Source organism: Cryptomeria japonica, chromosome 4 (assembly GCF_030272615.1).
Source record: "Cryptomeria japonica chromosome 4, Sugi_1.0, whole genome shotgun sequence".
Classification (NCBI taxonomy): domain Eukaryota; kingdom Viridiplantae; phylum Streptophyta; class Pinopsida; order Cupressales; family Cupressaceae; genus Cryptomeria; species Cryptomeria japonica.
Genome location: NC_081408.1, coordinates 84,737,597 through 84,809,685, shown reverse-complemented (window position 1 = coordinate 84,809,685; position 72,089 = coordinate 84,737,597). Strand labels below are relative to the sequence as shown.

The window sequence follows — 72,089 nt, the reverse complement described above, 5'->3', positions numbered from 1 at the left end:
ATTTACACATTACATCCCTTGACCATTACCATGATGATCTACAATAAGATCTTACATCTATATATACAAACCCTCGACCACAAACAATCAGGTCGGCCACCAAACAATAAACCAATTACATAATTACAAAACATGTTGGCCTTAGACCAAACAAATAATATCCAACACATAAGACATCCCAGAAACCCATCGAGAGGTCCAATCCACATGTTTCATTAAGTCAGTCCATAACCTAGATCAATCAGGACCCACTATAGGTCCATACGCTAAAGAAATGATCTCCATCCGCCAATTCTTGAACATGATCACCAATAGCATGCTGAAACTCCACCAAAAGCTGCACCAACACCACTTATGAATATCATCAAATATTTTCAACAAAAGCTCTGTCGGTGAAACCCTCGCCAAAACCGCAAGCCAAGCTTCCTAAGAAAACAAGGTCGCATCCGATCACCAGACCAAAACCAACTTACTGAATATGAGCATGAGTATCATGAATAAGCCAATTCCATAACCAAATCATACCGAAGCCTACGGGATCATGTCGGATCCAAACCAACCAAAAACTACTCAACCTATCGGGACCAGAAGGGTGTCGATAAAGCATCCAAATAGCCAGTGTTGACATCAATGACAAAACATCAATGCAACACATAATCAATTCCTTCAAATGGCCAACAATATCCCCCTTTGGCATTGATGGCAACACTAGATGTGAAAAACATCTAAGTACCAAGAAATGTCAAACAAGTCTCCCCTAATGGAAGACAACAAACAATCTCCCACATACAGATGTTGTAATGAAGTTATGAAACAAAGACCAAACTCCCCTTGTGAATGATGTCTCTGTAAAGCTTTGAATTACACATATATCTCTCCCCCTAATGTATACAACTCCTTAAGTTTTTCTTTTTCACATCAATATCTCTCACCCTTTGACATCAATGCTAGAAATATGACAAAAATATCAAAGCAAAAACATAAACCACTGAAACTCAAAGCTAACTACTCCCCCAGAGCACTAACATCCCCACATTAGTGTCGGAATGAAAATATCTCTAATAATGCATACCGGATTGATGCCAAACCACATCAATCAAGTCTCTACCAGAGGGGAAGAAACTCCCAATCTGTCTCTCAGGTACTCAAATGATTCCTTAGGTAAAGGTCTAGTGAAAATATCTGCAATCTTCTCTTTAGTGTTCACATAAACTAGTCTAACTTCATTTGCTTCCGCCTTTTCCTTCAAAAAGTTGTACTTGATAGATATGTGTTTTTTTTTAGAATGAAATACCAAATTCTTTGATATATCAATAGCAATAGAGTGATCATAGTGAATAACTACTAGTCCAGTGCAATGCACTTTGATATCCTTCAACATTTTCTTCATCCATAGAACTTGTGCACAGTTAGTAGCAGCAGCAACATACTCAGCTTTAGCAGTAGAGAAGTACATAATTGTTTCTTGATGATCCATGAAACAATTTTCTTTCCAAGAAAGAAAGTTCCACCGGAAGTACTTTTCTGGTCATCAACATCTCCAACAGAATCAGTATCTATATATGCACATAAAGTAAAGTTATCATCCTTAGGGTACCATAAACTATATTCTGATGTACCTTGCAAGTATCTAAAAATCCTTTTCACTGCACTCTCAGGATTTTCTCTAGGATCACTCTAAAATCTTGATACAATATAAAAAACATTCATTATGTCAGGCCTAGTCTGAGTCAAATAAAGCAGACCTCCAATCATAGATTTGTATCTTGTAAGATTTACCGGTGCAAAAACATCTTTCCTTGTCAATTTATCACTTTTAACCATAGGAGTACTTACCAGTTTAGAATCTCCCATACCAAATTTCTTCAACAATTCCTTAGCATACTTAGTTTGATAGATGAAAATACCTTTGTCAATCTAAGTAATCTGCAAACCTAAGAAAAATTTCATCTCTCCAATCATAGACATCTCAAACTCATTCTTCATATTATTAGCAAATTCCTTAACAACTTATCTTCACCTCCAAAACTATGTCATCAACAAATAATTTAATAATCAGTATATCATCATCAATGATCTTATAATATAAATTACTATCACCATTACCCTTAGTAAAACCAAGCTTCAAAAGATATTTATCCAACCATGCATACCAAGCTATAGGTGCTTGTTTCAATCCATATAAAGCTTTCCTTAACCTGCAAACCATGTTTGTATCATCTGATTGTGAAAAACCATCAGGTTGCTCAATATAAACTTCCTCATCAAGATCCCAATTCAAATATGCACACTTAACATCCATCTGATAAACCTTGTAGTTTTTGTGGGCAGCATAGGAAAGAAATAATCTTACAACTTCAATCCTAGCTATAGGTGCAAAAGTTTCTCCATAATCAATTTCTTCCTTTTGAGAATATTCTTTACAAACCAATCTATCCTTATTCCTTACAACTTGACCATCCTCATTTAATTTATTCCTAAAAAGCCATTTATTTCCAATAACATTCTTATTTTTAGGTCAGGGAACCAGATTTCACGTGTTATTCTTTTATATCTGATCTAATTCTTCTTCCATAGCTTTCAACCAATATTCATCTTTACATGCCTCAATTACTGATACCATTTCAACTTGTGAAATTAAACATACCTCATTAATTTTCCGTCTTCTTCTTGTCATCACTCTATTGTTCTTATCCCCAATGATTTGATCTTCTAAATGATTCAATCTCACATACCTAGGACTCCTCTGACTCTCTGTTCCTCTTCTCGGTTCTTCAGTTATTGTAGAATTTTATGATACTGTCGGAGTAACTGGTTCAACACTCTGTTTCGGTAAAGTTGTTGTAGACACCTAAAATTAATATTTAATTAATTTAAGCTTGTCAACATAATTAATTGACTTAATTGTGTTATCCTTATTCTTCTCAGTGTTAATTAAATCTAATTTAATTAATTGTATCACTATTGTCCAATAGTTAATTTATCAAATAAATTAATTTTTCCCCTAATCTTCTAAAGTCCCCTCCAATAATTATTTCCTCTAAACCCACTTAGTTAATTAATTCTAATTAATTAACCTAGCTAAAGTGATTCCTACAAATGACTTTTTCCTAATCTCACTCAACATAATTAATCCTTCTAGAATCTCGCATAATCATGTTTATAATTATCCCTCAATTTTTTATTCCCACTCATGTCACATCAACATTGAGTCTCTCAAAGAAATTCAAATTTCTTTGAATCCCTCAATGCATCCTTTTTGGGGAATTTTTAATTCCTCATATTTGAAATTCAAATTTCTCCCCCCTTTTCCCAAAGAATTTTATATTCTTGTTTATTTTCCCAAGGCACCCTTGATCCATGCCTTCTATCTCAAATCAATCTCAACTCTTCATGATGAAATCAATCTTGGCCCTCCATTGACCTCCTCCAATCTATAAATTGGAGCCTCTTCTCCTCACAAATCATCCACTTCTTCTCATAGCATCCTCATGCTGCTCTTTTCTCCTCTCTCTTCTTCCTTCAATCTTTCAATTCAAATACATCCAATAATCCTATCAAATCCTCTCAAATCCAATTTATATTGTTGAGCACTTGGAAATCATTTCACAACACAATTAAGGAGCAAATCTAAACAAGCTAAATAGGGGTGCATCTTTGGCTTCATCAAAGGCTCAATCTGAAGGAGAAGGTATAAGCTTGCAAGGTATAAATAGTTTGTTTATGTTTTCATATGGTTTGTTGATGTTTCATGTTTTTAATGTGTTTGAATGCTTTGTTTACATACTAACCACCTAAATCCACCTTGCTATTTTTTTCTCCTATTCATTCTAGCACGTCCGGTGGGACCCACGTCCTGTTTTCTAACATTTATATGAGTTTGAAGTGTTTTTAGCTCACAAATTATCATTTCGGTGCGTCCGTCTACAAGTCAAACAGTGCGGGCGATTCAAAATTTGAATTTTTTGGCCGTCTTTTCTACATTTTAGGTCAATCAGTGCATCCGACTGCGAAACGACACATGCACTCAGTAAAAAAATCATTTTTTTAATTAAAATGGTCAATTAGCGTGTGCACAGGCAAAATAGCATCTGCGCTCGTGCCAAAGCATGTGCGACCTGCAAAAAAATCATAACAACTGTAAAACAGCGCCTGCGCACGCGCTTCAGCATGAGCGCCTATGCACTGAATCAGAGTGTGCGTCTGCACATCAGTGCATGCGCATAGGATAAAAATAGTGTTTAGTAAAATGGCCATAACTTTTCACTCGGGTGTCAAATTTTGAAAATTCAAAATGCATTGGAAAGGGGATTTAGAGATCTAAAATGGGTTGTCTTTATATTTATTATATATTGGTTGAAAAATTAATTTGACGTGTTCAAATTAATTTTTAGCATATAAAATTAGTTTTTATCAAAAAAAAATTGAAATTACTTAGAAAATCATAAGAAAACTGATTTTGCAATATTTTTTGGGCTAAGCATCTTGTGTTTGTAGCTTCTTTTCTTTCGAATGCCCAAGATCGATTATCACAAAAACTACTAATCCATCATTCTTGCAGGTTGCTTAAGGAGATACAAGAAAACATTGTGTCATTTTAATCATTTTCTTAAGCACCTAGATTTAATTAGGGGTAAAAGAACTCTTTTTTGTGTTTGAGGAAAGTGTAGAGGTAGGAGAGTATTCTCTTGTCTACATAGACAATAAGAAATCTCGACCCTCAAACTTTTTCTTGTTTGCTTGCACGTTTTTATCCTTAACGAGCCTACCCTCCCAATTTGCTTAGGCATTAGTGAGAGGGGAATGACCCAAGTGAGTACAGTCAGACCTAGGCATTCCAAATCACTATAATAAATAGGCCTCTTGAGATGAAAGTTTTGAAGGACGGAGCTATTTGATAGTTCACTCTCATATTGAGCACTTTGTAGGGCCTCTTGAGGTCTTAATTACGCTTGCATGACTACATCTTGCTTAGTACTTTGTAGGGCTATAGGCCTCAATTGCGCTTGTGTGACTACAAGAAGTAGTCTTCGAACGGAAATCCATACTAAAAACCCTAGTAATAGAAGCCACCTGGTTCACCTCCGAAAGGTGGATAATGTTTGTGCAAGGGAGATAGTAACTCCCCTAAGAGACTTGCCATAACATGCCCCCATTAGCATTTGGAATTGGCTAATACAGCGTTGGGAATCCATTGTGTGAGACCCATTGGGCATATTTTTATTAGCTATTGGGTGTGTACCTGAGTCAGCAAGCAAAGGTTTTCCTCCTCATCTAGCTTCCTAGGGTAGCACGTTGTGTTTGGATTATCTATGTGCATTAGTGTCCAATGTGTATTCATTGCTTGATATCTCTTGCCAAGTCAATCATTCCTCCAACCAATCAATCCTTCTTCTTTCCAAAACTCTATTTTGTCATCATCAAATCTTTAATCTATTTCTATATATCCAAATAATTCTCAAATCCCCAATCCACTTTCATCAATTCAAACAATCATCCTTCCTCAACTAATATTTATTCTTCCTCTAATCCAATCAAATTTCCAAAATTCCAATCAATCAAATCCATCTATCTTTCTAATTTGGTTATCAAATCCCTCATCAATCAATCATCCAATTCAATCCAATCCAATCCAATCCAATCCAATCAAGTCCTAATCCAAGGACCATTCCAATCCAATCTAGGTCCTAATCCAAGGACTAATTCAATCCAATCAATTCCTAATAAAAGGACCAATCCAATCCAATCAAGTCCTAATCAAAGGACTCATCCAATAAAATCAAGTCCAATCCAAATCTAATCAAATCTAATCCATCATCATTCCAAGCCGTCTTAATCCTCATCTTCATTTAACATCATCTTCATAATCTTTCTCCTCCAAAACATATTCATCCAATTCCAATCTAATCCTTCACTCTCAACATGACTACCCAGAATTTCAAATCTTGGTATGAGAAGATGCTCATGGAAGTTCACGAACCTGCCTACCAAGGCAATCCCATAATCTCCCACCCACCTATCATACCTTCATCCCATCTCAACACATTACACCTAATCTCAATCTATATCATATCTCTTATCCTTCCTCTACCTTCGACAAGGGAAATCCGTCTTATTCCCCATCCATATCTCCATATTATCCCACCCACATACTCCTCTAATCCAATATGTATACCTTCATCTCCCCTCCCATCTACATCCCAATCCCCATCCTTCTACAATGCATTCATTATTTCTTCTCCCTATCCAAATTCTTTACTCCATAGTCCTCCAATCATTAATCCTAATTCCCCAATCCATTATCCTAATCCTCCATCCAATCCCAACCATCATCCCCCATGTAATCCCAATTCTTCATCTAATCCTAATCCTCCAAAATCTATATTATCCATGTCCTCCAAATCCATCATCCATAATCTTATCCAAGACATGCTAGAAAAGGAGACAAAATCCCCACCTCGAAGAAAAGTGGCCAAGTCTCATCAAGTCCTCCATCCACCCCAATCACCTCCACCTTAAAACAAATCCCAATTCTCTGCACTTCATGATACCCCCATTTCCCCATCTACTCACATCCAAGCTTCCATATCTTCCTCCATCACACAATCCCCACAACTCCAAAGCATGCTACCATAGAATCCTCTCCATCTCATGATGTATCTCCCTCCACTCCATCTAATGATCCCATCCCCTCCACTTCATCTCATGATCATATGATTCCCCTATCCAACCCTCTCCCTCCATCGTGTGATCCTCTTCCATCTCATGATCCAATCACCCCTCCCACTCAATCTCATGATACCCTCCCTAATCAAGATCAAAGTATCCCTTCATCTCCATGTCATGATCCCAATCCATCTAAAGATCCTAATCTTCCTTCCACATCTCATCCCCCTCAAAATGGACTTGCATCTTGTCTCTAAAATAATAAGAGTCCTCAAGCTAATGCGCAAGATGTTGGTACATCCTCTATTCCTCCTAAATCCAAACGTCCTTCATGAAAATCAAAATACCATCATCCCCCATCATCCACATCCATTTTGGGACCTTATATTCGAAAACTAAATCCTCCATTCCTTCCATCCATTTTGGGTCCTTACATCCCTCCATCCACTATCCCTAAACAAGATCAACAAATGCACACATCATTGAATGCCTCCCAACACTCTTCTTTCATCATCCCACCATCCATAAAATCCATCAACCCTTTATTCTTATACACCCATCCTATTGCTATTGGAAGTAATTGGATGCCCAATCTAAAAAGCATAAAGCTCAAAATCCACAAAAATCAAAGGATCAACATGTCGCCTCAAAACGACATGCTCAAAAGAAAAATATGATCCAAAAGAAAGAAAAATCAAAAAGGCCACAAAGTCCCCAATAGAAAAAATCAAAAACTATGTGGATCCCAAACTACTCAAAGAAGCAATGCATCCCAAAGTAAAATCAAAATCGGCATCCAAACTTGCTAATCCAAAAGCTCTATCCATTCATAAGTCCTTCAATCCTCTATCTAACACTCCTCCATCTTCAAACTCCATTTTAGGTCCTTATGTCCCAAAATCCACCATCCCAACTCCATCATCTCCTTCTATTTTAGGTCCTCATTTCCTAAAATCCACACTTTATCCTCTATCTAATTCAAAAGACTCTCCCCCACTACTCCACCACCCTTCAAGGTGTGTGACAATGTTGATCTTCCACAAATTCTTCAAAACACCATCCATTATCCACCATCCACTTTTTCCAAACCCTTTCCATTAGTCCAATCCTTTCCAAATCCTTATCTTTCATCCCCTATCCATTTCATCTCCCCAATTATTGTTACCAACATCTATGAGCATACCTCCAGTTCAAAGAAATACTAAGGGATGCCATCTATGGAACTATATGCTTGAGTCCTCCATCCCTCCTTCACGCATCCACTATCTTCCATATCCACTCATCCTTATCCTTATCCATCCAAACTATTCTAAGAATTCAAAATCAAAAAAAAAAATTAAAAAATCAAGAAAAATAAAAAAAAAGTAAAGAAAAATCATTTCATCCAATGGTGAAAACCACTCCTTGTGGCACCTTGGGTAAGTACCATGATGAAAACTTGGCAAACAAGAGTCGTGTAATCCCCTCATCCTCTTGCACTCTACACTTGGGGGCAAGCTTCATCCATACAATCCTCCCATCCGTTTGCACCCTATCTAGGTCCATTCTCCTTTCCTATCTTTGATCTTGACTATCATATCCATATCCTCCATCTCATATCCCTCATCCTATCAAAATGAATTCTCCATTGTTATCTTTGGTCTGGATCATATAGAGGAAAAATAAGGTATATGCATGCATGCTTTGAAAACCACAAGCCTTAATCCTCTACCATCCATATTCATTACACATTATCCTTCCACCTCATACATCTTTATCCACCATCCTTGCATCCTTAATTCCACTACCTCTAGTGTGGATCATTGCACTCCTTTGCAGCATAGTCCTTGGGTCTCTATCATCTTACCCTCCATCCTTTATTCCTCCATTTCCTATCCATATCCATCCACTTGATCCATCTATCCAAACAATAACTCCCTCCTTCCATTCATCCATTCTCTTACCAATCCTTGGTTCTCCCTTGTCATTGGTTCCAGTCAATCAAATCCTATCCACCAATCCACCCCATCCTATCCAATTTCTAATCCAATCCTATCTCGTCCAATCACATTCTCCATCTCTTCCAATTTAATCAATAATCCCATCCTCAATCCAATCCTACTCAATCATCCATCCCCTTTTTTTCATCCTATCTAATCATTTATCCTTCTTCCAATCCTATCCAATCCATTAAACTTAGCTTTCCCCATCTACCTGAGCTTGCACTGACTAGTGCCTAATCCAAGCACACATCCATACTTTGATAATCAAATCTAAGCACCAATCCTCTCATTTGCAAACCTCGCACATCTAACTTGTCTTTTGTCATCCATCACTCTACCCATAGGGATGAATCTTTCCCATGTCTGGCAGTTCATCAATCTATCCATCACCTGCCCATTGGGATGTCTCCTTCCCTAGTCTAGCAGTATATCCAAGTCCATGTCCTACTCTCAGAAAGAGATCTCAGTTGGTCATGTGCATGTTGTTTGCATGCTTGAGCTTTTCTCTTTGTTTTCATCTTGTGTCTCAGGACTATACTTGTTTAGGACTGCCTTGATCATCCTATATCTTGGTATGTCTTAGCTGGTGTATAATGGGGCATAGTTTTGATGGCATGGTGTGTTTGAAGATCTTCCTTGTTCAAACTGGAAACCCTACATTAGTGTTTATGAATACTTGCATGATTGTGTACAAGGCATTCTTGTTTGACTGAGCATCAGTCCACGCCTCGGATTTTCATATCATCCTGGTTCTTATAATCAGTGGTGTAGACTATCCATGGCAATATCAAATCTAGGTTCTCTCTATACTTTCTCAATAAGAAATCCAATCCATTTATCATTTCTTTGTCTCATTTCATTGACAACACTCTAACCCATCCTAGTTCCCTCTTTCATTATTTTAATCCTTCCATCACTTATTCTTATAATTCCATTCGAGAGCACACACGTGGCCTTCGAACCCGCACGTCCTCTCGAGGGGGCATACAACTACTTCCTCGTCATCCTTCCTCCTCATCATTCTTCCTCATCTCATGACTGGGGCATCATGCTACTAGTCCTTATCCTTTTCTTACACTATGTTTTATTCTTCTTTGATATAACATCATTTCACGATGTTATATCAAAGAGGGGCAAAATGTAGACACCTAAAATTAATATTTAATTAATTTAAGCTTGTCAACATAATTAATTGACTTAATTGTGTTATCCTTATTCTTCTCAGTGTTAATTAAATCTAATTTAATTAATTGTATCACTATTGTCCAATAATTAATTTATCAAAAAAATTAATTTTTCCCATGTTCTTCTAAAGTCTCCTCCAATAATCATTTCCTCTAAACCCACTTAATTAATTCTAATTAATTAACCTAACTAAAGTGATTCCTACAAATCACTTTTTCCTAATCTCACTCAACCTAATTAATCCTTCTAGAATCTCGCATAATCATGCTTATCATTATCCCTCAATTTTTAATTCCCACTCATGTCACATCAACATTGAGTCTCTCAAAGAAGTTCAAATTTCTTTGAATGCCTCAATGCATCCTTTTTTTGGAATTTTTAATTCCTCATATTTGAAATTAAAATTTCTCCCCCCTTTTCCCAAAGAATTTTATATTCTTGTTTATTTTCCCAAGTCGCCCTTGATCCATGTCTTCTATCTCAAATAAATCTCAACCCTTCATGATCAACTCAATCTTGGCCCTCCATTGGCCTCCTCCAATCTATAAATTGGAGCCTCTTCTCCTCACAAATAATCCACTTCTTCTCATAGCATCCTCATGCTGCTCTTTTCTCCTCTCTCTTCTTCCTTCAATCTTTCAATTAAAATCCATCCAATAATCCTATCAAATCCAATTTATCTTGTTGAGCACTTGGAGAGCATTTCACATCACAATCAAGGAGTTGATCTAAACAAGCTAAATAGAGGCGCATGATTGGCTCCATCAAAGGCTCAATCCGAAGGAGAAGGTATAAGCTTGCAAGGTATAAATGTTTTTAATGTGCTTGAATGCTTTGTTTGCATACTAACCACCTAAATCCACCTTGCTGGTTTTTTCCCCTCTTCATTATGGCACGCCCGGTTTTCTCTTTGTACTTGCTCAACAAGAAATCCAATCCATTTATCATTTATTTGTCTCATTGCATTCACAACACTCCAACCCATCCTAGTTCCCTCTTTCATTATCCTCATCCTTTCATCTCTTATTCTTCTAATTCCTTTCGAGAGCACACACGTGGTCTTCGAACCCGCATGTCCTCTCGAGGGGGCATACAGCTACTTCCTCATCATCCTTCCTCCTCATCATTCTTCCTCATCTCATGACTAGGGTATCATGCTACTAGTCCTTATCCTTTTCTTCCACTATGTTTTATTCTTCTTTGATATAACATCATGTCACGACACTATATCAAAGAGGGGCAAAATGTAGACACCTAAAATTAATATTTAATTAATTTAAGCCTATCAACATAATTAATTGACTTGATTGTGTTATCTTTATTCTTCTTAGTGTTAATTAAATCTAATTTAATTAATTGTATCACTATTGTCCAATAATTAATTTTCAAATAAAGTAATTATTTCCCTGTTCTTCTAAAGTCCCCTCCAATAATTATTTCCTCTAAACCCACTTAGTTAATTAATTCTAATTAATTAACCTAACTAAAGTGATTCCTACAAATCATTTTTTTTAATCTCACTCAACCTAATTAATCCTTCTAGAATCTTGCATAATCATGCTTATCATTATCCCTCAACTTTTAATTCCCACTCATGTCACATCAACATTGAGTCTCTCAAAGAAATTCAAATTTCTTTGAATGCCTCAATGCATCCTTTTTGTGGAATTTTTAATTCCTCATATTTGAAATTCAAATTTCTCCCCCCTTTTCTCAAGGAATTTTATATTCTTGTTTATTTTCCCAAGGCACCCTTGATCCATGCCTTCTATCTCAAGTCAATCTCAACCCTTCATGATCAAATCAATCTTGGCCCTCTATTGGCCTCCTCCAATCTATAATTTGGAGCCTCTTCTCCTCACAAATCATCCACTTCTTCTCATAGCATCCTCATGCTGCTCTTTTCTCCTCTCTCTTCTTCCTTCAATCTTTCAATTAAAATCCATCCAATAATCCTATCAAATCCAATTTATCTTGTTGAGCACTTGGAGAGCATTTCACATCACAATCAAGGAGCTGATCTAAACAAGCTAAATAGAGGCGCATGATTGGCTCCATCAAAGGCTCAATCCGAAGGAGAAGGTATAAGCTTGCAAGGTATAAATGTTTTTAATGTGCTTGAATGCTTTGTTTGCATACTAACCACCTAAATCCACCTTGCTGGTTTTTTCCCCTCTTCATTATGGCATGCCCGGTTTTCTCTCTGTACTTGCTCAACAAGAAATCCAATCCATTTATTATTTCTTTGTCTCATTGCATTCACAACACTCCAACCCATCCTAGTTCCCTCTTTCATTATCCTCATCCTTTCATCTCTTAATCTTCTAATTCCTTTCGAGAGCACACACGTGGTCTTCGAACCTGCACGTCCTCTTGAGGGGGCATACAGTTACTTCCTCATCATCCTTCCTCCTCATCATTCTTCCTCATCTCATGACTGGGGTATCATGCTACTAGTCCTTATCCTTTTCTTCCACTATGTTTTATTCTTCTTTGATATAACCTCATTTCATGACACTATATCAAAGAGGGGCAAAATGTAGACACCTAAAATTAATATTTAATTAATTTAAGCCTATCAACATAATTAATTGACTTGATTGTGTTATCTTTATTCTTCTTAGTGTTAATTAAATCTAATTTAATTAATTGTATCACTATTGTCCAATAATTAATTTTTCAAATAAATTAATTATTTCCCTATTCTTCTAAAGTCCCCTCCAATAATTATTTCCTCTAAACCCACTTAGTTAATTAATTCTAATTAATTAACCTAACTAAAGTGATTCCTACAAATCATTTTTTTTAATCTCACTCAACCTAATTAATCCTTCTAGAATCTTGCATAATCATGCTTATCATTATCCCTCAATTTTTAATTCCCACTCATGTCACATCAACATTGAGTCTCTCAAAGAAATTCAAATTTCTTTGAATGCCTCAATGCATCCTTTTCGTGGAATTTTTAATTCCTCATATTTGAAATTCAAATTTCTCCCCCCTTTTCTCAAGGAATTTTATATTCTTGTTTATTTTCCCAAGGCACCCTTGATCCATGCCTTCTATCTCAAGTCAATCTCAACCCTTCATGATCAAATCAATCTTGGCCCTCTATTGGCCTCCTCCAATCTATAAATTGGAGCCTCTTCTCCTCACAAATCATCCACTTCTTCTCATAGCATCCTCATGCTACTCTTTTCTCCTCTCTTCTTCCTTCAATCTTTTAATTCAAATCCATCCAATAATCCTATCAAAATCCTATGAAATCCAATTTATCTTGTTGAGCACTTGGAGAGCATTTCACATCACAATCAAGGAGCTAATCTAAACAAGCTAAATAGGGGCGCATATTTGGCTTCATCAAAGGCTCAATCCAAAGAATAAGGTATAAATAGATTGTTTATGTTTTCATATGGTTTGTTGATGTTTAATGTTTTTAATGTGTTTGAATGCTTTGTTTGCAAACTTGATGAATAATGATGAACAACATATACCCTTAACTGGTACTGAGAGGAGGGGGTGAATCAGTACAGACAAAAACTTTCAAACAACTTATCAAGCTAAAACAACACTAACCGGTTGTCTTCATTACTAAATCTTAACCATGGCAATATCAGTTAAACAGAGTAAGACTTCAGACATCATAGACCGGTAAGTCTGAATATTTGAAATACATTTAATACTTGATATCTACTTCACCCATAAATATATGCATGTGGTGTGTCAACAATACCATAACCATTAGCTCTACATGCATAATCACTTAAACAAAGAATACTTAATCATCACATGAAAAATGCACAACTCATGACAAACAGATTTTTCACGTGGAAACCCAAATGGGAAAAACCACGGTGGGGATGAATACCCACAAGCTTGTTTTTGAACTCTTTTGAAGCTCACTTTGTTAGGAACCTAGTCTGGTTGAAGACTTTACAATAAGGTTCTGCTAGGAACTGATCCTATTAAAGATCACCCGATTAAGGGATGGCTATATACCTTGTTAAAGGTTACCTTGCTAGAGGATTTAAAGAACTCAATGAACTTGAGTCACCTGGTTAGAGGATTTACAGTAAGCTTGTTAAAGCTACCCGGCAAAGGGATTTTCCTTCTGTTGAAATGGTTATAAGACAACAGGTAAAGCTTTGATCTGATAACAACACTCTATGCTAAGGCAGATCCTTTTCAATTCCTCTACACTGCAATCACACTCTGCAGTTTTCTCTTTTACTAGTCTGGCAAGTATCTCATCACTTAGATACACACACAACATTTGCCAACAACTCATAATAACAAACATCATCAACCTTATAGACAATAATTAGGTTGGTAGCATAAACCCTAAACCCTAAGCTTTTTAGGTTTACAATACAAGTGGTCCAAACCTAACCGTCCAAACACTTTGCATAGAGCAATACAATTTCAAATAGATCACAAGACAATCTGCAATGTCCATTCTTCACCACACATAGAAATCAGTAACTCGTCACGCTTTCTTCTCATACCACTAAGAAGAATGTTCATTCCCGAGGTAGATATTTAATGCAGACGATCTTCACATGCAAGATCCTTAAGGAAATCCTTCACGTGCACAAAACTGACATGGCATCACGATCTCATCTTTATCTCTTAGCTAACTCATCACAGAATGTCATCGGTTTCATCGCACAAGCGAGATTGCCAAACCGGAAACCCTAGAGCTGAGACTACCAACTGGTAGTCATACTCAGTGAAACCCTGACACCGGTTCACTGCATCTCTTCATACCAGTTCACCAACTTCTTCTAATCTACATACCAGTTCACTTGCACTTATTGACATCAATGACAACATACATTATCATCATATCAACATGTCGGTTCATCATATGCCAACAAAACTAACCACCTAAATCTGCCTTGCTGGTTTTTTCCCCTCTTTAGGTGCTATTGGTTCAGATATAATCATTTCCACTGCAGGTTCCTTCTCATAAGCTTTGATTTGACTTATGTTATGCTTATCTACCTTGACATTAGTTCTCTCCACAATTCTCTGCAATCTCTTGTTATAACATCTATATGCTTTCTTTCATTAGAATAACCAAGAAATATGCCTTCATCACATCTAGGATCAAATTTGTCAATGATATCATCTCTCCTAATATAACATTTACTACCAAAGATTATGAAATACTTAACTATAGGTGTATTACCAAACCATAATTCATAAGGTATCTTACCGGTTTCTCCTTTGATATGGTTTGGTTATTGCTTTTGGTATTTCCGGTTATCGGCTTGTTCTTAGCTTTCCCAACTAGCTTTTGTCTTTATCGGCTTATAGTGTTCCTGGTTAGCTTTACCGGTATGCTATTTTGGTGACTTGGTCAAGGATTTTGGATCTGGCTTATGGAATTAGTTTCTTTCATGTTGAAGGTGCTTCTTGATCATATCATGAGAATTTGGTGACTTTACATTAGATAGTGTGCTATTATGGTGGTCCTATTTGGATCCGGTTAAACTTTCACTGAGGGTTTCTACCGGCAAGTGAAGCGTGTTGGATCTTGGTCTTAGCGGAATCCCCAGTGGATATAATTGTTTGGTTACTTAATTTAGGTCCATGCTATGTAATGTAAATCATAATATTGGTCTGGTGGTATCATGTGATATAATTTTTGTAATTATGGGTTTATGGGTTTAGTGTTTAGCCGACCTTGTCAATAAGGTTGATGATTTGGATTTATAGGTGACTTATTCATGTAATTTAGATATGGATAGATCGATGGTTATGGTTGGTTAAGTCTGCATTGTCCAAGAAAGAATTAAGTGTGGATAAAGATATCATTTAGGTGAAGGTTGGAAAGGTTTTGTATTGCAGAGCATAAATCGGTGCTTAATCGGAACTGTATCAAGCATTAGTAGATGCTACTTTCACAGTTCATTATTTTTTGGATTGTAGCTCGATGATTTTGTAAGTCAGTGAGACTTCCCTTTATGATGAGCAATGCGCTCTAGTCTATTGGTCATTATGCATGTGCAAACCCCATTGTAATTATTCACAATATTACTGCAGAGTATTCATATGATTGTGGATAGGGTTTCCCACCGTGGTTTTTCCCTTTCCGGGTTTTCCACCTCAAATATTGGTGCTATGTGTGTTGTGATTTCATGTTATATTCTTCATTGGGTTGTGCTCTAGTTTAAGGTTAATAATTGAATTGATTGTTGTTATTGTTAGTAAACTTATTCATCCCCCCTCTCAATTTACTAATGGTATCAGTGCATTCCAACAACATGGATAAAATCTGTTAGAAATAATTTGCAAGTAGGAAATATATTTAAAATTCTAATGATGTCATATGCAAGAGTACTATGAATGAAAAGAAGTAATGTAAAGTGAAAGAAACCATTATGCAACACATTATTTTGATAAATGTAACTAAGAAAAAATGTAATCACATCTGAAATAGCAAACCAAAATAATTTAGTTAATTTCATTATGAAACACCCCAAATCAAATCTGAAAATTAGAAGATTGAAGTATAAGATATGTTGGGTTCACCAAAATGCAATGGTGGTAAAATTAGGGTTTCACCAATTAAGATAATAAAACCACTAGTCTTACCTAATTAACCATTACATTGAAAAAGGGGGTGAATCCAATAGATCTAGCCACAATTTGATTAGGAAAATGGCTCAAATACTAATTAGATTCACTTGTTTATTTGTCTCTCCTTTTTGAGTTGAAATTGAATGTGAATTGTAAATTTTAGGGTAAAGTAATGGATAAATGAAGTGGAACAACAATAACAAAATGCTACAGATGTCAAATAGAGCCACAAACAAATATTTGAGCAGAAGAAGAGGATTAGAATCTATTACTAAAAATTTGGGTTGAATTGTTGAGATTGGGGTGGTAGGTCACCTTGGTCTTGTAACTCTTGGATAGGCAAGTGGGGTCTTTTTTGGATCAAGAAGACGCACTAGATCCACTATCGGGAGATTGGATTGAATTCTTGAGACGAAGGTGGTAGGTCGTCCTGGTCCTCTACTCTTCACTCCTTCAAAATTTGAACCTATTCATCGTCATCAACTCTATCAAAATCTTCAATCACAACTCCTAAATAAATTTCTTGCACATAGAAAGATAGGAAAAGGGTTGTGGATAAGGGTTTGTTTTGGGTCAAACCTCGATTTAGGAATTAACCTTGAATTGAATTGAAGTATAAATGCTCAAGTAAATACTAAGAGATACACCTCAAATCTACAATGGTTGATATGAAGATTGGTGATACAATGCTCTATAGATGTAATCACAAATGTTGAATGCAATAAAATGAGAATGAATGACCTAATCAGACACATATGCTAGCATGAAGATTGATGTAACTTTTGCTCCATGATGCTTGAAGAATGAAATGCATTGAATGCTTGAGAATGCTTGATGACAAATGCATGAATGATGGGGTATGAGTGTGATGGAGTCTTAGATCTAAAATGAATTGATTGGATGTCCTTATATAGAATTCCCTAGGTAAATTGCCGATTAGGCCGACCTCTAATAGTCAAGTGTAGCCACGGGAACCAAAATCCATTCGAGAGGGGGAATGCCTGCCCATATTTAAAATGGGCCATGTTTAAGGAGGACAAGGATGCCATGGTGCCATGGTTTAGATAGGGGTACCACAATGCCCTTGAACTCTAAAAATAGGACAATCAACCAATAAATGAAGGGGGGATAACCCTAGGATGGGGTCCACTTAGCAATGACAACATGTGATATCAAATTCGAAGTAGAAAGGGGCCAAAATGGGCCTAGGGGGGAATGAAAATAGGACATGCTAAAGTTGGAGCACAAATATGGGGTGTGAATTGTACCGATTACAATTTATGACGCTACAGGAAGTTAGCATGGCAAGAGGTGGGCAACAACTCAAATAGTTCAAGCGAAACAAGTTTTTGAATTTGAAGAAGTGGAGATTTATCTACAGAGGATTAACTTAAATTGATTTTTGAGTTGTTGTCATGTTTTCCACTTGAATCTAATCAGATCCCAAAGGTCCTGAAAAACTTGAATGCGCTTTCTAAAGAGACGTTTACCTTTTTAAAGAGTTTGTTCAAAAGTGGTGCACAGTCAAGTTGAACTAGATAGTTTTACCAAATGGAGGAAGAGGCAAAACTTAAGACATTACTTAGAGATGTATCATACCATCATAATTTTGTAGACATAATTTGTCAAATTTTCCAAATGGAGTTGAAGGCAGTTGAACCATGAGTTTTGAAGTAAGGAGCAAGTAATAGCTTATCCATCTATTTTACCAATTCCCAAGATCGGCCAGCTGAAGTAGATTGAATACAATAACGAACCAAATGTTTCCATGGATCATCACCATCTATGGCCCTAACAATCCATTTGGTTGTGAGACAAATACCTTGGGTATAAGGGTCAATGATTCCCAATCCTCCCTTATCTTTTAGTTAAATACAATGGGTCTATGATGTAGTGGGCTGACCTTTTTTGTTTCCCCAATTTGCCAAAGGGAAGCAATGAATTAATTGAGTTAGCCAATTATAGTAGGCCTTAGAAGGCAACCAACAAGATGAAATGTACACATGACTAGAAATAAGGATTTTATTGGCAATTTGAATTCTACCAGCCATGGAAAGAAATTTATTGGTCCAGTTCAAGAGTTTTCTTTGAACTTTAGGTAAAAGCCATTTCCACATTTCTTTAAGTGGAACTCCAATTCCACATGGTATCCCAAGGTATCTATTAATAACTCCATGCTTGACTTATCTCCACTCACACAGAATCCAAGGATGGCAAGGGTTGAGCCTTGTCATGATAAACTCAATTTTGTGCATGGCTAGTTTAGATCCTGAAATAGAACCAAATAGCTCCAAAATGTAAAGCGAATTAGCCACTTCTTTAGTTGAGTTTTACTATTAAGGATGGACATTTTTCTTGCATGTGCAAATAGCGAAATAAAAAGGGTTCATCAATTTGATGGTTTATTACTTTGGCATTACATTATTAGTCTCTTTTTCTTCACTCCAAATTTTAATTGCATAACCAAAAATAAGTGTTTACTTTCTTTGTGTTAAAGGCATGCCTAGTAGAAAATTGGATGGATGGGTAATCATTCTATACACCTAATTAAAGTGTCCATCTCAAGTTTTTTAGACATCATTAACTAGGTAGTAGTAGAGTTAAATGCTCAATCTCTTGTGAATGGTTGCAAGAAGAAAGTCGATGTTCAGAAGTTCAAGATTAGAAAATAATTCATGGTTTGGCCCAAAAATATCATTAATAATTGTTTCATTTTTTTTATATCTCTTTGATGAAGTTAAAACAAAAATAATATTAAAATGAATACCTCTTAAATTTAGTTATGGTCCTCACTTGGAATTTGGGTATTTCAATAGAAAATTTGCTCTAAAATAATGATTTAAAATAAATTAATTTTCTTAATCAAAATTTGTTATGTCCTTAAGGTTCCAATTTAGAATATTAAGGTAGAGAATTCTAGAGTGGTCATCAATTTGATGCTTATGATTCTGCAATTACATTATTACTTGCATTTGTTTCATTGCTAACTTTGATAGTGTAGCCCATAAAAATGCTTGCCCTTATGGGGAAACGACTCTGCGCCTTATTTGTGCTGAGTGTATGCATAGTAGGGTATCGATGAAGGGGTTATTTGAGTGCACATTTGAGTTGGGCCAATATATTGTAAGACAGGCAAAAACCCAAAAATAGATGACCTGATACCATAAAAAAGATCCATTTCCATTTCAATAACTAAAATGGAAGTAGAGCCAAATGCTCAATGTCTAATAAATGATTGCTATAACAAGAAAGACTTAAGAGTGGCCAACTTCTATATCTAAAAGCTTCCAACGGCACCTCTAATGCAGTAAGGCCTATTAATAACTATGCGAATCAATTAAGGGATGAAATGATTTCTGGAAGAAGTGGCAGCTGCTATCATAAAATAAGATCAGTGCAATCATAAATTTTCTAATGATTCCCAGGTGGGGCTACAGCCTGCATCGCTGTGTTTGAGGGAAGCTATGAATCATTGCAATACAAATATGGTCATGATTGTAAAGAGGTGTATCAGCAAGGCTACAAGGCTCATATATAGAGGGAATCTCACCTAGATAATATAATCGGGTTCTCTTGATGATGGAGCCTTTGACTCTTCCTATACTATCCATTAGTATAGCAGGTTCATGAAGATACACAATTATTACTTTGCTCGTCTACAATGCCATGTTCAGGAGAACATACAATTATTAGTTGGCCTCTGTCTTGGGCATGATGCCTACTGGACTGATTTCTTTTATATATAAATGTTATGTCATAGCTAAAAGGTTGTGGATTTGTTAGAGTTAAACTACACATGCATCTCACCTACCGATAACCCTATCATAGGTAAATGGCACCTTCTGCTTATCTAATATAATTTTACTATATGGGTTACTAAGGGATTACTGAATAGAATTTTACACACCTTTATAATCTAGTAGTTTATAGACATGGCGGGTGTTCCAGAAGAAATTTGAAAGCTGATTCCCTCCTATTAGAATCAGTAGTAGGTTAATACGAGAAAAAATTTGTTTTATCTTGTATAAAGAGGCATTACATAAGGATTGGGAGCTCAATGCAGTTACTAACTGATAAAAGGCTCTATAATATCTTATAGATCTGGCAGCCCATACAAGTATTGGTGTTGCCTTGGGTTGTGGGTTTTCTCTCATTGGTTTCCAGTTTGACAAGGCATGGGCTTACCCAATGTCCGTCCCCAGAAGACTAGTCTCCCTCAGCTCATCCCTTCCTGGTCCCAACTTGACAGTAAGACTGATCAAGGCAAGACAGTTTGCACGGTGGACTAGGTCATAGGAATGAGTTATCAAAAGAAAAAGAAAAATATCTTATATATCTGCCATACATGGAAACAAATTTGAACGTTTATTCCCTCTTATTAGCAACACGATAGTCTATATAGAAAAAGGGACTATTATTTTTTTCTTGCGTGCATCTTTATTATCTTATTTAGTCTTATATGTCATGACCCTCTCAAGAGTAGATGGCATAGTCATCTTAGAATATGCTGAGTTTTGACCATTTTTCTTCTATTTATTTTGAATGTAGTTTTAATTTTGGATTAGATTATGACTGCTCTTGTAGGCCATTCATGATTTTTTTTTGGGCCTTTGATCCCTGATCAATGGTGGCAAACTTCAATCATTTTTCTTATGTCCCGTCCCCCAAGCTTAAACGGTTCTGGTTTTAGACTGATTCGCCAACATCACAATCATCAACATATAACAATTCAAATTTCAAGATAAGACACAATTTATGTCCCAGAACTGCGATAAGAAAAAAGATGTTATAATGATACTAAAACTAAATGTGTCTTCCCTAAGACATATAAGAAAGGCAGCCTGCAGAAAAAGTTGAAACCTTCTCAAGTTGATAAAGGAGTACAAATTTTGGCCAGAAACCTTCTCAGTTGAAACATCAATATGCTTCAGAGTCCCCATCACTGCCCTTATAAGTCATTGGGATAACCTTCTTGTAAACAGCAACACGACAAATTTGAAGCTTCAGAAATGCCATTATTTGAATTCCTAAAGCTATTTGGACAAGCCTCCACATAAGGAGCAAATAACCACCATTTGCACAAGTGCTGAAAGATCAAAGATATTAGTTTTCTACAATCTGTGATAGTTCTTGTTACTACTTCTGGTTTAGATTGTGTTTATTTACATCAATATTGCAGATCAGTTTGTGATTCATCATCAGGATAATAGATGGCTCATGGAGTAGAAAATAAGACTGTTGCAGATCTATGGTGGTTTAAAAAAGGGTGGAACATGGAGGGAGAGAGGGAAGATGTTGCACACCAAACAAGGTAGGGCACAAAGGAACTTTTTTTTTTTAAAGTGGAACATGGGGCAGAAGACGGAAGATGGTGCTGAAAGATTTTATTTTTTATCAGTTAACTGGACGCCGGAGTTATTAAGGAATCTGGGCAACTAAAACCCGTGACATGGCTTATAAGCCAACTAGCCAACTGCCTACTGCCAAGCCACAGCCCTTAGTCCATAGTGCTCAAAGTAGAATCTCTGCAAACTGGAATGCTCATGGTCAGATGAAATTATATTCATCTTCAAACAAAACAAAGGGAGAAAATCACACAATGATTGTATTAAAGCACGCAAAACTTAGCCTTGCAGGATAGCACATTTAAACATAACATCAATTTTGCAGAAGTAGAGAGCATGCTGAAGAAACCAACTCAGTACAGCACTATAAATCCGATAAGGCAAGAAACTAGAACCTCAAACCTATAGATACACTTGATACAACAAAGACAAGCTAATAAGGAAGATGACTTGACACATGCCTAGCAAAGCTTTTACTGGAAGGTATTTTAGTACTTCTCAGGGCAATTATATTCATTCTAATTGACAATAACATTAAATCTTCAGTAATTTTCTCGGGTGAGTCAGACTTATGGTGTATAATCCAACTCGCACCTCTACAAAACAGATTTTTCAGTAAACTTCTACCAAGAGACACTTACGGGATTATCTTTTAATACGATCAAGATAAGCTAATAAGGAAGATGCCTTGACACACATTTGTATCCCCATCAATGCTTTTCCTGAAAAGGCATTATAGATTCTCAAGATCAATGATGTACATTCTAATTTGCATTGAGATAATTTTCTTAATTGGATTGGACAGATACAGTGAGGCAAATATAATGTATCTCTTTCTAAAATATATAACGTGCAGGTCCCAATGGCAAAGAGACTCAATGAAGCTAAGGTTACGCATATTTTCTCTCCACTAATCCAATACTTGAAAACGTGACAGGCCTAAAATGAAAATAATTTACGTGAAGCTGAGTTAACATTACAATGTCTTTGAGACGAAATACCTGCAACCCATTTTAAGCCTATCTATTATCAATGCTGCTTCTTAAATTGCTATTGGCTTACTCAAACTATTAATCAATTGATTACAAAAAAAACTCTCCCATAAGCAAGAAACAAGTCAAGGAACCTTTGTATTAAGATAAAGGTGTATGACCAAAACTCTACCCTCAACAAATTCAAACATATCAAGTGAGATCCATGTCAAAGATTTTGATAGCGGGATGCAATAAATGGTTAAAGAAATTGTTGAAGGCAGATTTGTCAATTGTTTTAAATTAAAAAAGCAGACCAAAGATTTTGGTCCATTAAAACAGTATCCCAGTGCATGCAGAAGGGAATCATCGGTAATCCTCCACCTTTCAGCATTCGTATCAAGAACTTATTGTGTAGCATTTAACTATAATGAGCTTCAGGAACAAGCATGAGGAGACTTCACCAGTGGACAATATGTCCTTTGCAACCCTTCCAGTTGCAGCCAAATCATGAAGAAACTGTAGAAAGTGACATGGCATTTATCATGAAGAAACTGTAGAAAGTGACATGGCATTTATCATGAAGAAACTGTAGAAAGTGACATGGCAATTACTCGGCCTGCTAAACTTCACATTTGGCCTTTTGTGACATAGAGGCAATATATGAAAGATCTTCAAATTGAGGAGAATTGCACTTGATTAATTTAAGAGGTTAGCACCACAGGTTACCCAGATATGACAGACCTCAAATTTTAGTGAAAAAGTCACTACAAGGTAGTCACAAATGATGGCATGTCTTTCCGTGGTCCTGCTACAGAGCGATATACGTAAAGCTTCTCCACAAAGCAAGTATCTTCTGACTCATTTTCTCTGATCACTTCAACATTGAGTCTAGGCATCTTCTTTGCCAGCTCTTTGCATCCTTCTATAGTAAGTTCGCAAGCAGACATCCACAAAAACCGCATAGATTCATAGCGGTCCAAACTAGACAAGAGGGCAGAATCACCAAATGGACTATCTCTTATCTCAAGTTTCCGAAGGCTTTTGCACCCATCCAGCACATACTTCAGGCCTTGATCGCTTTCCCCAGCAAATGCTACTGATAAAATTTCTAATGTTTTACCATATGCTCCAATATACTCAAATGCTTTGTCCGTGAGCAAACCAGAAACTGCCAGCCTTGTTAGGCTTTTGCAGTTCTTTACAATTTCCCCAAACCCATCATCCATAGATTCACCAGTTACATGATCGGGAGTGTGCCGTCCCATGATACAAAGTCGAAAGCTCACCAGTTTGGCACAATTTTTTGACATTGTCACAACTGCCTCATTGGTCATTCGCTGACAAAAGTAAAGAATGGACTGAAGATTTCGACATCCGTCTGAAATTGCAACAAGGCCCCGATCGGATACACAACCTTCACCATCTTCACGTACATCCATGGGAAACACTCGAAGATCCCTCAAATCCGTGCATGTTGCTGCAACTGCTTCTAAACCACTGTCTCCCACTGAATCCAGAACCTGTCAGGAATGATCAGATAAAAATTACTATAGAAGCAATTAAGTACATTTCCATTGAGTAAACACATCATGAAAGACGTATAGAAATGTCAAAATTAGATTGGAAAGAAGATTTTAAGTATCAATAAAAAAGTGGAGAAACACTAGTATTGTCTACTTTTGTTATGGAATAGGTTGTTCATATCAATACCAAATGCATGTGTCCAAATTCCAGAAGAACCCAGTGGTGCAAAAGATGAAATCTGAAGCTTCTTTAAAAGCTCCAGGAAGTCACACTATCCAAATGAAACCACCAGCATGAAATGCCCTTAACATCTAAAGCCCTAGCTATTGACAATGATTTTAGTTCAAAATTGATTCATATACTGAAGCAGATGTTGTTGCTTAAGCCTAGCATACATTACTGCAAACTTCTGCACAGTGTCTTGATATAACATATAAGAAGTAGAGGATAGGTAACTAACCCAGAGACGTTGCACTTTATGACAATGACGGATGATTCCTTCTAATTCAAAGTTCCGAATAAGTGCATAGCTTAAGTTCAGAGAAGTCAAATTCGAGCACACTGGATAAACTACAGGCAGATACTCTGGTACAAGTTCACGAAATCCTGACAAGCACTGAATTTGAGAACATTTGCTGAATGCTGCCAGAAGACTTTCTGCCTGTTCTGGAGAGAACTCAGACCCCATTGAACCTGTTCCTAAATGTGTAAGCTGTGGTGCTATTAATATCAACCTATGCAGCTGTCCTGCAGAGACAGTTCTGTTCAACCTGAGCTTCTTTAGGGATGGGCACCTTGCCACTAACCTTTCAAGTGCATCAAAATTTACTGGAGCCTCCAAACAGTCAAAGCTAAGAGATACCAAGGAGGTCATCTTCTCGGGAAAGTAGGCCAACCAGTCGTCTCCATTATCAATTACTTCAACCTCACTCAAATCTAGTTCAGTCAATTTCCTGCAAAATCAAGCCATTTGTCATTCCATTTATGCATGTAATATATTATCATGCATGTTTCCTACACCAAAAAAGTTTATCCTACAACAGCTTACGCTGTGTATGGTCCTTTCTGAATAAAAAATTTAAAATTAGAAAAGGTCAGATGCTTATTCTAGGGGTACATCGAGCAAATTTGTCTCCACAAATGAAGCAACACAGTATCTACAATGTCCTATTCTGTATTGAACTTGTCACCTAAAGTGTTTTAAACATTTAACTTCCACTACTCAAACAGCAAAAGCTCGTGTTCTATACTAGCGTCAGATTTATTAAATATTCCTAGAATAATCTCATTGTCATGCATCAAAGTTCTTTCCATGAGTCCATCTTATAAAATAACATCTGTATCATATTGCATAAATGAACAAAAAAAAATATCATGCTTGATTTCAGACAGGACCTGCAAGAAAGTTTGATAACAGGAAAACATTGGGATGCTACACAGAGCAGTTTGCTTGTATTGACTGGGTGGGAGTTCATAACAACATAACCCTTGCAAGTGAGACACAAATTTTGACAACACAAACAAATCCCTGTGACAGAAATTCTCAAATGAGCAATCAAGTGTTTCAATTCTTAGGCTATTCCAATAAAACCAATGTATACTTTACCATGTATCTTTAGGGAGGGTTTAGTTTTGATCATCTAAAGAAGATAGAACATGGTAGATACAGTTTTCTGTGCCAAGGCAAACATAATTTAAGATTGTTCATTTGTTTTGTATATCAGAATGTTATAAGTATACAGAGATATTGGCTTCTATTGCGAAGATTTAGTTGACAGATAGGCAAAAAGTGTTTTAAGGATTCTGCCCTTCAACTTGTGGCAATAAGAAGTCAGCCATGCATATAACAAGTTTCAGCAGTTAACTACTACTTGAAACCACAGAAGAAAAGAAGTTGACATCTGACAGGCAAACATCTTTCATCCTAGTGATGGATCAGAATGTGCAGTCCAAAACCTTTGACGGTTTTAATTTTCATCGGAGGTCTTTTCCAGAAACCGTAATCCATTAACTATGTACTGTGGAGATCTTACGACTCTTACATTCTTTCAGCACTGTTTCGAAAGCTACCATAAAGTCAAAAAAGTTGTGGTGCATGTCCCAGGTCAGAGAAATAAAACTTTAAACTCCCTCATCCTCACCAGTGTTGAAATCAATTCCACATTTATGGCCAAAGTAAACTAAATTGGCTTTTCTGAAGCAACATAGCAATAAGGAGACGATTAAAAATAAGAACTACTCTAGGAATGATACGGCAATTGTTCGGAGCTCAACATCCAGTTCACCCTTTTATACCATCTTCTCAACTGGTATCCTAGCACTCCTAATTTCTGAAAATCTGCATATTCCAGTAACGCACATTACAGAAGTTGTGTAGTACAGATCTGAGATTTTCAATATAGATTTTAAGTCTCTCCTTTTTTCTTACTCAACCCTAAAAACTAATTATTTTGAATCTGTGTTAACAACAGACAAATAGTAACCTAATTATCAGAACAGGATAGCACCCGAAGATTTTCAGAACTGCAGTCAAACACAGGTCAGAAAGATGCCTACGTGAAAGACCTCGTGTTTTATAAAGCAATTTTCCACCATTGTTAAAGCTATCATTTAACCAAAACTTCGAATTTAACGGACATTAATGTCGTGGGTAATAAAAGGTATACTTGCATTCAATTAAAAGTATTACTAATAGGTATTGGCAGTGCACCTGCATTTGCTAGCAATCGTAGCAAGACCAGCGGTGCTAAATCCATCACAGCAGACTAGGATGAGCTCCTTGAAGTTGGGGAAGGAATTTGCAAGCATGGCCAGATCCTCATCTGTGACAGTCATTCTCTTCAAACACAACTTCTCAAGCCATGGATAAGCAGGTGCCATGGCAGACACCCACGGGGTAAGATTGGCCCCCCATTTGGCTGGCACCAAATTGAAGTCTGCAAATCTGGGTTTTCCCTTGAGGGTCACAGATTTGATCTTGGGGAACCTGTTTATCATTATTTCTGGTGAGACAGCATAGCAATTGCTTATAAATATCTGCCTGCGTGACCATGATTCCACCCTGTACCAAGCCTTGCAAACTAAAGAAACAGCATTTCTGTGCTTGTGGGCATTCAGAAAAACCAACACGTGTTCCAAAACTTCCTCTGGGAATGACGATTCCATCTCTGCTTTGGCTTTCTGAGCTGCAAATCTACATGCAGATTGGTCCTGATCCATCAAAAAAATGCTCTTCAGGAACAGGGCACGTCACCCTCCATACATCACAATCAAGCCTTGCAAATGGGAGAATAACAAGGCAATTTCAATAAGAATTATAATAGAATAAATGGGTATTCTTATATATAACACAACTGTTTGCAGTGAGGGCCTACTCTGAGAAGAATCAAATGAGCCCCGCCCTACCGCCCCCAATGGGACTGAGCTATCAACCAATTATTAGTACTGGAGATGATGCTTGGTTGACTCTACTTTTCCTTTGATATGCTACTCGGCATTTGTTCTATAATCTTCGCTCTTCTCAATGGCCCACAAAACTGGTTTTAGGCTCCTCGAAATGCTTCCCAACTCAAACCCCACTAATACCATTATTGAAGAAAAGCATCTCAGGAGGAAATCAAAAAGGTCTTCATCCATGGAATCCAATAGAAGCCAACTAAACCCAATTGAAACATTACCAAACTCAGAAGAACTTTAAGAACCCAACCAGGAATGGATGAGAAACTCTCTACATCATCTTGAAATCAAAAAGAATATCTGGACGGAAGAACTCCAGTACTCCAGTACATTTAGACACTCGTGCACATTTCAAAGGCCTAGATGTCTGAAAGTTGAAATGGAGAATCATCCATGGAGTGTAGCGTTTCTAGGCCTTATCCTCCAGACTGGTGCTTCTATGCAGGAAACCATCTCTGTTGTGGACTAAAAGAAGAGACCTTGTAAATACCTATGGATCATGCCTGCAGATAAGAAAACAGTTCAATGCCCGAATCCCATGTTGAACTTCTCTTTCTGAATGCATGAAAAAGCTTATTTGAGCCTGATCTTTGATATCAGTAAGATCCAACGAAAAAGCTAAGCTAAAAATACCTATAGAAAAGGTCTTGGCTGTAAACCAGCGGGAGAAGATATTATTAAAAGGAAACTGGGATTGAATTATTTCAAGACCTACAAACTGACCTTATCCTAGCAGATGCAAAAATAACCAAGAAAATGTTCCAGCAGTGGACCAAGTGTTGATGGCAACCGTGATTTAGTCATATCAAGACATAATCTTTGAATGCCGAACCCCATTAACAAACAGGGGCAACAACACTCATTAAAAGCCCAAAAGGAGGGATAAAATTTCCAAACAGAAGTACACTACGGGATCAAAACTGAGTGAGGGTGGGGGTCGGTAGGTCAATCAACAGGGATGAGAACAATGCATATAAGTACTGAGCAATGAAAGGATTTCTGGGAAGGGATTGAAGTGATTAAGCCCTAGAGATCAAGAAGTTCAATGTAAGGAAGAAGGAGACAAGAATGAGGTGTCAGGAGGGTATGGAGAGGAAGAAAGATGAGAGGAGATGGTCAAGGAGACAAAAGAAATGCTGTGCATTTAGCAGACAGGAGGGGTGGGGTGATAGAAAGTAATGATGGGAAAATACAAGCCAAGGGAGAACACAGATTTTCCAGTGCAAGAGTAACACAGCGAGCATGTGCTTAAGAAGCAGTTTTAGGCTCCCAAGAAAGTCATTAATAAGACAAAAACCAGCACAGTGCCATGAAGAGACAATGGAGTTTACTATGGGACACAGAAAGCTCGGAAGGTCACATTGAAAAGCTTTGCAAGAACAGGGAATAACATAAGGTGAGGGGCAGTTGGCAAAGGGGGATTAATCCAATTAATTCTTAATCCAGATGGTTAGAATACTAATCTACACATTTGCCTACCCAGATGGTTAAAAATCTAATCTTGACCCTTGGAGAGCTGTATGGATAACAAGTAGGATTATGTGGCCTTAAAGACATAGGCAGTCAGAAGCAGATAGAAAGCAACAAGAGCATCTGGTGTACTGTACTATGAGGTGAAAACTGCAGAGGGGCTAGAAAAGTGTGGAATAAAGAACATTGGGAGGATTCTTTAAGTACCATGGACAACAACTGTGAATGCCAGAAACCTTAGTAGATTGAAACTGGAATTGATATCTGTAGATTGTATTACCCCATGATCAAGCTAGCAGGTGCTAGATAAGGTGGCGGTGACTAAATTTTAGCTGGGGTTTATAGGCCACAGGATACTTAAACGAGGATCCTTCAAATACCCAAAACTAAATTTAGCTGAAGTTCCCCCATTTGAATTGCCATATGACCCAGATTCACTTTTTAGGTCATTTAAGTTTAAACAAGCATAGAAAGGTAGAAAAAACAAGCCATGTGACACATAGCTAAGAAACCATAGTGGAACTCCACAGCCCAACGGTAGAACAAAACATTGCAGGAAGACCAGGTATGAAACAGATCAGTGGCTAATGAAGTGTGCTAAAAACAGACAATGCATGGGAAAATGAATATAAAAAAGTTTGAGTCGGAGAGTATTTTAAAACGTTAAGGATTATCAACATATTAGAGGGATTTGAAAATAAGTTGTCATTATGGATAAACTAATGGGGATAGGAAAAAGACAATACATTGTTTGCACAGAAAAACATGAAATGTTGTGTGGGTGTTGCAATTTAAAGGCCATAAGACATCAAGTTGATTGGATTGAAGAGAAGGCAACCTGGGAAAAAGCCTTTTTCTTGAGTTCCACAATGGTCAATGGAATCAAAATTGATGTTCCAACTCAACTTGGTGTGTAAATGACTATCAGATACCACAGTAATGTCAGAGATTTAAATTTTGGGGGCAGAGATTATATGGCTTTTAATAAATCACTTTCATTGTACTGATATAGATTTTGCCTATGCCTCCTCCAAAACAGCTGAATAACTTGCAGAGAAGAGGGAAATTAGTATGTTGAAAGATATGAAATGGGTTTAGTGTGTTTTGAATAAATGAATGAAAGATTTAAATGAAGTTCATGTTTTATGGGATGGAGACAAATATCTTTAATTTATTTTCAGATTTTTTTCAATGTCGAATTTGTTACTATTAATTTTGATTAGGAGGCTGATCCTCTAATTAATCCTATCATCCTCAAATAACTAATAAATGTTCATCCTCAAATAACTAATAAATGTTACCTACCTTCAAACCATATGAAATTCAGTTTTATTGACCATGTGAAGTGGGGAACACCATATGGAACATATTGAGGACTGACAAGAAAGTATTCATGAATATGATATCTTTAAGAAATCTTGAAAGACATTAAAACAAAGACCCAAATAGACAGAAAAGTATGGGGCAAAGAAGATGTTAGAATGGCCTATCTCCATCTTTCAAATTTTTTATTAAGCCTTTATCTCTTTCACATGGATACAAAATCTTGGATCTTTTTAACTGAAGGCAAATAAATTATTAAATATTATCCAATACAAAAGGAGGAAAAACTATTATTAACCATTAACTTAGACAAACAAAAAGACAGAGCATGGAACAAAAATTGAACATTGAGAAGAGCAAAGCTTTGAGTCCATCTAGTTTGAGATAAGACGAATAGATGGGCTGCAAAAAAAAAGGGATAAAAAAGTGTACGAACATGCATTCATGATTACATGTTTAAATGTGCACTCTTGGAATGTTGTAAATTCGGTTACCAAGCACTACAATGTATTTGAATAAGTTGCCCAAATCAAAAGTTTAGATAATCTTTTAGCTTGAACAAGTTGTTTTTTCAGCTAGTAAAGAGTATAAAATGACTTTAAAGCAAAAGTAGAGTCTATCAAAGCTTTGTTGAATTTAGGTCATGAGAGGTAATAATAAAAAAACATTAAGAAGATAGATAAAGACAATTAAATTCAATAAGTAAATAAGATTTATTTAAAATGATTTAATTTTTTTTGGAGAAAGATGTGGGATTTGCTTAATTTGTTGATAGATAAAGTTTGAGAGATATTAGATTTTCACAATCTATAACGAAATAGCGTGCTTTGCTTTTCAATTCTCTGTTGTGTAAGATATATTTGTATCAATGTTTAGATCACATTCTATGATCCATCATCAAGATGAGATAGTTGACGAATGAAAAAATAGGATGATATAAGGTTTGGTTTAGTTAGATGATTATGTTTAAAATCAAAGATGAAGTTGGTTAACAATTGAAATAAATTTAAAGGGGGAAGAAGATTTAATTAGATTAAGATAAAGAGTTTGTATAGATTTAAATTAAAATATTGGAAGGAAAACATATGAAAAAAAAGTTATAATCTATAATGGAATAAGATTGAAGCGGGGATTATTTATTAGATTAAGGTATAAAATTTAGCCTATTTTTTCTTGGTTGTAGTATTATAAGCTTTAATCTAAATTTCGATCACAAATATAATTTAAAGTTATAATAATTATTTTATAATCTCTTAAAAAATGTGATTCTTAATATAGATGGCATTTTCATCCTAGAAATGTGTGAAATTAAAGGGAAACCACTTCTTCATATGCACAATAGTTTCGGGTCTTAGTATTTGTGATGAAGCTTAACTGGAAAACTAAATATGTATTTGGCATTGCTTGTTTGTGTAGAGATAAGCTTTAGTTGTCTATCAAAGTGGAAGACACTGACCAAATTCCTCGTTTTCTATCAATATTTCAAATGGTGGTTTACAGTGTTTGGTTATTAGAAATTTCTACTAGTATATAATTTTATTATTAGGAGGATAGCTTTATAATCTTTAGATAGATTGCGGTGACGAATCTAGTGGTTCTTCTAGTCCCATGGTTGGTGTGGCAAGAGGTGGTGGTACAAAGATGTTTGTTGGAGGCTTACGGATCTAAATGGATGATAATACCTTATTTTTAATGAATAAACTCTTTACACCATTGTAGCTAAGATCTTGGCCCTTTTGTATTTCAATTGTTTTGGTTAAACCCTCTTTTGGTAGGATTATACGTCGCTTTTTTTTTTCAACTTCTTAGTTGAACCAATGAATTTTTACTTAACATGTTTTCTTCATCTTTTATTATTTTATATTTAATCATAATATTTTCACTTTCACTATTTACAATAATATATTTTAATATTTTTAATAAAAAATATAATTTACTAATTTTCTACATAATAATTGTTAATTTCTATAAAATAAATTAATATCATGATAGAAGTATAAAGGTGTGTCTTAATTTTTTTCAAATATTGATTTAACAAAATATACACAATAGTATGCTTGAATCTTGGGACACAATGACAATTAGATTAAGTTAATTGTAAATTTGAAACAAATATTTGAGTCTTTTAACTATAATTGTTTTTGGATTCTAAAGATCAGCATCTTATTATGATGGATATTCAAACTAGTTTTTAACAATTGTCCTTTCAAGTTTAAATTTATGGGGCTTTTCCATTTGAACCAATATGGTCTTATTAAAAATTGGTGGCCTTACTTTCTGAGTATGAAAGGTTCATCAATGTTCTAGTTTTCCTCTGAGTTGAGGTATGACAAGTCCCATTTGAAATGGTAGTATGTAGAGGTATTTGGGAATATCCTTAAATATAATCTATTCTTAAAAAGTGTTGGTTGAGATTAATGTTTAGGTTCAAAAATATAGGGTTTTTTGTATCCTCTTTCAGACAATGATTATGACCTTCTTCATTAGGTTGAGTTATGTTATTCGAAAGAGGAAGTATTTAGAGGAAAAAATATAGGAAACATGGATTATAGAAGGGGTAGTAATTCTAAAAACTTTCATCTAGTGGTGGTTGATAGAAGATGGATCAATAGAATCAACTCTACTTTGGCCTCTTCTAGTTCTCACCTCAATGATCCCTCAAAGTTTAGGTTGTAAGATTAGGTTGTAAGAGGCCCATTTCTTCTCTAATATTTTTTCTACTCCTATGAATTTAAGGTTGGATATTTTTATATTTTCATAGGTTTGATTCTAAACTTAACTACAATTAGGGACACAATAAGTGTGTTTTGGCTTCTTTTAAGGAGGAAATAAAGAAAGTAATATTTATGTTGAAAGATGATAAAGCTAGATGCTTTTTTATTTCTTCATAAAATTCTCAAATAATATTTAAGTAGATGGTAAATGGATCTAGATGATCCAAGAAGGATCATAGAGTGTGATATGAAATGTTAATGCCAAAAATCTGTACATAATTAAATTTAGAAACACTAATGAACAATAATCCAAAAAGGTTTTGAAGGATTTGATATATACCTTTTTTGTTATCATTGTTAAAAAAGGCCATTTAGTTTTATTTATAGATTTTAAACCTATAAATCTTTACAATACATTATGTATAAGACTATTTCAAATACTATAGCAAAAAGGCACCAATTGCTTCTCCTTTCTACTTCTCCTAAGAAAGTTTTCGATTTTAGTAAGAGGAAAATATAGTGTATTTTAATTCAAGAAATACATTTAGTTTAATTAGAAATCCCAAGTACAAACATCAAGTTACATATGACAAAATCTTATGATTAAGTGTATTAGCCTTTTCAAACTTTGATTCTCTTCTTAGTGAATTGATAAGGTTCCAAGATCAATCGCATTTTCTTAGTTATCAATGTTAGTTAATGGGGCATAATATATTTTTTATAAAATTCTTAAGGTATTCAATTGTATTGGTGGAAAAGTGATGGATGATAGATCAAGAGGAAAACTACCCTTTCTCTCAAAGAGAGATGAGAGATTCACCATTGATTATCCTTCAAACACTTTTCACCATTGCATTAGGAAGATAAGGGATAATTCACTAGATTCAATTATGAATGAATTAAGAATGTTAGGATGATCCTTTCTTCCTTTGTTTGATTTGGAAAGGAATTGATTAAATTATGTAGTGCAAAAGTGACAAAGAATCGATTATAACTTGAGATCATAATATGGGATGAAGTTGTGCACCTACATTTGGCAGTAAAATGTCGAGACGAAGTCACCCTGTAAATTTGAAAAAAAGTTGTCCAAACCATGGTGAGAATGTACACGGCCCTCCGAAAAATCCGTGAAACGAAAAGGGTTTTCCCGCCTCTACAAATGAAGCTCGAATCCGAAAGTACAGTTGCGCACCTGCAACCTACACACAAAAAAGAGAGGGAAATGTGTTGGGATTGGTGGTTTTCCTTTAGGTCAAACCCCAGTTTTGGAATTAACCAAGTAATGAAAAAAAGTACTTGCAAGTAGATGTAAATGAAAGACTGAATTGTAAATCACCTCAAGGGAGGTTGTAGTAGCAATGCTGATGGAAATGTTTGTGTGCAATTGAATGTTGAAAGGGATCTCCTCTTCAATGGTTGAATCCTTGACTTGAATGCAACACCTAGCCTTGAAGGGAGACTTGAGAATGCTCAATGCTGGAAAAGAATGCTTGAATGTTCTTGAATGCTTGATCGCTTGTGCTACTCCAATCTTATTCAACTTCAACTTATTCAAATGAGAGGATGAATGCCCCTTAAATACATTCTTGTGGATTTGAATTTCATCACGAGCCGACATCAGGGAGGTTTCTCGCCCGAGGCATAACCCACAAGACCTGCCCTAAAATAGGGCAGGGACAGGGGCGCCACACCCCTGTCCTGGTTTACAAGGGCACCACGCCCCTATCCAAGTGGGCACAGTGGCACCATGCCCCTGTCCTACGCCTTTCTCCAGGGCAAAATGTAGTCGGGGTGATGCAAAGGCTAAGAAAGAAGTTGTTTCGCAAGCTGAGCACTCTTCGGTCTCCAATCAGGCTAGAGGATTTGAGTTCGCATGCGTGAGGACCCTAATGCAGTCATAAATTTCTAGGGTCGCAATTTTATGACACTAAATTAATAAGGTGGCATGATATTGATTAGAAACAAATTGACTTGGGACAATGATAAATTTTGATTTAAGAAAATGGGAGCCAATTTCATGCATGAAGTTATGAACAAAGTTTTGAGATGTACTTGTAGTATTGAACTAAGATTGGAAATAATAGATTTTATGGTTGTGCATGATGAACTATCAAGTTATCAAGACTTAGAACTATAGACATAAATATATCATTTGGACACTAGACTGTTAAATTAGAGACAGTGTGTAAAAGAATTCTAATATAAATGGAGAAAAGTGCTAGGGACACACTTTCTCATCCTCGAAATTGTGATTACATTATTGATGGTTTTATTTACAAATGAGCTTACTTTATTTATACTATTTGAGATAAATTTAATTGCCAGATTAGTATGAAATATACTAATTTACCCTTAAAAAATTAGACTCTTCATCATATGCAATCCATGTCTCAAATGAGTGTGTTGACTTCTTTACCCATGTCGTTTTTCCTCATCCTTCCAAGCCTTTCACCTAATACAATACAAAAATAGAATACCAAATACTAGCTAGGAGGTGAATATATATAGAAAATGAGAAAGGGGAGAGGTGGCAAATACAACCAATGGGAAAATTACACCACAATAGCTTAAAAATATGCAAGTGTAACCCCCATGGAAGATGCCGACACCTTGCATCCACTCAAACTTATACATATTATTAATCCTAAGCAAGTATAATTATGTGTAGCGAAAACCTAGGAATAGGAAAATATAATAACAAGGAAATAAAAACCTACACTAACACCCTCTTAAGCATAACTTAGGTGGTTGAAAATATGATAGGTATCAGAAAATGAGGCTATGTTAGATACCCATGTGCAAATAATTGTAGGATTTGAGAAATACAAATCCACAGAACCCAAAGAAACCTGCATGCAAGAAACTTGTCAGAGAGAAAGAGAGAGAACGAATACAAGGGTTTTGGCTCTGACAAAGTGAAAAGATTGATTATCAGAGAAAAATGAATCAAGAATATGACAATAATACAAGAGATCAATCCTTATAAAGGAGATCAACACCGAAAGGAAAACCTAACCCTAAGGTGTGAGCATTTAATAATTAAATATTAATTATTAAATGACTAATGTATGCATAAAGAGAAATCTTAAGAGGAGAGTAAAGTTAATTAATTACTTTACTCTAACACCCCCCCTTAAGATGAGCTACAATGCAGCTACAAAAAATGCAGAAGAAAGCAAAGGAACTACAATGCAAAAGAGGGTCCCGGCAACAAGGCCTGATCAGGTACCCGAATACAAGAAAATCACTATAAAGCGGAGTAAAGGAGAAAACCCAGTGGGAAAAAACTCCTCTCCAAAAAGAGATACAGAAACATGCTGAAAAGAAAACATGAAGGAAGGAAGGCCTCACTGAGACCCCCCAAGGACAACTTCCTTCACCCCAAGCATGGAGCGCAACTGAAGATAGCGCGGAGATGCCAAAGGTTTAGTGAAGATGTCAGCAACCTGCTCCTCTGTAGGAATGTACTCCAAGATGAGAGAACCATCCTGAATCAACTGCCTGATGAAGTGCATGTGGATTTCAATATGCTTTGTCCGCTGATGCTCCACTGGGTTGCGAGAAATGTGAATGGCACTCTGATTGTCACACCAAAGAGTAGTGGGACAATCTGGAGGAAACCCAAACTCTGTCATCGACTGTCGAAGCCATAAAACCTCTTGACTAGCTAACACTGCTGCACGGTACTCAGCCTCTGTAGATGATAATGCAATAGCAGACTGCTTCTTGCAAGACCATGTAATAGGACCAGAACCAAGGCAAAAAATGAAGCCAGAAGTAGACTTCCGATCATTGACATCACCAGCCCAATCGAAGTCAGTGAAGCCAATGATGTGAGGGGATCCTGAAGTGTAGTGAATGCCATAATGTGTGGTGCCCCGAATGTACCTCAAAATACGTTTGGCTGCTTGCCAATGGCTCTCATGAGGATCATGGGAGAACCGAGAGACAAGGCCAACCGCAAAGGAAAGATCAGGATGAGAATGTGTCAGGTACAACAAACTGCCAACCAACTGCCTGTATAAAGTGGGGTCTACTATAGGAGTAGAGCAAGTGGAAGACAAAACAACACTTGACTGAAATGGAGTGGGGGCAGACTTGCAATCAAGCATGCCAAATCGCTGAAGCATATCAAGAGCATACTTCTCCTAAAATATGGAAATCCCATCTGAAGACTGAATAACCTGTAGACCCAGAAAGAAGTGCAAGAGTCCAAGATCTGTCATCTCAAACTGCTCCATCAAAGCTCTCTGAACACTCTGAATCATGGAGGATGAGCTACCTGTAAGAATGAGATCATCTACATATAGCACAAGAATCAAAAGATCACCCTCCTGACGTTGAATATACACAGTGTGATCGGAATGACAGCGTGTGAAGTGAGAGGAAAGCAGGAAAGAGTCCATCTTCTCATACTAAGCCCTGGGGGCTTGTTTGAGACCATACAATGAACGACGAAGTCTGCAAACCAAAGAAGTGTCTTGCACAAATCCCTGAGGCTGCTCCATATAGATCTCCTCATGTAGGTCTCCATGTAAGAAGGCACTCTTCACATCCATCTGAAACACTGTCCATCCCTGTGAAGCTGCAAGTGAAAGTACCAGGCATATAGAATTCATCTTGGCGACAGGAGCAAAGGTCTCAGAGTAGTCAATACCCTCTACCTGAGAAAACCCCTTCGCAACAAGACGGGCCTTATACTTATCAATAGAACCATCTGCAGCATACTTGGTACGATACACCCACTTGGACCGAACCAACTTTCTTCCCTTAGGAAGAGGACAAAGATCCCAAGTATGATTCTTCATCAAAGAAGAATACTCCTCATCCATGGCCCTATCCCACTCAAGGTGTCCTGTCGCCTCTGAAAACTTTTGAGGATCATCTGAAAGGGCATGACTCAAAAGACTAGAACTAGATGTCTGAGCATGAGTGCGACGAGTATCTGAAGGATCACCTGTCAAAGAACCAGCTGCATCAACAGTATCACGGGCCCACTTCGGCAAAGATGAAGCAACTGGTGGTGGTGGAGATGGTGGATCATCATCTACATCATCCTCAAGAGATGAAGAGGAAGGAGTAGGCAATGAGGGAGAAGCTGGTGATGGAGAATCCATCTGAGGATAGCACTCATCAAACTGGACATCCCGCCGAAACAAGACCTCTCTGGAATCAGGATCAAACAACCTGTATGCCTTAACATCCTCATAGTAGCCAACAAATATGAGTGGTCGGCTCTTCCTCTCCATGGCGTTCTGCTGAGCATCAGGAATAAATGCCCAAGCCTCACTACCAAAAACTTGAAATGTAGAAACATCAGGCTTGACATGGGTCCAAGCCTCCTCAGGAGTCATATGTCGCAATGCCTTATGAGGCATCCGATTCTTAATAATATTGGCACAATTGACTGCCTCAGCCCAAAATGAAGAACTCTTAGCTCAAGACTGTATCATACAATTTGCCATCTCCCGTAAGGTTCTGTTCTTTCTCTCAGCAACACCATTCTACTGAGGGGTGTAAGGAACTGTAAACTAATGTTGTAAACCATGCTCAGTGCAAAAATCTCTGAAAGCCTGATTTACATACTCCCCCCCATTATCTATGTGTATCCGCCTAATAGAAAGTCCAGATTGCTTCTCCACAAATGTCTTAAAAATCCTAAATGAGTCAAAGACATCAGACTTGTACTTAAGAAAGTGCACCCATGTACGTCTGGAGAAGTCATCAATAAAAGTGAGTACATAATGGGCCCCTAAAAAGGAAGGAGTCAGAAAGGACATAAGATCACTGTGTACCAACTCTAGGGCTGCCCTAGCACGAGAGGCTCGACCCTTAGGAAAAGGATCTTGATGATGTTTGCCAAGGACACAACCACGACATACACCATCCGTACAAGAAATCTATGGAAGCCCAATCACAAGTGCCTGTGTACTCATCTACTGTAGATATCTGTAATTGACATGGCCAAAACGCTCATGCCAAAGCCTGCTCACTGAATTTGCATGTGCTATAAGAGAGGAACCAACAGTGTCTGAACTCTCAAAGCCATCAAAACTATATAAATGAGATGCAGAATCCACACTCCTAGTAGCCACAACCAAGTCAGGATCATGAAGATCTCGAATAACCACATCATGAGGTGAGAACTCAACTGTCTTACCAGAGCCAGAGTGGCAAATCTGATAAACGGATAGAAGGTTTGTCGAAATGTCAGGAACCAAAAACACATCTTGAAGACAACCACCATCCAATGAAACAGTACCAGAACCCTGAACAGAAAGTTGTGCTGAGTCACCAACTGCAATATGTCTAGTGCCGGTAGGGGCAAGAGTGGTGACCAAATCCTCTGTGTGTGTCATATGGTGAGAGGCACCAGAATCTAGAATCCAAGTGGATGCGAAGGACAATGCTCGTGCAGAAAGAGCATGACCTTTCCCTGTGGCCTGTGAAGGAGGCTGTGGTGCACTAATATTATGTTGCTGCATGGCTTCCTCCAAAGCCTCTAAACGTTTCCAACACCTGGAAACGGGATGTCCTTCCTTGCCACAAAAACTGCAAGGATCACCTGATTTCTTCTTAGTCTTGGAGGAAGACTCACCAGACTTTGAAGATTTGCCCTGTTTAGAATTGGACTGTGGTTTTGAATCAAACTTAGGTGGTGGCTTGGAGGGATTCTCACTAGCTTCTGAATCTTTCTTAGGCTTCGATTTCTGCTTCTGTTTTCCTTTGGAAGACTGGGCTACCAATGCTTGGTTCTATGAACTTGAAAGTGAATCCAACTGCTTAAGCTTAGCTTGCTCACGAGTCAGACGATCACAAAAGACCTCAAAAGAAGGCATGACATGTTGAGCACCCAAGGCATCCATGGTGGAATAGAAGATCGAAGAGAAGATCTAAAATGGACCCCGAAGCTTGGAGAGGATCAGGAAAATGCACTCTGTATCAGTCTTAGTCTTACAACAACCCTGCAAGATAGATCTTTGTTGTTTGAACTTCATCAGAAAGTCCTCAATAGAGGGAAACGAATCAGGTACCAAGGAAGTTAACTCTGCCTCAAGCTGCAAAGCTCTGAACTCGTTGACAGTACCAAAAAGTCCTTCAAACTTGGTCCAAATGGCTCAAGGAGTGAGACAACCCTCAAGATGAAACTGGAGACTGTCGGAAATGTGTAAAGCCATCAATCCCATAGCCTGATCCATATTGTTCTTGTGTTGCATAACCTCAAAGGGATGTGTCAACTGAGGTTGAATCTCATCCAAACAGGACCATAACCCTCAAGACTGGAGAAGAGTCATCATGCGACCCTTCCAAGTGTGGTAATTATGCGGTGTGAAAGAGTCAATAGGTTTGTCTGCCATCCTGTAAACTGTGCCTCAACTGCTTTGAATTTTTTAATTTTATGAAGTGGTCTTTTAGAACTAGACAGAAGATGCAGAAGGGGTTTGATTGTTTGTTTGGGTGTTTGTATATTCTGGTTTTTTGATGTAAATAACAGAAAGCAAGAGAAAACACCCCCCCACAATGCAAAAAACTAATCCCCAGTACAAACTGAAAGCCCGAAAATGATAGAAAGTAGTAACGGGTTGAGACAAAATTATGAGCACCTGAAGAATTTACTGATGAAATAGACTGTAGATCTGGAAAGAGTATAGAACCACCTTTCCGACGCCTATTCGCTTTCGAAAAACGGAGCAAAAACGAGCAAGTTATGCCCCTTGGAGTGCAAAAAGGCTCATCGGACTTTGACTGCAAAAAAATGCAATCAAACTAGAGAAATATGAAAAAATTTCTACACCATTAGAATGGGCTTGAAGTCATCTTTCCAACACCTATTCGTTTTTGAAAAACAGAGATCGGACGCCCAAGTTATGCTCAATTTTGTAAAACAGCTCCAAAAGAGCCCAAATAGGCCCTTATAGCCCTCAAGGGCTTAAAAAAAGGAAGCCCCTGGTCTGCTGGGCGACCAGGAGTTGGCGCAGGGTGCAGCGGCGCACGGGTGGCACGTGGGCGGCGTGCGAGCGGCGGTCGTCGCTAGGCGGCACGACGGTGGTTACCGCCGACAGCGGTGGCCGCCGGGCTGCGCACCGGTGACGCGCAGGGTTAAAACTGACTGCACCCAGTTTTTAAAAAAAAACCATGGTTTTGTTATTTTTTTTAATTTTCTTGTCTCGAACTACGTGCCCTGGGGCCATACGGCCTTGGGGCATAAAAAAATTTGCCTTCTAGAGCAACTGTGTCCAAATCGGACAAATTTTATATGAAAATAGGGGTTTTTGGGCGCTACGAGCTCAACGGTGAGGTCCGTTTGGGCTCAAAGTGCATCAAAAAAAAATACCCCCTATTCCAAAATAAAAAACAGAAGACAAACACAGATCTGATGCAACCAAAACCTGGATCTCAAAATCTTTCAAAAGTCTGAACAAGCTGCAGCAGATCTGGCTCTGATACCATGTAAGATTTGAGAAATATAAATCCACAGAACCCAAAGAAACCTACATGCAAGAAACCTGTCACAGAGAAAGAGAGAGAACGAATACAAGGGTTTTGGCTCTGACAAAGTGAAAAGATTGATTATCAGAGAAAAATGAATCAAGAATATGACAATAATACAAGAGATCAATCCTTATAAAGGAGATCAACACCGAAAGGAAAACCTAACCCTAAGGTGTGAGCATTTAATAATTAAATATTAATTATTAAATGACTAATTTATGCATAAAGAGAAATCTTAAGAGGAGAGTAAAGTTAATTAATTACTTTACTCTAACAATAATCCCCCTACCCAGAGAGAAGAAGCCATCCCACGACCAATGAGAACAAGTCCCCCCACAAATAGAGAGAATGTACCCCCAAAAGAGAGAGATAAAAGAGGACTAAGAAGCCCCCCAAAGTGGACACCTACCACACTCCCAACAAAGCTTGGAAAAGAAGGAATTTTCTCTTAGTGAAAGGTTTGGTGAAGATGTCTATAATTTGATCTAATGTCAAATAGTACTCGAGATTGATGATTTTCTCATGAATCAGTGCCTAGATGTACTGCATATGGATCTCAATGTGTTTGGTCCTTTGATTTTGAGAGATTTGTATTGCAATGTGGTCATCACAAAAGATGACTATAGGCTTTCAAAAGGAAATACCAAACTCAATGAGAATGTTTTAAAGTCAAATGGCCTCGATAGCATCATTAATTTCTCCTTGATACTCAACCTCTCTAGATGAAAGAGCAATTGTAGATTGTTAATTTCTCGACTAATAAAGTAGACTAGAACCAAGAGAGAACAAATACTCCAAAGTAAACTTGTGATATTGACAATCGCCTGCCCAATATGAATTTGTATATCCTACAATGTCAAAATCCATATTTTTTGTATAGTGAAACTCATAATTGTTCAAGTGCCCTGAATTTAGTGAAGAATATACAGTTTCTTTTGATGTATCTCATGTGGCTCCTACATAAATTGGGAGACCATTCCTATAGTATATGAAATTCCAGGTCTCGTGTGAGTCAAGTATATGAGTCTTCCAACAAGTTGTTGATACAAAGTGCCATCAACAAAAGGTGAATAATGCTTAGCTTCAAGTATGACCTCAAACAAAAATAGAGTTGGTTTAGACTTACAATTAGCCATGTAAAATATACAGAGCATATTAAGAGCATACTTAGGCTATGTAATGAATATCCATGAAGAAGATTAACTGATCTTAATCCCTAGGAAGTAGTGCAATAGGCTTAAGTTTGACATCAAGAAATTATCATGAAGGGCAATTTTCATTACATAAATGGTGGATGAGTGACTCCTTATGATCAACATGTCATCAACATAGCGAACCAAAAAAGAGAGAGTATCACCTTGTTGTAGAGTATAGACGTTCAAAATCAAAATGACAATGAGTGAACCCAATTATCAAAATAAAGGAGTTCATCTTGGTGTAGAAAGTCCAAGGGGCCTATTTGAGGCCATAAAGAGACTTACAAAGATGGAAAATAAGTGAAGGATCTTGTAAAAAACCCTATGGTTGATTCATGTATATCTCCTCATGAAGGTCATTATGAAGAAAATCACTCTTCATATTCATCTGATGAAATTCCCATTTGTGAAATGCAACAAGATTAAGAACAAGTTTAGATTAAATTCATTAAATGGTGACTAGTGTAAAACTCTAAAAGTAGTCAATCCTAATAAGTTGTGAGAATCCTTTGACACCCAAATGAGCCTTAAATGCTTATCAACCAACCCATATAGAGAAAATTTTGTTTGATAGACCCACTTGCATATAACAAGTTTTTTTCTCCCTTAGGAAGACGGAAAAGATCCCAAGTATTGTTCCTTTCCAAGAAACTAAACTCTTCTTGCATATTTTTAAATCCCACCTAGGAATTATTGTGGATCATAAGATAAAGTAATAAAGATATGTGGAGCTTGTTAAAACTATGACCTTGTTCTTATTGTATCAGAAGAATCACCAAACCAATCACCTATTGACTCAAATGTTTGATGAGCCCAAAGAGGTGTTGTGTATGGAGAATCTGGAGGAGAATTATCAACCTCTTAATGATGACTAGGAGAGGAATGGGAATCCTTATCATCATTGTTTCCATGTAAAGTGGAGAAATATGACTCCTCGTCAATATTAGGATAATTAAAATCCTCTTAAGAACTGTCATCATGATGCAACGTCTCCAATGTGATAGTGGGTGAAGAAGTGGTAGAAGAAGATATAGAATGACTCTTCTCAAAATAAACACTCCTCTCAATGAAAAACTCACAAGTGGTAGGATCTAGAAGCCTTCATCCTTTGATATCATTTAGGTATCTGACAAGTATGTAAGGCTTTCTCTACAAATCCATGGCCTTGTGTTACTATATTAGAATGTGGGCCCATGGATTAGAACTAAACACTCGAAAGTTCTTAACTATGGATTTTCTACCAATCCAAGCTTGAAAAGGAATTACTCCCTTCACAAATTTGTGAGGGGATTGGTTGTGGATAAAAAACACTTAGTTAATGGCTTTTACCCAATATGGTATTTCCAAATATTTGGAGTGTATCATATAGCTAGCCATTTCTTTCAAGGATCGATTCTTCTATTCTACAACTTCATTTTCTTGATGATTGTAGGGGACTATATGTTGCAAGTAAATGTTGGAAGAATGTGTTTCTATGGTTGTAATTGATGTCAAACTTGTTGTTCCAGATAGTTGTCGGTTTGGAATGTTTGTTGGTGCAGAGATATCTTGTTGTGTTGATGTTGAAGTTGTTCTATTGGTTGTTCCAGAAGTGTTCAGGTCTAGAAAGTGTTGTTGACATTATTTGATCTTGTTATCTTCTTTCGTTATGGTTTGGGTATCATGGATATGTTGGTTTCATGGTCTAGAAATATCTTTGTGTTCTCCGGAAGTTACGATATATTTAATATTAGGTTGTGATACTCTATGATAGACCTATCTTTGGGTCTAGATATGATTTGTGGAAGATAATTTGATGTGAAATGGGTCTCACCGTAGCATGTGGAGATCCAAATTAGAGTTATTTACATTGGAGAATATGTTTTGATCGTTAATTGCTTATATGGATGCATAGCGTGTCGATATATTGTTAGTTATGTTCTAGTGATTGCAAATCAGCGAATTGGTCTTTGAAAGATGTGTTTGGTCCCCTCTTTCTCCTAGAGTGGATCAGTGTGTGTGTTTTTGGTTTGGAAGATATATTTTGGTTCAAGTCGACTTGGTTCAAGCTTTGATGATCTATCTTATATATAAGGAATGAATACGATTGAGTTAAATGGGAAATGAGGTGTTGAGTGTAGAGAGAGTGGGAAGAACAGTGCAGAGAAGAAGAGTTGTGTTTAAATGATATACAAGTTATTTTGAGACTGTGGCAGATGTATGAGATAGAGTATTGACAATTGAGGTCTTAGTTGTGAGTGTTGATGTTGGTCACTTGATGCAGAGTTTAAGGATAACTTCATGATTAGGAGATCCTTCTTTTCAAATCATTTTTGTTGGCAAGAGACACTGCATGTATATACAAATGTTGTCATTAATGGCAAATAGTGTCTGATATTCTATCTGCAGTCTTAATTCATTTATACCAGAAGATTGATTGAGTATTTGTAAGGTCCAGTGAGAAGAACAGTGTATCTGACAGAGTGTACTGTTTGTTGGTTAGCAGATCATTTGTGTTGTGTATTTTTATTTGCGGATCTTGAAGAAGCAATGTGGTCATGTAATATGCCTTATTCTAGGCTTGTGGCCTCTAGTTATAAGTTTTGGGTAAATTGGAAGATCTGGTAGACAAGTTTTTGGCTAGAATAGTGGTTATCGGCAGTAACGTGTGGAAATTCATTATGCAAATCTTGTGGATAGATTTTGGTGATTGTTTTTGTATTGAGGATGTTGAGCTGACATGTGGGAAGCATGTGGACATTTTGTTTTGGTCTGCATGATTGATTTTAATTAGATTAAGCTGACTTGTGTACATGTTTCATCTTTTGTGTCGTATTCTTGAAGTCGACATGATGAAGTTCTAATTTAGTGATGCAGATATATAAGATATGTTTATTTGATCATTTTAGTGATCAATAAGTGTGTGTGATGTGTGTATGATCGATTGTGCACAGTTTCACATGTGCAAGGTGAAGATTTGTGCTCTGGTATGAAGTAGAATATCATAACAGAGTAGTGTTGCAGAGTTGAGTAAGATACGGTATTTCGTGCTTAACTGGAACAATTTTTGGCATATGTAGATGTTTTTTATCAGTTCAGAGATTCCAATTATTATAGGTAATCATTGTGTAAGGCAGTGAGCCTTCCAGGATTGCAACCCTTACTTGTAATTGAGTAGTGAGCTCTAGGCAGTGTGCCTGAATGCATGTGCATTCCCCTTATGTAATATTTTTATACTTCTAACAGAGTATATTAATATTTTGGGTTTGAATCCCACCATGGTTTTTCCCTTAAATTGGTTTCCACATAACAATATTGGTGTTATGGTGTTGATGATCTTTTCTTTGTGTTTCTACACTTTAATTTTCCTCATTTGCATTAAGTGGTTGAAAGAACATGTTAATAAACTTAAAAATTGCAGAACACTTATTCACCCCCTCTCAGTGTTCCTTGGTTACAACAACTGGTATCAAAGCCTAGGTCCTCTAAAGAAGCCTAATAGCTTGAGGTGGATCTGGGAAAGTGAATAAATGGATTCTAGCAGTCATAAACAACAACTGGTTGTTTCTCTTAAAGATATTGATCATGCACAAGATGAGAATTGGCAAGTGAAAGAAAATCTTAAAGATGTCGAGGAATACATTGAAACATTGAAAGATCGGTTGAACAAGTCAAGGGAAAAGAGAAAGGAACTTGTTGATAAGCTAAAAGAGAAATAAAGTCAAAGCATTGATGAAGAAACCCTGAAGGAAAAGACTGAAGAATGTGAGAGACTTGATAGAGCTAATACAGTCCAAAAGAATGAGATTGAGATTGACAAAGGAGATTGAAGAAAGGAAGAAGAATGACGATAAGCTTTCTTAATCCCTAAAAGATAAATCTAAAGAATGTTGCAAACTTGAGGATGAGAATGGACAGTTGAAGATTGGCCTACAAGATTCTAGGGAGCATGAGGAAGATCTTGGAAAGTGAGTCCTCCTTCTCAAATTTGATCTTGATGCAAAAAATGAGTATAAGGAGAAGTTTTGGATTAGTTCAGCTAGGCTAGATGAGATGCTTGCAAGTCAAAAGAATCCTAATGACACACAAGGTCTTGGATTTGAGAAAGGTGAAAATTCCAAGTCAGCTCAATAGAAGAACAACTCAAGAAGGCCTCTGGTAAGGCAACCTAGTGCTCATAAAGTCAATGGTGACTATTTTGTTTGCAATAAATTTGGTCATATGGATAGTCAATGCAGAAATAGGATGAACAATAATGGTCCATCTTTTATTGGTCAATGCTTCAAATGCAACAAATTTGGTCATAAGTCAAAGGGGTGCAGAAGTGTGATGAATAACTTTCAGAATAGGAGAAATGTCAAATGATATGCATGTGGTATATTTGGACATGTTGCTAATCAATGCAGAACAAGAAGAAATCAGATGAATTTCAGACCTATGCAAGGAAATGTTGTTTGCTATGCTTGCATCAAATCTAGTTGCTAAGTATTGTAGAAGCAGAAATGTGAATAGGAGAGGTCCAAAAGACAAGAACAATAATGTAAATCTAGATGAGAAGGGTAAAGTAAAATTTGAAGAGATAAGAAATCAAATGAAGAAGACATGGGTCAAGAAGAACGATTCAGAGGCAAGAAGTGGGTCTGCACCTGATTCCAGTGTTGGAACTACATTCGATAACTAAACCTAGGTATCCGACCTTGGGGGAGTTATAATGCAAATCTTTCAAACCCCCTGTTTGAGATATGTGCCTGATTTTGATAAGTTAAAAAGGTGTATATGATGATTGTATATGCTTTTGATGGATTTTTGGAAGAATTTGAGCACATTAGAAGATCTAGAAAATAATTCTTAATGATGTAGAGTATCTAGAAGTATTAGGGCAAAGCGCATTTATTATGGTGAAAAGTTAGATTTGCAGTGATTAAAAAGTGATTTAATCTCTTCATTTATCACTTTGTGATTGAAGAGAAGAAGTTTGAAGAGATCTGCAAAGAAGGCTATTAGGCGAGATCAAGTGCTATAGATTTTCGAAGCAATTTGGTGAGAAACCCTAATCCAGTGTGAGGTATTTATTAGTAGAACTTTCTTAGTTTGAAATTTGTGAATTTACAAGAATGGTTGCATCTAGTACCGCTACCCCTCTTGTTGTGAACATCATTGAGTGTGACCGTCCAAGTTTCAAGAATCAAGATTTCAAGATCATCATCAAGCATTCAAGTCTTCTTCATTCATCCATTGGAGCATTACAACATTCATTTGAAAGCATGTGTGTGTTATGGTTTTGTCATGTTACATGTCATTTCATACAACATTTGTGATTACATTCAAGAAGCAAAGCAATCATCATCAACAAGTTTCAGATCTACAAGGTATACATCTCCATTGTTTACATTAAAGCATTTGCAATTACTTTCTTTCTAGGTTGATTCCTCAACTGAGGTTTGACTGAGGCAAACCCCTATCCACAACCCCCTTTTCTTCTCTTTATGTGTGTAGTTTATAGTTGCGCAGCTGTAATTGCAGGTTGGGCTTCATTTGCAGAAACGAAAGAACCCTTTTCATTTCACGGATTTTGTGGCAGACCATGTACATTCCCGCCATGGTCCCAATGAATTTTCTCCAAATTTGTAGGATAGATCCGTGTCAGTTTAATTAGCTCATATTTGAAGTTAAAACACGATCTTGAACTGATAGATCCTCATTTCACTCATTTCTTCTCCCTTTTCCACATAGTCAACAAGTCAACTTTCTCATTTACAAAAGAGGGTAAATCACACTTCAACCACTTATAATCCACTCAGAATTCACCTCCTTTGTTTCCCTTGGATTTGGATCTAGTGGATTCAACCCCTCTTTTGAATGTAAAGTTCCTCCCAAGTGAAAATCATCCTAGTGGCTTCCTTTCTCTCTCCTAGGTGGGGAGTCACTAGGATCCAATTTTCCACTTTACATAGGAAAATGTGCTATGTGATACAATCCAACCTCTCACAACAAATCTATATCCTCTGCATCCAACTCATGATGTCGATCAAGACCATCTGGCCTTGTCTGTCTTGCAAGCAATACTAGACAACACTCCTACATTTGAAAAGAAAAATGAATTAGTTACATCATTCGCATCATCAGGATGCAAGAATAAATGCCTATTATTATCAATTATCAATTTAAAGTTTCAATTGCGAAATACTTAAACCAAGTGCGAATTAAATCAAGCAAGTGTGAACTAATTTCAACAACTGCTAATCAAAATTTTCAAATGCGAATCATTATCAAATGTGAAAAAATAGACATGCAATTACAAAATGCATAAAATTGGACCTATCAAACATCGATGAAAAAATTGGAAAAAACAGATACAAAGGAGCAAATAATCATGACAATCCACCATGCCACCAGTGTCAGGAGGTCTCTGATACAACCGCACTCACTCAGACAAATGCAACCTCGCTCTGTGACCCACCATCTCACTCCAAGAACATCGAAAGTGATGAATAATGATTAATAGTAAATACTCAATAGATACTGAGAGGGGGGGGTGAATTAGTATGGACATGAAACTTTCTCAACAACTTAAACTACAAAGACTACACAAACCGCTGAACATCATCACCGATCTAAATCAAGTCAATACCGGTAAGACACAATGACTGTAAAAGTCACCCAATGGCTATAAAAGTCATAAACCGGTAATACTTTGATCTTCACAAAACCTAATATCTCATTTCCACTTCACCCATATGCTTAAACAAGTAATACATCATAAATATAATGACCACTAGATCAACATGCATTACCGCTTAATTGAAAACACTAAAACATCACATGAAAAAGCATCACACATAACACAGTCATTTTTCACGTGTAAACCCAACTGGGAAAAACCATGGTGGGGATGAATACCCACAAGTTCTTGAACTCTTCTGAAGTCCACTATGTTAGGAGCCTAGTCTAGTTAAAGACTTTACAATAGGTTCTTCTAGGAACCGATCCTGCTAGGGATCACCTGGTTAAGGGATGGCTGAATACCTAGTTAAAGGTTAAAACCCTGTTAAAGGTCACCTCACAAGAGGATTTGAAGAACTCAATGATTTTGAGTCACCCTGTTAAAGGATTTACAAAAGGCCTGTTAAAGCTACCCAGTAAAGGGATTTCCCAACTATTGAAATGATTAGAAGTCAACAGGTAATACACTGATCTGATAACAACACTCAATGCTAAGGGAGATCCACTTCAGTTCTTATACTTCTGCAATCACACTCTGCAGGTCTCTACTCACTACTCCGGTCTGGCAAGAATCAAGTATCTCTTCACTTGGATACACACATAACATTTTCCAACAACTTCACAATGCAAATCATCATCGACCTTATAGACAACAATTAGGTCGGTAGCATAAACCCTAAACCCTAAGCATCTAGGTTATCAATACAGTCGGTCCAATCCTGACCATTTAATCACATTGAATAGAGTAAAACAATCTTGAACAAATCTCAAGATGTTCTCCATCATCCATTCTTCACCGCTTCTAGAAGTTGATAACCCATCACATGCTCTCCACCATTTACTGAGACTTTGCACATTCCCAAGGTGGATAGAATCAATCTTCTTCATGTAAGATCCTCAAGAAGATTCTTCATGTGCACAAGGCTGATGTGGCAACACAATCTCATCTTCATTTCAATGCTAACTCATCACAGGATGTTGTTGGTTGAATCACACAGACTTAGAATGCATCAACCAGAAACCCTGATACAAACTTTCCATATACCGGTTCACTTTCTGCATATACCAGTTCATTCCATCATACCGGTTCACATCATCATACCGGTTCACTTCATACCATCATATCGGTTCTCTTGCTAGTTTGCTTACTTTAATATATCAGTTCATACTTTAGCATATTGACATTAATGACAACATACAAAACTGTCATGTCATCATACTCTACACATATGCCAACAATCTTCCCCTTTGGCATTGATGGCAATATACAAAGATATCTCTACATCTTCACATCTTCTCTCCAATCTCTTCCATACTATATGTCTTCAATACTAAAAATATCTTCTTTGCTTCACATCTTCTCCCCCTTTGACAACAATGCCAAAGTGGAGGCATAAGCATCCATGTTCCACTATGTTGCTCCCCCTGAGGAGTAGCATCCTTCAACACATCAATCCTGAAAATATTTGTCAATGCAATACCTGACTGATGTGGAGAACATACCTTTAGTTCACCTATTGAAGGGGCAGCACCCCTAATTCACCTCTTAAATAGGTAAATGTAGCCTTCGGTAGAGGCTTAGTGAATATGTCTGCTAACTGCTCCTTACTGGAAACATGTTCCAATACAACCTCTTTGTTTTGAAATTTCTCCCTCAAGAAATGATACTTGAGATTGAAGTGCTTGGTTCTAGCATGCAATACCAGATTCTTGGAAATATTAATTGCACTTGTGTTGTCATAAAATATACTCACCAATTCAGATACAGGGACTTTGAAACCACTTAATACATGCTTCATCCAAATTGTTTGAGTGCAGTTCATAAATGTTGCTACATATTTTGCTTCTGCTGTGGACTGAGAGATACAACTCTGCTTCTTACTCATCCATGAGACTAGTCTACCACTGAGAAAGAATGCACCACCGGTTGTGCTCTTCCAGTCATCTACATTACTAGCCCAATCAGCATCGGTAAACACTTTGAGATTGAAATCATTACTGTATGGATACCACAATCCATAATCTATAGTTCCCTTCAAATATAAGAATCCACTTGACTGCTACCAAGTGGGATTCTCTTGGACTTTTCTAAAAACGTGCATCAATGCCCACTGCATGTGCAATATCCAGTCTGTTGTGTACTACATAGTGCAACTTACCAATCGTTGGGTGAACTCACAAAGCTGGTTCCCACTTTTGCCAATGAAGGAAATTGACGAAAGTGGAAAATTTTGTTTACGGGGGGTTCGAGCGAAGTGGGGGTGTTCGAACGGAATACCCTTTGGGGTTCGAGCGAAGACCCTACTTCGCTCGAACCCCATCTTTCGAGCGAAGCACCTTTAATGCCTGTTCATGTCATTTTTCAGTTATAGTGTGGGGATTCGATCGAGCCCCCCTTCATTCGAACCCCCCTAAAATGGGGGGTTCGCTCGAACCCCCCTTCGTTCGAACCCCTTTTCTAACACTTCTCTGCAGATTTCTACATTTTTTTGCAAATTTTTGGCCTTGAAACCTCTAGTTGAAGGCTCAAATAGAATGATCTTGACAACCCAAAATGTAATATTATAGTCCTCGAAGCAAGCTTTCCAATGAATATAATTTTATTACATATTGAGTTTATTATGAACTTGTTTTTTTAATTTTACCAAATATAGGTTTTTCACCGAACATGAACTTCTCTGTTCAACGCATTGGGAAAAATAGGAAACTAATTCAAAAAAATTCTGAAAAATATCTAAGCCCTGGGTATTGATGTCTTCTTTCTAACAAAAAAAATAAAATTGAATTTCGATATATATAGAATAAGTTATGTGTTCAAACGTAAACCTATGTCTGAATTATGACTAGTCGGACTTCAAAACTTAATAAAATGAAAAATATTGAACATATCACTATCAAACCAACTGCAAGCCTTGGATATGGATGTTACAAACCAAAATTCGAAATAATTGAGTTTTTATCATTTATAGAAAAAAAGTTATGCATTTCGGGAGGCACATCACTCTTAAAAAATGTAGTTTGTTGTAAAAAACTACTTTTCGAGGGAGATGGAAAAATTAAAAAAAAATCCTTCAAAAAAATTTGAAAAAAATATATACAGAATCTACAGACAAAATTCTACAAATCACTAATTTACATCATCTTCAAATTCTTAATAGTTTAAAAGTTATAGTTGTCGGAAGTTGAAGATTATTTTAAAATTGTTCATCTCAATGTCAAAAGTGGCAAAAAAGTGGGAACCATTATTGTGAGTTCACCCCGTTGACCGGTAATCTTTCTCATTCACCAACGCTGAGTCATCTTCTTTTGACAATTTACAACCGGTCATCATCGGTGTACCAACCGGTTTGCTTTCTTCCATGCCAAAGGTCTTCAACACTTCTTTGACATACTTGGACTGAGTGATAAAGATACCATATTTCATTTGTTGAATATGTAGTCCAATGAAGAACTTAATCTCTCCGATTAGTGACATCTCAAATTCCTTCTTCATCTCATCTACAAACGCATGGCTCATCTTGTCATTTCCACCATAAATTATGTCATCAACAAACACTTCATAGATCAGAATCTGATCTCCTTCTAACTTCAAATAGATATTGCTATCTTCACTTGTTCTTTCAAATCCAATCTTCACAAGATGGGAGTGTAAACGTTCATACCATGCTCTAGGTGCTTGTTTCAATCCATACAAGGCTTTATGTAGCCTACACACCATATCATTGTCTTCTGATGGGGCAAACCCATCTGGTTGCTCTATATATACTTCCTCTTCAAGTATTCCATTTAGGAATGCAGATTTTACATCCATCTGATACACTTTGAATCCCTTGAAGGCTGCATATGCAAGAAGCATTCGAACTCCTTCCAATCTAGCTACTGGAGCAAAGGTTTCTCCATAGTCTTCTCCTTCTTCTTGAGCATATCCCTTACATACCAGTCTTGCTTTGTTTCTTACCATTGTGCCATCTTCATTCAGCTTGTTTCTAAAAATCCATTTGGTACCAATAACATTTTTATGCTCAGGTCTGGGTACCAAAGACCATGTACCATTCTTTTCTATCTTGTCAAGTTCCTCTTCCATAGCCTTAATCCAGTCTTCATCTTTGTGTGCTTCTTTAAATGTTTTGGACTCAAATTCAGAAATCATGCAAGAATTCTCTCTGACCTTTCTTCTTGTTAGTATTCTTGCATCCTTATCCCCTATGATCTGCTTTGGATCATGATGCAGCTTTACATACCTAGGAATGATCTTGGATGATTCCTCTTGCTTTTCCTCTTCATCTTCATCTTCATCTACATCAACATCTACCGGTGTAGGAGTACAATTGCTTGTACTTGGTTGTTTTGCAACCGGTTCCTAGAAGGTTACAACCCATTCATCTACCACTTGCTCACTGCTGGTTTCCTCAAATTTTTTAGAAGTTTCATCAACTCTAACATTGATACTTTCAACAATTCTCTGAGTCCTATTGTTAAAACGCATGAGAGTTTTTCTCTTGGTGGAATACCGTAGGAATATTCCCTCATCACATTTTGCATCAAACTTTCTATGGTATTCACTTCTATTGATATAAAACTTGCTACTAAACACTCTAAAGTAGCTTACTACGGGAGTCTTATGAGTCCAATACTCATAAGGAGTTTTATCCCTACCTTTCTTGATGAGTATGCAGTTCATAGTGTAGACTGCAATGCTCACCGCTTCTCTCCAAAAAGTGTGAGCAACCTTCCCTTGAATCAACATCGTTCTGGCTGCTTCAACTACAGTCTGGTTGTTCCTTTCTGCTAGGCTACTATGGAGTTTGGGGGGTAGACATTTGCCTCTTGATGTCATTTTCTTCACAGTACTTATTGAATTCTCCAGAGGTGAACTCACCTCCTTGATCAGTTCTAAGGCATTTGATCCTCTTACCACTTTCCTTTTCAACTAGTGCTTTGAAGGCTTTGAACTTTCCAAAAGCTTCAGACTTGTCTTTCAAGAATGTGACCCACATCATTATTGAGCAATCATCAGTCAAAATCATAAAGTACCTATTTCCTTGAACACTCCTAGTTTTCATAGGACAACACAAAGTATGCACAAGATCAAGTAAATTATCTGTTGTGAAAGATTTACCTTTGAAGGTTGAGGAAGACATTTTCCCCAGTTGACATTCTCTACACAAAGGATTTTCTGGTTTGTTCAACACATGCAATCCTCTAACTGCCTTGATCTTACTGGCTTTCATAATATTATCAAAATTTACATGGTAGAGTCTCCTATGCCATAGCCAACTATCATCAAACTTAGCCATTAGACATTGACTGATATTTGTATTTAAGTGAAATAAGTTACCTTTGGTATGCATACCGGTGACCATCAGTTCACCACTCTTTCCTTTTATTTTGCACACTCCATCTTTGAATTCCAGAGTGAGTCCTTTATCATGCAGCTGAGCAACACTCAAAAGGTTATGCCTAAGACCTTCTACCCAATACACATTATCAGCACTGCTTTTTCTATTTAGAGAGATGGACCCTTTTCCTTTTACCATACAAGGTGCATCATTACCAAATCGGACTACACCTCCATCATACTCTTCTTGAGACATAAACTTTCTTCGGTCACTGGTCATGTGGTGAGAACAACCACTGTCAATAATCCACTCATTGGAATTATCAAAGCGGGAGATAAGAGCCTTCTTGTCTGACACATCTTCCTTAATGACTACAAACACTATGTCTTCACTTTCTTCAGCTTCTGATTCATCATCAGTGACAGCTTCATCGTCTACAACAATATAGTTTCTCCTATTTCCTCCTTTGAACTTTTTGAACTTCTCCGATTTGTCCTTATTATCACCGTGGGACAGTTGACAGCAATGTGTCCTATCCTATTGTAGCATCCTAAAATTGCGACACTTGCAATTTCGACTGCATTTGGGTCTTCATGATGGCAGCGCAACGTTGAACCTAAATGGAGACCCCGAAACCTATTTACGACATCAAATACTGCATCTTTTTGCACCTTGGCCTGATCCTTCTTGCACCCTGCTATCCCAAGTGGTGGGACCATGGCGCCCAGTGCCCTGGTCCCTGGCCCTATTTTGGGCCTGGTCTCTGGTTGGGCATCAGGTCTTTAAGTTTTCAATTTGGAAAATAATGTTCCTGGGTTGGCCTAAGGTCGGAAAAATCAGTCTCCTAACCCTAATTGACAAGTATATAAACTACATTTCCTCTCCCAAAAGGAGGAGGAAAAACATATGTGTGCAAGAGGCGGAAGCGCTAGGCAAACATTCAAACATTCAAGCATTCAAGCATTCCTTCAAGCAATTGAGCATTCTAAGTCTCCATTCAAGGCTAGGTGTTGCATTCAAGACAAGGATTCAACCATTGAAGAGGAGATCACTTACAACATACAACATACAACATACAACATACAACATACAACATACAACATACAACATACAACATACAACATACAACATACAACATACAACATCATTAGACCTTCGCATGTAAGAATACAAACATTCTTACAACAAGGTATCAGTATTTGATTACATTACAAACATTTACATTTACAGCATTCTCATTTCTTTGTTAATTCCAAAACTAGGGTTTGACCTAAAGGCAAACCCCTAATTCCTAACCCCCCAATCATCCTCTCTTTTTTGTGTGTAGGTTGCAGGTACGTGGCTGTAATTGAAGATCTGGAATCCTTGTGCAGAGATGAACAGATCCCCCTTCGTTTCGCGGATTTTTCGGAGGACCGTGTGCACTTCGGGCGCCATCGTCCTGTCAACTTTTGCTCAAACTTGCAGGACAGCGTCGTCTCGACATTTTATTGCTAATTTCAGGTCCGTAGCTTCATCCCATGTCCCTATCTCCGTCTACAAGTGAATCTTTCTTACTTTACATGCATTCCTAGTTCAATCCTTCTATCTACATTCTTTACAAAAGAGGGTATCTTTGCTGCCACAACCCTTGAAACTCATTTAGAATTCAATTTTGCATTGTGTGGGATTGGATCTTGTGGGTTTCAACCCCTCTTTTGAATGTAAAGTCTCTCCTAAGTGAAAACCGTCAATCCTAGTGACCTCCTTTCTCTCTCCATGGAGTGGGGGAACACCTAGGGTTCAATTTTCCGCTTTACATTTTGGTGAACTCAATGTGAACATCCTAATTCTGATTATTCATGGTTAGATCTGAAAAAAAAATTTGCTTCCTTAATTACATTTCCATGTTTGATCTTTTGCAAATTTTAGAGGTTAATTGCATAAAAACCCTAAATTTTCTTTTTAGCAATTGAGCTTGTGAAATGTTTAATTGTTAATGCTTGTTTCAGATCTACCCTTCTATTGCAAATTGTCAATTCATATTTGTGCTTTAATTCTGAAAATTAAGTGGTTAATTGTCAAAACCCTAATTTTTAAAACCCTCTTGATTCAACCTTTGACTGACGATTTCACTGATCAAAACACCTCCAAATCGGCTGTAGCTTTGGGTTCTGTGACAAAATCATAATATCTCTCATCCCTGAAAATTTTGAAAAAAGTTGCGAGGACCGTGTGCACCCCGAGCGCCATCGTCCCCGACATTTTTTCTGAAATTTTGGGAGCTAGATCTTACTGTATTTTTCTGCTAGAATCCAGAATCTTGGCTGATTTCATCAATTCTAACACTTTCAAAATTAAGGTCAAAGTTGGTCTAGTAATTGCTTGGATTAAGGCTTATAATCATTCAAAAATTGTTGAAATTGAAATTCATGTCAAAATTGTGTTTCTTACTGTCCTAAATCTGAAAAGTGTGTTGGCATTCATTCGAAGTTTCAGTGCTTTATTCAAATTCTTGCAATTTGTGACTTTTGAAATTAAGTGTTTAATTGCAACAACTTTGATTTCCGCTTTCAAAATTGAATTTTGCATGAAATTGAGTCAACCTTTAAATTTCAAAGCTTGCATTGCTTTCAGTATTCTCTCTAAAATCATAAAATTCAAAATATCAGTTTCCCTCTCTTTTTCAAAATTCAAATTTTGCATTTTTCAACAATCTTGGTAGGGTTCAATTTTGAGATTGCAACTTTAATTTGGCCTATCTACAGATCTTAAAATCACTCAATTTTTTCAGATTAGCTTCAAAATCATCATAACTTTCATCCCTGAAAATTTCGAAAAAAGTTGTGAGGACCGTGTGCACTCCGTTCACCACAGTCCCCGACATTTTTTTCGAAATTTCAGGAGATTGTCCTGATTGTATTTGTGTAGGGGAAAAAAGCGAGACTAGGTCAATCATGCCCTAATCCTACCTTTTGACACACATTACGGAATACGAAAGAGCCTAGAGATATCGCACAATTGGCTACTTCTTTTGGTGAAAGAGAGAGCCACGGGATATCTATTAGGATTTCTATTCCCTTGTTGAAATTGTAAGAACAAGTAATGCAAGTTCAAACCCTAATCCCAAAATGCAAGTATGAACCAATAACAAGATTGCAGAATTGAGATTAAACAATGAACAACTATAAGTACAAGGACGAAATAAGAATGCAGATATGTACCCGGAGTCAAAATCGGAATGAAAATGTTCGGGACGGGAGCGCGGGCGCCACTGTCCTGAAAACTGCACCGGAAACCACTGTTCTGCACTCTGAAACACTGTCTGGAAACTGTTTGCAAACTGTCTGTCCGGAGGACCAGGGCGCCTAGCGCCTCTATCCCAGGGACCAGGGCGCCTAGCGCCCCTGTCCTGGCAGGACCAGGGCACCCAGTGCCCCTGTCCCAGTCTCCTGCTCTGCAATTTCACACAGAGTGTTGTTCCAACCTTCTCTCTTCGGATTTGTATCCCGCGGCGTCGTCCGAATCTCGAAACCTGCAATAATATCTAAAAAGGGGGAGGGGCGGCTATATAGGGTTTTGCCTTAGTCAAACCCCCGCTTCGGTGATTTCCACCTCCACGAATAGCCAAGTTGTTTTGTAAAATGTATTGTGTGTGCAGACCTAGTGTGTGTGCAAGGTCCAAAATGCAAGAAAGCAAACTAGAGCAACCTAGAAAGTAAACCCTAATTGCTTGCAAATGATAATGTAAATGCTCTAAATCAAGATGCAATGTGATCTAAAGCATGAATAAATGATGTATCAAAGCTTATGCAAAGACATGAAAACAATACGAAATCATACCCAACCCTCAAAGGAGGAGTACAAGCCAATCTTCAGTCGGTAATCTCCTATTGTTCTTCAATGTCTTCCAAGCCCTAAATGGATGAATGAATTTGATAGATGCTTGATAGAATGATGTTGAATGTTGTTGAAGTCCTCAAAGATCTGCTCTTTCGCTGCATATGAAGTTCCTGGAAACAAAAATCTGATCCCTTCAAATGAAGAAGGAGAGCTCTTATGTAGGAAACCCTAGATCGAAAATTCATATTTTGGCCGACCTAGAGATTGAATATCCCGCCAATTTCTTGGGGTTAAGCTTTATTTTATGATTGGATCGTGCTCCCAAAATTTTGGGAAAAATGTTCGGGACCATGTGCACCGGGCGCCACAGTCCTGGCAACTTTTCACCAAATTTTCAGGGCCGTCGGATATGATGATTTTAGAGAGAATCCCGAAGTTACAGGTGATTTCGAGATGTTTTGACCCTGAAACCAAGCCCCCAAGTTTGAAATAGGACTTAATTAGGGTTTTTGATTGAGTGATGTATTGAAGGAATAAAATGCGAGGGGCGCGCTTTAGTGAAAGGGCCCAACTTTATGATGTAGAGAATGATGAAATAGGACCTTAGACCTAATTAATTTGATTAATTAAGTGCTAAAGGAGAAATGCAATGCAGAATGTAAAATGCACTAAGGCGGGTGCTAAACTAGGTGTGAAATTGTACCACCCTAGCGAGTGCGTAAAATTTACGATGCTACATTTAGCCCCCACTTTAGCGGTCATATGAGTACTACGTGCATATGCAAGCTAAAGTACAGAAAAGTAAACATTATTTGAAAAAAGGATATATCCATAAGTTGTCGGACGAAGCCCCCAGCGGTATCTGCAGTACACAGTTAGGAACCGCACCCTAGAAAACACACGTTAGATCACAAAATCACCTAATGATTACTAGGGAAAGTGATGAAATCTGTGAGTAGCTATATGCCCCCCCTGTTTCGACTTGCTTATTAGGGAGGTGAAACGGGGGTAGCATGTTTACTTGCAACAAATTGTGTAATAGAGTATTGATGAGGGGTGTTTGCTAAATAGGCTTCATCAGAGCACTTTTTGGAACATCCCGAGAGTAAGGGAAAGAAAATATGATTCCAACGCAACAAACGGTTCAAAAATCGCATCTCCCAAACTCAAGTTATGATAAAATGAATGACAGAGGAGAATTAGGGTTTCAAAAAGTAAGAATAATCAAACGAGAGTATATACCTCGAAAGTGACACTTGTATTCGTCACTTTGTTGATTTCAGAATACTATTCAGTGCAGTGGAGCCCACATAGTCATCATCATGCCTTCACGACGACCGGAGCATCCCACGAGGATTGAGAGCCTACGCCAGGCCGTGATCAACGAAGAGCCACTGGACGAGGTGAGTTGACTGAATGTTTGACTTTTGATTTTTCGCATGTTTGACTTTTTCGTGATCGTATGCGGGCCTCGAAGGCTGACCGGGGCCCACCCAGGGTGCCATGGTCCCTGAGGGGGGCCTGGTCCCCCCAGGGTGCCATGGTCCCTGACAGGGGCGCCATGGTCCCTGCAGGGCGCCATGGTCCCTGACAGGGCGCCATGGTCCTATCTTTCCACCAGATCATCCGACAGGCTATCCAGGCCCATGGAGACATGGAGATCGAGACGAGGACGAGGGATCCAGGTCAGAGGAGCCAGAGGAGGGAGAGGGTCATGAGGAGGCGGGAGATCCTGATCCACCTACAGGCGATCAGCCCATTGACGAGGAGGAGGAGGATGAGGATGTAGATAGAGAGGAGGACGAGGAGGATGCAGGTGATGATGTGGATGAGGACGAGGATGATGATGACGAGGAGGATGACGAGGAGGAGGATAGAGATGATGAGGAGGAGTCGGATGCAGCTCCCCACCATTCAGGAGACGATACCATAGCTCTGGATCCACCTCCTATTCCCCAACAGGGGGAACAGGAGGTGATACGGAGACCTGTCACCAGTGCCGTCCAGCCTACACCCATCGTGGATAGAGTATACAAGCAAGGGGAGCCTAGTGGTTCTCAGTCACAGATACTACCATATCATGATCCCTACTGGCGCGAGGGAGATCCAGGTATAGTAGGTTTATATTGATTGATTAATGTTTTGATGATATAGAATGGTACTAACAAAAATCTGTTCTACTGCCACAGCTAATGTGCAGGAATGGTGTTCCTTGATTCAGCAGGCAATGACAGACATTTCCATGATAGCACAGATCCCCAGTTCCTCACAGATTGCCTAGAGGCCTCAGGGGAACGCGGGTCGGCATGAGGATTTGTTTTTCCCATTCCGAGTACAAGTAGATATATGGAGGGAGAGAGAGAGAGAGTCCTATCAGAGGACCTCCAGTAGGCGCGGCAGAGAGAGAGAGTCCTATCAGAGGACCTCCAGCAGGCGCGACGAGATCTAGCAGCGGCTCAGACCGAGGCCACCACCTATCGTGTGATCCTTATGGATAGGGATCTTAGGAGTTCCTCTCGGAGTCACTCACGATCTGTATCGCGCTACACACCCATGGGTCCACCTTCATAGCCAGACCAGGAGGGAGCATCCAGTCGACACTCTCCAGCCACTAGCCCTAGGGATAGGAGATGATTTTATGATGTACAGTGACCTAGATTTGTATACGATCCACACATATATATGTATATATACATGCTTATCTTTTGTCTCAAATGTGTTATCTTTAATACTCAAAACAATGTATGTTTTGCTTTGATTAAATCTAATTCATTTTGTAAATGTACATGTATGTTCAGAATTTAATTTCCATGTGATTGATTTCTCAATGCTCCATGATTAAATTGATACATGTGTGACTTAATTAAATATTTAATCAAGTACTACATTGATGATAAGGAAGACATATGCATTAAGTCTAAGAATCATATAACTAATGTGATTTAATTCTGAATTTAAACACAACATGATACGATTCTACTTAACACATAAAGACACTGTATAATATGCTAGCATAATAGGAATGTAAATCTTTTACAATTTACATAAATGAATTCAAGACAAACTATAAAGTAAGAAGACACGCTTGTCAGGAACGAAGCAATATAGATTAAACAACATAACATTTAATTCTATTTTGCTTTAATTAAGAGATACTAACATATTATCCAATGTTGAAGAATTGAAAAGGAAGATAGATGAAGAATGAAGAATTAAGCATAATATCTACGCAAGTGCATAGCATTAATAGGTTCTTTAAGAGGCGTACCATCTACATCCGCTATTTTGTAAGCACCTGATGCATAATCCTCAATAACGATATATGGTCCAAGCCAATTAGGACTAAATTTTCCCTTTTCAGCAGGCAAGGCATTCACATTGCGTTGATTCTCATAAAGGACTAAGTCACCTACTGAGAAGGAACGTTGAATAACCTTGTCATTATAGCTTCGTTGTAGAGTTTTGTGATACGCTTGAATATGCTCAAGAGCGTTTATGCGCTGTTCATCAAGCATCTCAAGCTGTTGAAGTCGTTGTTCCCTATAAGAGTCATCATCTACTATACCTTTGAGAGAAACCCTAAGTGATGGAATTTCTAACTCTAAGGGCATAATAGCATCAGCACCATAAACAAGATTATAAGGAGTAGTTCCCATAGTAATTTGTACACTTGTTCGGTAAGCCCAAAGAGCATAGATTAGCTGGTTACTCCAATCCTTACCATGCTTATTTACGGTTTTACGAAGAATTTGTTCAATTATCTTATTAGATGATTCGGCTTGACCATTTGACTGAGGATAATATGGTGTAGAAAATCGATGTTTGATATGATACTTCTTGAGGAATTTCTTCACATCCTTGTTTTTAAATGATGTCCCATTATCTGAGATAATAGTGGAAGGTATCCCAAATCGAGAAATGATGTTTTCTAAGAGAAATTGACAAATCACTTCAGCAATAGTAGAGCGAAGAGGAATAGCTTCTACCCACTTCGTAAAGTAATCTGTTGCAGTTATAATGAAGGTGTGTCCTTGAGATGAAGGAGGAGAAATTTTTCCAATAAGATCCAAACCCCATGCGGAGAAAGGCCAAGAAGCTACTTGAGAACGAAGTTCTTGGGCAAGAGCATGAATCATATTATTGTGTTGTTGACACTGATGACATTTCTTAACAAATGAAAAGGAATCCTTCTGCATAGTTTGCCAATAGTATCCCATACGAAGCAATCTATGAACCAAGGATTTGCCCCCAAAATGCCCCCCACAGGCACCTGAATGTGCCTCTTCAAGAGCAACAGGGATTTCTGACTTGTTAAGACAACGAAGGAGAAGACCATCATAACCCCTTCGGTAAAGGACATTAGAAAGAATGATATACCTAGCAGACAGCTTGCGGATTCTTGCCCTAGTGTTCTTATTAGCGGAATCAGGAAAGATACCATCGGTCAAATATCTTACGATATGCGAGTACCATTCATCTGAGTCTATAAAATCACAACATGTTACCAAGCTAGAATCGTCTACAATAGCTGGAGAAATAAGGTTGTGAATAACAAATTTAAGATCAACCACAGGGTCCTCTAAAGATACAAGAGAAGCCACACATGCCATTGCATCTGCATGTCGATTATCTTTTCGAGGAACAGGTTCCATGGTATAAGAATCTAATTTCTGTAATAAAGAGATGGCAAGATCTTTATATTGTGATAATTTGTCTTGTTTTGCTTGATATATTCCTATTACTTGTCTTATAATCAATTGCGAATCTCCATAGATATGTATATGTTTTATGTTCAGAGCTAAGGCTTCTTTTATTCCTGCTATAAGAGCCTCATACTCAGCAACGTTATTGGTACACAGGAAATTTAGACGATATGATAAGGGAATAGGTTTCTTTGTAGGAGAAATTAGAACAACACCTGCCCCCGATCTCGTATGACACTTAGAGCCATCAAAGTATAACTCCCAAGTTTCATCTTTCTCTATAGAAAGAATGAAGTCATCGGGAAAGGACTCAGGGTTAGGGAAGGAGAAAGGCGAAGGGGCCTCAACTAAGTGATCAGTCAACGCTTGTCCTTTAATTGCTCTTTGGGAAACAAATTTAAGGTCAAATTCAGTTAACATCATAACCCACTTAGCTAGACATCCTGATAAATCAGTTTTAGAGAAAAGATGCTTCAAAGGATCAAACTTAACCATGACATGGACTTCTGAATTTAAAAGATAATGTCTCAATTTCTGAGTCGCAAACACCACGGCCAAGCATTGTCTCTCTATCGCAGAATATCAGGTCTCATAATCGAGTAAGGTACGACTTATGTAATAAACCGGACATTCCTTACCATCTTTATCATGTTGTGCTAACAATGCTGCGAGAGCATGAGAAGAAGCAGCTGTATACAGAAGGAAGGGTTTAGAAGGTTTGGCAGATTGAAGAATAGGAGGACTAGCCAAATACACTTTTAAATCTTCAAATGCTTGCTGACAGTCTTCATTCCATTGAAAAGTGATATCCTTTTTAAGAAGTTGAGTAAAAGGAAAGGTACGATCCGCAAGTTGAGACATGAACCTACGAATAGCTTGAATCTTTCCTTGCAAGCTTTTAAGTTGAGACACATTTCGAGGAGGTGGCATGTTAACAATAGCATCTATTTTCTTAGTGTCCACCTCAATCCCACGATGCGAAACTATGAATCCTAATAGTTTTCCACTATCCACACCAAAAACACATTTTCGGGGATTCAAGCGCATGTGATATTTACGAATTCTTTCAAAAATTTGGCAGAGGATTTTAACATGATCCATGCGAAGAAAGGATTTAGCTAAAATATCATCAACATAATCCTCTAAAATCTTATGCATATAATCATGAAAGATAAGGGTCATCGCTCGTTGATAAGTCGCACCGGCGTTTTTAAGTCCAAAAGGCATCATTATCCAACAAAACGTACCCCAAGGAGTGGTGAAAGCAGTTTTGAATTGATCTTGAGGGTTAATAAAAATTTGATTGTAACCTGAAAAACCATCCATGAAGGATAACAAGGCATGTCCTGCCATAGAATCAACTATCATGTCAATGTTTGGAAGAGGGAAATCATCTTTTAAAGAAGCCTTATTTAGATCCCGAAAGTCAGTACACATTCTTATTTTGTTATCTGGTTTAGCCACAACGACAATATTTGAAATCCATGGGGAATAGTCAATAGGGCGGATAAATCTAGCCTCCAAAAATTTTGGAATCTCAGCCTTAACAAGCAGAGCCACCTTAGGATTCATTTTTCGAATCTTTTGTTTCACGGGCTTAGCATCAGGAACTAAGACAATATTATGAGTAACGATCTTAGGATCTATACCAGGCATGTTAGAATATGTCCAAGCAAAGATCTTAGGGAATTCATGCAATAGTTCTTCATATTGTTTTTGTTCCTCTTCATCCAAACATTTTCCAATCTTAATAACTTTCTCTTTGTTGCAAGGATCCATCTTAACATCAAGGGTATCACTTATGAGAAGATTACTTTGTTGAGGAGTATCCTTTAACTGAGGGAATTCTTTCACAATCTCGTCATTATCAATCTCTTTTCCAAAATAGGCTTCGGTGTTCAAACAATAAGGGAGTCCCCTATTGTGATGATAACGAGGAAGAGTGTCATAGGCTCCCAAGAACTCAGCTAAAGCATCATCGGTAGGGAAGATATCCAAAGCATAGTCACCCGAAGGATCCCCATCAATGTACTCAGGGTGCTGCATTGATAGAGATGTAGAAATAGCATTAACACTAATGCATGGTCTTTTAGAAGCTTTAGTACGTCTGCAGGGATTATAGCCAAGTCCAAAGGCATAATTGTGAAAATTAGTCTCTAGAGGAACTCTTATCCCTTGTTCATGAGCACCACAACCTTTTCCATGATACCCATGCTAAGCAAAAATGCGAAAACCACGACCATAACGATCAGCCATTTCAAGAAGAGAAGGTGGTTTTTCATAAGACAAAGAATCAAACTCTTCATAATTATAGATGTGAGGAGAAGAAGTTTGAGAAGCGGCCACAAAATTATTACTCATAGATTCAGGTAAGGTTGATTGATTTTTAGCTTCATCTTTCTTTTCAACTTTGTGATTTTCAGCTTCTTCCTTCTTTTCAACTTTAATTTCTCTAGAAGGAACCTTATATTCACCTACAAAGGTAGGGTTAAAATCAAGAGATCCCCAATCATCCTCTACGAGAACCTTCTCAGGATCAAAATCCTTTTTATGTGTAGTTTCAAGTCGAGAAGGATCCTCTTCAGGAGCTCCAGACTCATCCAAAGAATTCCGATCATCGGAGAGCGAGGATTCATCGATAGGTTTCTTGTTTAAAGAGTCATCACTAGACGAGGATGGCTTAGAAGAACTCCCTTTGGAAGTAGATGTTTGCAGACAAGCTTGAAAATTAGTATCACCCATCAAAGTGTATGTCTTAATGTTATAAATGAATTTAAGTTGTCTATGCAATGTAGAGGGGACAGCTTGCATGCTGTGAATCCAAGGCCTCCCTAATAACAAGTTGTATGTTAAATTTCCCGGCATAACATGGATAGGAGTAGGCAAAGTAACCGGTCCTACTGTGAGAGGTAAGGTGATGATACCTAATGAAGTCTTAGCCACATTGTCAAAGCCACGAATGGGATGAGAATCAGGCTCAATAAGAGATGTATCCACATTCATCTTATGCAATAAATTAATGCTACACACATTAAGGCCAGAGCCATTATCTACTAGTGTTCGTCTTATAGCAGTGTCTTTCATGATAACCACAATCATCAAGGGATCATATTGTTGTTGAATTTCACTAGTAGGCAACTCATCTTGGATAAACACAATTTGAGCTTTAGGATTCATCACAGAGTTAAGAAAAGATGCTATATTACTAGACGTATTCGGTGGAGGAACATTCAAATCTTTCAAGGCATCTTGTAACATTCCATGATGAGCGGAAGAAGTTTGAATCAAATCCCAAAGGGATATCTTAGCAGGGGTAGCTTTAAGTTGTTCTATGAGATCATATTCCTTACCCATAACTTGCGAAATATGGGGAGCTTGAGGAAGAATTGGTTGAGGATTAGGAAGAGAGACTGGAATAATAGGAGGAGGATTAGGTTGCCTATTATTTCTGGTATGATTGGTATGGGCAACCGCATGATAACTCTCTCTAGTTATTTGTTTAGCATAACTGTAAGGACTTACAGGTTTTCTTCCTTGCACGGTGATGATTGGTTTATTCGGGGTACGAAAGGAATCATGATCATACCTTCCTTGGACAGTAAGGAGAGGTGATTTAAGAACTTGAAAGGTGGGAGAAGGATAAGCACCTTGGACTTCAAAGAGAGGCTTATTATGTTCATTCAAGTTTATCATGTTAACTAATTTAGAGGCCTTGTTCTTGTTTAAAGATTTCGATAAAGCCACAAAGTCATCAAGAGCATCATCCAACAAAGCATGATCATATCGGTTAAAAGGTTTGTCTTTTGATTCAAAAGGAGACATCTCCTCATAGAGGGGATTATTGAAAACAACCATGTTACTAGATTCAGGGGAAGAGTTGATAGGAATGTATCCTTGAGAGGAATCATTCGACTTATCTTTCTCATCACACCTAAATGGCATAGTAATAAGGTTTATGAGTTTTTGGTAAAATGAAGGTTTGGCATCTTTAGGGTTTAAAAACTCATCTAAAGCTTCATCTAATTCATCTTGGCTATACTCATAATAATCATCAAAAGCATGAACATTTTGCAAATAAAAATCTGACATTTTGAAAAGATTGCATAAAATTTAAACACACAATGCAAAGAAACACTTTTTTTTTTTTAATGAAAATGAAATGAAAACACACTAAATCTAGATCTAGATCTAACAAATGTAATGCAAGAGGAAGCAATGATAGATTTCACGTCGGGTTCACCAAAAATGTGTGGGGGAAAAAAGCGAGACTAGGTCAATCATGCCCTAATCCTACCTTTTGACACACATTACGGAATACGAAAGAGCCTAGAGATATCACACAATTGGCTACTTCTTTTGGTGAAAGAGAGAGCCACGGGATATCTATTAGGATTTCTATTCCCTTGTTGAAATTGTAAGATCAAGTAATGCAAGTTCAAACCCTAATCCCAAAATGCAAGTATGAACCAATAACAAGATTGCAGAATTGAGATTAAACAATGAACAACTGTAAGTACAAGGATGAAATAAGAATGCAGATATGTACCTGGAGTCAAAATCGGACTGAAAATGTTCGGGACGGGAGCGCGGGCGCCACTGTCCTGAAAACTGCACCGGAAACCACTGTTCTGCACTCTGAAACACTATCTGGAAACTGTCTGCAAACTGTCTGTCCGGAGGACCAGGGCGCCCAGCGCCTCTGTCCCAGGGACCAGGGCACCCAGTGCCCCTGTCCTGGCAGGACCAGGGTGCCCAGTGCCCCTGTCCCAGTTTCCTACTCTGCAATTTCACACAGAGTGCTGTTCCAATCTTCTCTCTCCGGATCTGTATCCCGCAGCGTCGTCCGAATCTCGAAACCTGCAATAATATCTAAAAAGGGGGAGGGGCGGCTATATAGGGTTTTGCCTTAGTCAAACCCCCGCTTCGGTGATTTCCACCTCCACGAATAGCCAAGTTGTTTTGTAAAATGTATTGTGTGTGCAGACCTAGTGTGTGTGCAAGGTCCAAAATGCAAGAAAGCAAACTAGAGCAACCTAGAAAGTAAACCCTAATTGCTTGCAAATGATAATGTAAATGCTCTAAATCAAGATGTAATGTGATCTAAAGCATGAATAAATGATGTATCAAAGCTTATGAAAAGACATGAAAAAAATACGAAATCATACCCAACCCTCAAAGGAGGAGTACAAGCCAATCTTCAGTCGGTAATCTCCTATTGTTCTTCAATGTCTTCCAAGCCCTAAATGGATGAATGAATTTGATAGATGCTTGATAGAATGATGTTAAATGTTGTTGAAGTCCTCAAAGATCTTCTCTTTCGCTGCATATGAAGTTCCTGGAAACAAAAATCTGATCCCTTCAAATGAAGAAGGAGAGCTCTTATGTAGGAAACCCTAGATCGAAAATTCATATTTTGGCCGACCTAGAGATTGAATATCCCGCCAATTTCTTGGGGTTAAGCTTTATTTTATGATTGGATCGTGCTCCCAAAATTTTGGGAAAAATGTCCGGGACCATGTGCACCGGGCGCCACGGTCCCAGCAACTTTTCACCAAATTTTCAGGGCCGTCGGATATGATGATTTTAGAGAGAATCCCAAAGTTATAGGTGATTTTGAGATGTTTTGACCCCGAAACCAAGCCCCCAATTTCGAAATAGGACTTAATTAGGGTTTTTGATTGAGTGATGTATTGAAGGAATAAAATGCGAGGGGCGCGCTTTAGTGAAAGGGCCTAACTTTATGATGTAGAGAATGATGAAATAGGACCTTAGACCTAATTAATTTGATTAATTAAGTGCTAAAGGAGAAATGCAATGCAGAATGTAAAATGCACTAAGGCGGGTGCTAAACTAGGTGTGAAATTGTACCACCCTAGCGAGTGCGTAAAATTTACGACGCTACATTTAGCCCCCACTTTAGCGGTCATATGAGTACTACGTGCATATGCAAGCTAAAGTACAGAAAAGTAAACATTATTTGAAAAAAGGATATATCCATAAGTTGTCGGACGAAGCCCCCAGCGGTATCTGCAGTACACAGTTAGGAACCGCACCCTAGAAAACACACGTTAGATCACAAAATCACCTAATGCTTACTAGGGAAAGTGATGAAATCTGTGAGTAGCTATATGCCCCCCCCTGTTTCGACTTGCTTATTAGGGAGGTGAAATAGGGTAGCATGTTTACTTGCAACAAATTGTGTAATAGAGTATTGATGAGGGGTGTTCGCTAAATAGGCTTCATCAGAGCACTTTTTGGAACATCCCGAGAGTAAGGGAAAGAAAATACAATTCCAACGCAACAAACGGTTCGAAAATCACATCTCCCAAACTCAAGTTATGATAAAATGAATGATAGAGGAGAATTAGGGTTTCAAAAAGTAAGAATAATCAAACGAGAGTATATACCTCGAAAGTGACACTTGTATTCATCACTTTGTTGATTTCAGAATACTATTCAGTGCAGCGGAGCCCACATAGTCATCATCATGCCTTCACGACGACCAGAGCATCCCACGAGGATTGAGAGCTTGCGCCAGGCCGTGATCGACGACGAGCCACTGGACGAGGTGAGTTGACTGAACGTTTGACTTTTGATTTTTCGCATGTTTGACTTTTTCGTGATCATATGCGGGCCTCGAAGGCTGACCGGGGCCCACCCAGGGTGCCATGGTCCCTGAGGGGCGCCTTGGTCCCCCCAAGGCGCCATGGTCCCTGACAGGGGCGCCATGGTCCCTGCAGGGCGCCATGGTCCCTGACAGGGGCGCCATGGTCCCTGCAGGGCGCCATGGTCCCTGACAGGGCGCCATGGTCCTATCTTTCCACCAGATCATCCGACAGGCTATCCAGGCCCATGGAGACATGGAGATCAAGACGAGGATGAGGGATCTAGGTCAGAGGAGCCAGAGGAGGGAGAGGGTCATGAGGAGGTGGGAGATCCTGATCCACCTACAGGCGATCAGCCCAGTGACGAGGAGGAGGAGGATGAGGATGCAGATAGAGAGGAGGACGAGGAGGATGCAGGTGATGATGTGGATGAGGACGAGGATGATGATGACGAGGAGGACGAGGAGGAGGAGGATAGAGATGATGAGGAGGAGTCGGATGCAGCTCCCCACCATTCAGGAGACGATACCATAGCTCTGGATCCACCTCTTATTCCCCAACAGGGGGAATAGGAGGTGATACGGAGACCTGTCACCAGTGCCGTCCAGCCTACACCCATCATGGATAGAGTATACGAGCGAGGGGAGCCTAGTGGTTCTCAGTCACAGATACTACCATATCATGATCCCTACTGGCGCGAGGGAGATCCAGGTATAGTAGGTTTATATTGATTGATTAATGTTTTGATGATATAGAATGGTACTAGCAAAAATCTGTTCTACTGCCACAGCTAATGTGCAGGAATGGCGTTCCTTGATTCAGCAGGCAATGACAGACATTTCCATGATAGCACAGATCCCCAGTTCCTCACAGATTGCCTATAGGCCTCAGGGGAACGCGGGTCGGCATGAGGATTTGTTTTTCCCATTCCGAGTACAGGTAGATATATGGAGGGAGAGAGAGAGAGAGTCCTATCAGAGGACCTCCAGCAGGCGCGACAGAGAGAGAGAGTCCTATCAGAGGAACAAAATGTGCTTACTCTTCCTCCTATAAAGCAAATAGATCCTACAAAGATTAATTCACCCTATTTTGATAACAAAACTTTTTGTCAATTTCATCGTCAACCTGGGCATGATACTGAAAAATGTTTTGCTTTAAAGGGTAAAATTCAAGATTTGATTGATAATAATACTATCTCTGTTTCTGGTGTGAATGATAAAGGCAACACATCTGTATCTCCTCCTAACCAAAATCTTAAGATTTTTACTAATCCATTACCTTCTCATACCTCTAATGTGATTGAGACTAATGATTCCTCTTTCTCACCTGATGGTCTTGTGTCTATGACTCCAAATGTGATTAACTTTGTAGAGTAGCAGAAAATCCCTGAAGAGCCTTCCATCACAGTTGATTCCAGTGAAACTATCAGGGCACCTGATGGTCCTTTATATATAGTTGCAATAGTCAAGAATACACCTTGTCGTGGAGTGCTTATTGATCCTTCTTGTATGGTTAATGTCATTACTGAAGAATTTCTTTTTACTTTGCAATTGAATCAAGTGATCTATGACAAAACAAATGTGGTTGTGAAATTATTTGATGCATTTTCTTCTCTTGCAATTGGTTCTATTACATTTCCTATTGAGGTCCATAGCAAATCCCTTGATGTGAGCTTTGCTATTATTCCATCGTCCGAACAATTTCGTGTGAAGCTAGGCTATCCTTGGCTATCTTCCATGAAAGCTATTGCTTCTCCTATTCACAAGTGTTTGAAATTTCCCCATAATGGTGAATTTGTTACTGTCAATCATAGTCTCTTTAAACTAGCTGAAAGAACTTCTAGCGTTCCTATTGATTATTTTTGGCCTAAACAATTTCAATCTCATCCACCGCGAAGCGATCATCTTTTCAAATCTTATCAAAAGTGGAAAAAAGATATGATCCTATCTCTAAGTGAACCTAGAACACCCAACTTGATATTCCTATCATTCTTGAGAAGGAAGTT

At 37.8% G+C, this 72,089-nt stretch overlaps 1 protein-coding gene across 2 annotated transcripts; it reads right to left on the bottom strand.

Moving 5' to 3' along the window:
• Positions 1–22,865: 22,865 nt before the first annotated feature.
• LOC131037061 (transport inhibitor response 1-like protein) lies at positions 22,866–29,795 on the bottom strand. 2 transcript variants are annotated; one of them, XM_057969100.2, is made up of 4 exons: positions 28,441–29,795; positions 26,972–28,220; positions 24,722–25,214; positions 22,866–24,257 (listed from the first exon to the last, which is right to left on the bottom strand). In XM_057969100.2, exons 2-4 carry the CDS (start codon positions 27,478–27,480, stop codon positions 23,502–23,504), a joined length of 1,758 nt encoding a protein of 585 aa, XP_057825083.1. In that variant the 5' UTR covers positions 27,481–28,220; positions 28,441–29,795; the 3' UTR covers positions 22,866–23,501. The 2 variants fall into 2 exon arrangements, with proteins under 2 accessions (XP_057825083.1, XP_057825082.1); XM_057969099.2 differs by having other exon boundaries at positions 26,972–29,795.
• Positions 29,796–72,089: the final 42,294 nt, after the last annotated feature.

Bases quoted from the DNA above. Each gene is read 5' to 3' on its own strand.
- LOC131037061 (XM_057969099.2), bottom strand. From the start codon at position 27,480: ATGGATCAGGACCAATCTGCATGTAGATTTGCAGCTCAGAAAGCCAAA. The intron at 25,215-26,971 runs GTGCACTGCCAA...TTGATTTTGCAG, and splicing joins ACGATTGCTAGCAAATGCAG to GAAATTGACTGAACTAGATT. The intron at 24,258-24,721 runs GTTAGTTACCTA...CATTCCTGACAG, and splicing joins ATAAAGTGCAACGTCTCTGG to GTTCTGGATTCAGTGGGAGA.